This window comes from Hirundo rustica, chromosome 5, assembly GCF_015227805.2.
Source record: "Hirundo rustica isolate bHirRus1 chromosome 5, bHirRus1.pri.v3, whole genome shotgun sequence".
In the NCBI taxonomy this organism is placed as follows: Eukaryota; Metazoa; Chordata; class Aves; order Passeriformes; family Hirundinidae; genus Hirundo; species Hirundo rustica.
The window spans coordinates 50,374,838-50,446,926 of record NC_053454.1 but is presented as its reverse complement, the minus strand read 5'-3'; the positions used below and the strand labels follow the sequence as shown (position 1 = coordinate 50,446,926).

The 72,089-nt window shown below is 39.2% G+C and overlaps 1 long non-coding RNA gene across 1 annotated transcript; it reads right to left on the bottom strand.

Annotated features, from left to right (window-relative positions):
• Positions 1 to 23,824: 23,824 nt before the first annotated feature.
• LOC120753350 (uncharacterized) lies at positions 23,825 to 48,568 on the bottom strand. Its single transcript, XR_005701075.1, has 3 exons — positions 48,489 to 48,568; positions 48,078 to 48,383; positions 23,825 to 23,953 (listed from the first exon to the last, which is right to left on the bottom strand). It is a non-coding gene; the product is annotated as an uncharacterized LOC120753350 (long non-coding RNA).
• Positions 48,569 to 72,089: the final 23,521 nt, after the last annotated feature.

Below are 72,089 nucleotides of genomic sequence, written 5' to 3'. Positions count from 1 at the left end.
CTGTCAAAGACATGAGGAAACAATGAATATTCATGTTTCTTTCAGCTAATGAACAATCCAAACATGGACTGCATCTCTGTGCCAAGCTGAAACACAGTGAATCACTATGTGGTTGAAGAGTAATGAGGAACTGGTATGGGAGAAAGATGTTCTATTTGTTTCGTGCTCTGGATTTAAGAGCATCTGTATCATAATATGGCCCATTAATAACAACATTACTGTTTTAGACTCAGATTTTGCAGATTCCCTATCACAAATATTACGTTCATATCATTCTCACTTCCAAGCACTAAATATCATTTTGCAGAGATGCAACAAGACAGCCCCAAAGTTGCATATAGAAAGCAGCCAAGAGTTTTTAAATGTTTCAAATTATTTAAAGAAAGAAACAGAAAAATTACATCTTAAATGGACAAGTTTAAAAAGTGGAAAATTAGCAAAAAAATAAAAAATGCAGCTAAAAACAATTGAGCAACTTCCTGTTAAGAGACTTTCAAGTGAGACAGGCTGAAAAATTCCTTAAAAAATCACCACAAAATGATGCCAGATCATGCCAATGATCCAGAGTATGCCTTCATGTTGGAAAATGTCTTGGCAGCACATATCAACTAAAGCACAAAGGCAGCTGTCACTTACAATGAACATTAAATTTGAAGGTACTAAAAAGCCATGGACAAGGTGTTCTCAGGTATATGGAACAGGGATGCTGAACAATCTCCGTTCTTCAGAAGCAAAGGAAAGCTGATTATAGGAGACTATTCCTTCCATAGAAGTCTCTCATGAGTTCTCCACACCTTTGTTTTTCCCCATTGCCTCACTTGCAAAATTTTTTTCCTCTGCCCTACGTCTCTTTGCCGGGTTAATTTTGTAACATCTTGCCTACGAAAAAATTGCAGATAATTGCCGAGCCTTCTTCATCACTTTCATAGGTTTCCTTTTGTCTCCTCACCATACACATCTCCTTCTCCCAGCACAAGGATCTGAAATGGGGCTGATTCAGTATTCCTAATATCTGAAAAATATTTTGTCTTTTTTTTTTTTTTTCCTCTTCACTGCAGAACTATTATCTGAACTGATTTTATCCTATAAGGGATTTTACCCAGTGTCACGCAGACAGGGGAAACAGACAGAAGCATTCAACTCATGCTTCTGTACTCTCTATTATCTCTTCACAGGTGGAATTTTGTCATCAGAAGTGCTTAAGCTCCTCTGCTGGATGACTATGTCATGTGTAGTCAAAGCCAGCAAAGTGCAACAAGGTTGAATTATCCTAAATAGAAAAAAACAAAAAAACAAAAAAACCAAACCCCACAATTCTATCTTGCACCCTGCAATCTGAAATAAAACTATCAATGAAAATTTGGAGCTAGGAAATGATAATTTACATTTTGAGCATGTGTATAGCACTTTAGACTGTAAATCCCCAAAACACTATGACAGCAGACTCAATCCATCACACAGAAGAAACAGAAAAAGAAATATTCTAAAGCTTAATGACCAAGGATATCACTTTATTCTACTATAGCTTTATTCTAGTCTATACCTACCATATTAGAGCACACTTTAAATGAACAGGCAGCCATAAAACAGCACTGTTTTTCTATGGAAGCATTTTAGTATTAGCAATAAATACAGTACACACTCTAAATGCAGAAATACTGCCAATGTGCAAAGAATTTGTCTCTATTATAAACACAGCCACCTGTTTACTGTCTCTAATTCTAAACTGTGAGTCAGTTGGAAAAGAAGAATTAATTGGCGGAAGCTTCCTGAGATGTCAAATATTTGGCTTGTATGAAGCCAGTGCTGCCCAAGCTGGAGAGAATCCCCCTCTCTCCTCCTGTTGCACTGGAAATCAAGTGTCATAGAAGTCATATACCTTTACACTCCTGGCACAGTGAGTCATGATATCATTTATGATTGAAGAAAATAGGCCATAAAATACACTAGCTTACTGGGAACAAGACACTTTTTAGAATCATGGAATGGTTTGTACTGGAAGAGATCTTAAAGATATCTGGTTCCAACTCTGCAGCCATGGACAGGAGCACCTTCCACAAGATCATGTTGCTCAGGGGCCCATCCAGCCTTGCCTTGAACACTTCTAGGCAAGGGGCATTGACAATTTGACAATTTTCCTGAACAACTTGTTCCAGTGTCTCGTCATCATGGATCTAATTCTACCTGCTTGGAGTAGATTTGCTGATTTCTCTAGGACAAGTCACAGCATTAGAAATTAAATACTCATAAGCATGTTTCATAGCTATCAGTAACACTGGAGAATTCATAATAATTACCTTGCAGTGTTCCATTAAACAGATATTTGTAATATACAAATGCAAATAAGCGTATCTGCCTGAAGAGTGACAGATCAGTTATGTTGACACTAAGTCCCGTATTTCCCCTTATATTATGTAATCTTCAAGCCATTAGAGAGCCAGCTCTTGGCTGTAAAAATATTTTCCAACACTGTGATTCAAAAGTTATACAGATTTGAAACACAGAAATACTAATTCTTAAAATTTTCTCTTTCTCAAAACCCAACTGAAATAAACTGGCTTTTTGTTTTTTGTTTTTTGTGGTTTTGGTGGTTTTTTTTTTTTTGGTTTTTTTTTTTTTTTTTGGTCATTGCCTTACTTTAATGTTCTTTTCTAGTCCTGCCCGTGTCGTACAACTGCACTGTGCTGGTGCCAAATTAAAGCACTTTTAAAATTTCTCATCTTTGAGAAATGCAACGCCAATCACTTGCTTAACAAGTTACTCATGGAAATTAACAGAGATTTCCTTAGGATGAGGTTATCATTGGTTTATAGTACTTTACTTACTTGGTTTATAGCAGCCTGATGGCTGCTAATTGCCATCAGGATGGTCCTGCAAGAGAAGGGACATTTAAGCAATATCGTCCTTTGCAGGTTGCAATTACTGAAAGCATATGCAAAGTATGGTATATCTGACAGGCAATATGCAATAACCATGGACAATAATTAGTACTCCATTGACTTTGTTTTCCAAATAAAGCAAGAGAAAAAAAATAAAGCAAAGGAAAAAAGAATAGCATGCTATCTCCTTAAAACTGCTGAATAACATCCCTATTTCTCCTGTCTCTTTTCTTAATGTATTCAACAGTCACATTTTCCACCTACTCTTAGAAAGCATTCTTTATGTAGATAATAAAGATATTTTCAAATAATAGAAGTTTCTTATTGTGGTAATTCTGAGAAATACAATGAAATGTGCCATTAAGGGAAAACTACCAAAGACTAGATATGCAATTAAATTTCCTCTCTCTGCTGAAACTTGTAGAACATTAAAAAGAAAGACTTTTCATGTTTACTCTTCCCTTTAAAATTAAAATATTTTACTCACTTCAAATATTCTCCCTTAAAACTCCAGCATGGGAGTTGCCATCAGAACCATTGTTTCTATTTCTAGCATTGCATGATCAATTCAGAGATGCAGGAACAAAATATCTCAGCTGATATACCAGGGCCAAAACTCCCAGCGAGGGCATTCACTTCAAATAATCTCCATCTCTCTATAAATAACGTGCCTGCAAGTGGAGATGGCAGGGGGACTCATTTCCTTTCGTTCACCATGTGTCTGCCTTGTCTCCTAAACTAAGCTGTCTGGGTCAAAGACTTTCTCATACTATTCAGTAACACAGAGCACAGCACACAGGACTTTAATCCTGTTTGGGACATGTACCTGCCACATCTAGACCAAAAAAGAAAAATTAAAAATAAAAAAACGTATCAGCCTATCAGCCACAGAGGAAAACATAGGCAGATGAAACAGAAGCTTTCTCACCACATAGGTGGTTTTGCAATGGTAAACAAAGAAATTTCTGTGAAACCATGGACCATTTTCTGCTTGTTTGACTGGACTGCTTAAAAAGAGGATTTTCTGCACTTTGTCATTTTTAGATGCTCTGCTCAGAATCTCACAGGAGAAATGACCAAATTTGATGGGGCCTCACAAGTACTGTAAATAAACTTCATTTCAGTGAAACTTTATGAACCACATAGGAAACAGGTAGTACAATGGCAAAGAGTATGATGGCTTTAGATGCTACATCCTAAGGCTGCTTATTACAACACGTGGGAGAAGGAGTGGGAAAAAGGAGAAATACCTGAGATCAGGATACAGGTATTTGGTGAATCATTTTAAACCAACACTAGAACGTGCTAAGGAGAGGGATGATGTCTCATCCAGGTTTCAGGTTGGCTTCCGTGAGAAATTCCCAGCCATGTACCTGCTTGCAGAGTTTAGCCCTTTAGACCAAAAGCGATTTCCTGAAGAAAAAAAATGTTAGTCACTATTCCTACACATCCTTGTAGGGAATACTTCCACACTGGTTGGAAAAGAGAGATCCTGCTTTCCTCCAGATGAGTGCTCTAAAGAGCAGCACTGTGGGGTGATTCCCTCTCTTTCCCTCTGGCTTGATTATCATACAGGCAGCTGACCTTTACCAAGGCCTCTCCCTCCAGGTTATTAAGCAGGTGACAAAGGCAGAGAGGCCAGGCACAGCTCCACTAGAGCCAGCCCAGATGTGCAGATTTGTCAGCTCCTACAGGCACAGTGTGAGCATGGCTGAGCTGCTGGCAGGCGTTGACCCGAGTCAGTCAGAGCTCTGCACCTCACTCGAGGCATGACTGAGGCAGCTCAAGTACGTTTGCATTGCCTTCCAGGAAACAGATCATCCTCATACACAGGATGAAGCAGAGAAGTTCTACATAGAGCAACGCTAGATCTGGGCTGTTTGCCTTTCAGATGAAGCTAAAAATTCTTGCTGGACCTGTGCCATGCACTGCAGAGTCAGATTGGCATAATAGAGTGCCAGTACACTCAGGAGTGCCTGAATTACCTATGATTCTCTAGGTTATTTTTGCCCTCCATTTTTCCAGGTATTAACAATATTTGTGAGATCTCATGCACAGTGAAAAAGTTTCTCCAGAAGAAATAAAGAAAACCCTTCCTAAAAATTCCTTTTCCTTTAGGAGCTAGGATTTTTTTATGGTTGGGAAAGCTTGGTTCAAACCACCTCTTTAAGACTGAGTGACCAGCACTTTTATAGCCAGCCTTTCACATCCTAAATGAGCGTCCTAGCTGTGCTCCTGAGGAGACAGCAGTTATCCCAGTGGTTAGATAGCCCATACTCCTCAACACACAAGTATGCCTCTTGACAGGCACAGCTAGATAGTATCTCCCAGAATACACTCTGGATGATGCAGTAAAGAGGAAAACTAGGTTTTGAGACCCTTCAGATATAAGCACAGAGCTGCTTGTCACCATGAGAACAGGAACAAATGGCTAGAGAACTGCATGCCTACAGGATTTACTGGCAATGTGGTAAAGGCAAAAAATTCCAAGTATCAGAATTATAGATACAAGACACTTCTGCCCCTCCTGATTCTTTAGACATGGAATTCTACTGTATAGTTAGGCTTCAGCAATTAAGACTGCTGTAAATATGTAAACTAACTTTAAAGAGAAAGAAGTCTATACTTATGATTACAACAGTGGGGTTACTAAATGGCCAAGCTCTTACTCCAGCTCTGATTCACACTGACTCTGCAGATATTTCTTATTTATCATTTATCTGCATCCAGTTTCTTCATCTGTAAAGGGAAGTTAGCACCTGTTTTATAAAGGTGTAGGAAAATCAGTACTCAGTTAGTACTTACAAAGTTTCTGGTGCAAACGGACCACTTGATTTTTCCCCAAAGTATACACCAATGCGGGTCTGAAGTTGTGCCAGCACAATGCATGCGCAAAAATTAAGGAGCTGTGAAGAACGGGCGTGGCTTTATTTAAATGACGACCACCTGAGGTGAGGTCAGATCTGTGCAGCTAACCCACCCAATGACACACAGGAGAGCACTCCCTGTTGTGGACACTTCACCAGGTTTACAGAAGACCAAGAACTTACAACTGGAACAGGTTCAGCAGAATACCAGTGAGATGGTTCCAGGTGTGAGGAGAGGCTGAGGAAAGCAGACTTGTCCAGGATGGAGAAGTAAGGGCTTTGGTGGAATGTAGCAGCAGCCTTACAGTACCTGAATTGCACTATGACATCTTTCTAACCCTGTCAGCCGAGACTCACTGCTCATCTAATGCCCAGAGACAGCACTTCGCAGAGGAGTAGTGGGGTACTGCTCCACATGAGCCTTATCTACTGTGTCATAAGAAAAGATTCCACATTTTCAGGTGTGATGGGGGAGCTGGAGGTGCCTGTCTCGATCAGCAGTTCACAACGCCAAAGAGAAGTTAAAGCAGAGAACAAAACAGGGCCTCCCGCCAAACCTCAGTCTCATACCCATAACATCGAGCACCAAAGACAGACTGTCTTCGTAAGGAGCTCTCTGTGTGTGTGTGTGCGCCTTGTCATATTCCTGCTTGTATCATACAGACATGAAAAGAAACAAATTCTTATGATTTCGTACAGAGATTTTACTTCATAGGCTCCTGGCAAATGTCTCCTCAGTTGGAGGGGAAAAAAGGAAGAAGAAAAATTCTTCAAGTCATCAGCTTTACACACATCTTATTATAGCAGCTTCTGCAGTGAAATTCATGAATGCTGATGACAACGCTGGTATACACACGTGTCATCTGAGCTGTTTATAGCCATTCTTTCATTTAATACATCTCATCTGCCAGGTTTTCTTGCAGGTTTTGTCTGTTTTACCATGTTACCATTTAAGCCTTTATCTATAAATCAAACTGAACTATAAACCACTTTGTCATCTTTTGTTTTGCAACAGATGTACAGCAAGCAGATACTGCTCCTGAACAGGAAAAAATGTGAACACAAACACAGGCTGGGATATGCACAGAAACTCTAAGAAAACAGTGTGGGTTTTTTTACTGATAGTCAATGATACAGAAGGATGACTACTAAAATAATGAGAGGTAGAATAAACCAAGATGATGACACTCTTTAGATCCTCTCTATAAAGAGGGCAGGGATATCAATCTGAGGGAGTGAAACAGATCATTTAGAGTGGTGCTGTTTTGACAAGGCTCCTAGAACATGGACACAGAAGTAACAATTCAATTGCTTTTATAAAAGAATAACCTGATACGGATTTCTACTATGTTAATAAGCTTTCATTGGCAAGCTCTGATATTCAACAACACACTGACCATTCCAGCATCCTGTGTCACCATGACTACTGAGAAGGTCCAAAGTTGTAGCTGCACAGCTTTTGTTCTCCAACCAGTAATAGAAAAAACACAATGAATGTCCAGTTCAACGTCTGACTTTGTGCTGATGGAAAAGTTTTTCTCTGTAGTACAGGACACCAGGATTTTTAGGTTTTCTTGTGTTGTTTTGGAACTATTAATTTCATGTATTATTAGCACTCCTTCTCTGGAGGAGTTGAGTTGATCCAAAACACAAACCACATATTTCTCCCAGCAAATGGGCAGATGCTAAGGTGCAGTGCTATAGACAAAGAGCAGCCTGGCTAGCTTTGGCACAGACAAAATTCAAACCAGAGTCATGGCACACGAGGTCAAATACCTCAGTAGATGTCTTGCCTGACCCAACGTATCCTTTCCATCCTTAACTAAAGAAAGAAAGGAAGGGAAGGGAGGAATAAAAGATCTCTCTATAGCAAAATATATATTACAAAAGCAAACAGAGCTTATTAAGAATCTTCAGCAATATTCCTGATGACAGGAATAGTCATTAGGGTCATACAGTCAGCAAAAATCTGAAGTGCTAATTATTTTATCATCTTTCTTTACTCTAGCAAATTACTTAAAATATAAAGTAGTGTGTACATTTTTATTTGTACTTTCATGCCCCATCTAAGTTACAGTCTTCTCTAAGTCTATGTGCCAACCACTGGAGATTGAAAAGCCTGACAGAAGACTTGGGCCAGACAAGTAATTAATGACAAATACACAAGACATCCTTACAATCAGAGTTCCATTATTCACAAAGCCACAGACTGCTATGCCCATACGCATAAATTTTTATTAAGACCATTCAATTTATAGAGAAAAAAAAAAGCCTAATTTCTCATCTCCCATCTCCAGCTGATATTTACCTTAAAGAACTTAGATACTTAATTCATCTGCTGACATCTTTTCCTCCTCTACACAGGAAACATTTCAGCTAGAGATTTCTGAAAGAATGTAGGACACTTTGAAGTTTTTCAGAAAGCAAATCAAAACAAAAGCCCACACCTCCTTCTGTAAGCAAGGTTCTGTAACCTCCTCCAGCTTCAGATGTAAGACACTTGACTTGCCTATGGGATACATATTCACATTCATTATTCCTTTCTGCCCAGGAACTGCATATATGTTATATATTTTACTCAAAAATATAATCCAGTTATCAACTGGAAAAATTGAGAGAGGTGTGGGGAGGAGGCAGGTATTTGACTGAAGAAAATTTATCTTGGACCTAAAAATGGGATTCCAATGTAAAATTTAATCAGTTGAAACTGCTCCACCAAAAGTCTGATCTCCAGCTCTATTCCCCAGCCAAAAGTTGTATTCTCTCAGAAATCCTCTCCAAGGCTGCACCACTGCCTTCTCCCAAAACTGTCCTGGAAATCTAATGGTACACTTGGATTTTACTGAATTCTGATAGCAAACTGGTGCCAGAAAAACTTGTTTCAGAGATGCACTAATTCTAATATTTTTTACTAAATTTAAGAATCCTAAATCTAATCTAGAGTTACAAGGTTGAACTTTCAATCTGCTTTAAGATAACTAACCAGGTACAGGAATGTAGGTCCTTGCCTATGTATTTCTTTCTTTCACTTGAACAGGATTTCTTTCAGAGTTTAATGCAGTGTTCTGGTTATCTTCAAAACCCACAGTCTGGGCAGCCAGCTCATTCTTGCCTATGTGGGCAAGTGAAGAATTCAATCAGTTGTCCTAATTTCCTTGTTTTTAAAAATACAGTCTTATGAGTCTTACTCAATTCAGTATACTTTTTCTCCAAAATTAGTTTAAATACCTTCATATTTCCTTTAAATTAAATAATTGTGGTTTTGATACATAGAGCATTCTGAGATTTTTCAGGTCTCACACCGTATCAGTTTAACTAGGAGCAGAAGCATTTATTTGGGGCATTTTTCCCGTTCCCTAAGTAATTTTAAAATCATTAGTGGGAGGGGGGAAGAGATAGTAATACTTTATTTTTAATAATTGTGAAATCATGTTTAGTTTTGCTCACTTAACTTGCTGTACCTAAAGCAAAAGATATTCCAGTCCTGAGAATTTTATTTTCTTATGTATTTAAATTTACTTGCAGCCAATTATGACCATAGAAGACATCTTTGCCATAGGGTACTGCATACTGGGGATTGAAATATGATTCTGAAATAAATAATATTTCATATTGGTGGGTTTAAACGTCAAAAATGCTGTAGACAAAGGAGTATTTACTGTAAATTAATTTCTCTGGCCAAAGTATTATTTATGCTAAAACAACCACCAACACCACGCAAAATTCGGTAGTCCAACTGATGCTTGTAATTTTTTACCAGAACAAAAGGTAATGATTCTAGTCTCACAGTCAGACCGATTTCTGAGCAGTTAACAGTTCGGGGTGTTTGCACGTATGGATACGACAGTTCTAACAACATTTGGTGCTTGCTTCCTATAATCAAGCTCTTGAGCAATATTTACAGACATTCTAACGATGATCCAGGTTTTGAATAAAAGCATCTCTGAGTGTCCAAGTGAACAGACTAACAATGCCCATGATTTTACCCCAGGTATTAATTTTTGCGTTCCTGAGTGCTGTAAGCATGAAACACGGTTTCCTAAAATGGAGGCCAAGTCGAATATTGAGGGCTTGGGACGTGATTTAGGTCTTGCTAGAGAGCTAGCCGTGAGCACAAGGCAAGGAGGCACAGATGGGAGAAATAGCCAGCCCGGCAGGAATTCGGAACTCCAGTGCCTGCAGCTATCCAAGCCGGGCATGCAGCAGCAGTCACTGTGTACTAACCACGAGCACTGATCTGAACGAGAAAACAGAGTACGCAGGAGCAGGGGGGAAATGAGACAATCAGAGACATAACAACTAGCCTAATAATTACTTGATTACTGAATGGAAAAATATCACTTAAGAAACAAGGTGTTGTCACTGAACTGAGAAACAGAAGCTGCTGGTCTCTGTAGGATTCAAATTAAAGTGTTCAAGTTTTGCTTTCAGGCACTGTGAGATGCCTGCTGGTAACAGGACCTTGTTGGACTTCACTACATCAGGAAATTCTGCAACCGAGCCATGACAAGACATGATACTTTTTTCTGAAGAGAATGTTTTCTTTCATTTTATTTTCTCAGAGCTCCAGAGCACAAGTCAATTAAGACACAACAGAAGTTTCTCAAAATGAGAGGTTATACTGAAGGGCAGCTTACACCACAGTAGAACAGATAATCATCTTAAGTACTTTGCAAAGCCTCAAAACAGCTTATCTGGCTAGCCAAAGATCAATACCAATGTGCCAGCCCTCCAGCCAAGCCAAGCACAATTCACTGGAATGTTATTACTCAGCAAAAAAGGAAAAGAAAACTTTATTGAAGAGTTTCATTTAGGAATGCCGCTTTCACAACGGCACAGAGTGCAGAAATACCACCCTGCTTCCTGGTTTCAGCTGGGATGAATTTGATATTCTTCCTGACGGTGGTATAGAGTTGTGGTTTGGATTCGGGGTGAGAAACAAGGAGGTTTGTAACACACTGATGCTGTGGCTGTTGCTAAGCAGTGATTAAGCACTCTTCAGCTCCTCATGCTGTCCTGCCAGAGAAGAGTCAGGGAGGGCACAAGGTGCTGGGAGGAGACACAGCCTGGATAAACAACCCAAACAGATCAAAAGGATATTCGATACCATATCATGCCTTGCTATAAAAAGTATATAAAGTAGGGAGAAAGAAGCCTGAGGGACACTGCTCAGGAACTAGCTGGACATCGGTTGGTGGGTTATGAAAATTGCATTGTGTATCACTTGTTTTCTATATTCTAATCCTTTTACAGATGTTGTTGTTTTTCTTGTTATTATTATGTTTTTCCCTTTCTCTTCTGTCCTATTACATTGTCTATCCTTCAACTCAGAATTAATTTTTTTTGTCTTCTCCATTCCTGTACGGTGGTGAGAGGAGCTGTGGTGTGCAGTTGTCTGATGCCTACATCTGTATACATCTCATTCTATGCAGCTAACATTGTTGGAAGCTGTATAATATTGCTGTTTTCAATAAAAGACTCACAGAAGGGCATCAGACTAAGGTTTCTAATTCCCACACACCCATGGTCTCTCTTACTTCTATAGGCTTTTTAGCCAATTTTGCCCTTGATTACCTGTGCATAACTATCACTGAAATCAATCAACAGATTTTGCATCTATATATATGGCCAAAGGCAAGAAAGAAGGCATTAGTACTGAATTTTTACAAGTAAAGGATACAGACTCTTTTTGTCCCATTGAAGCCAAAGAGAATTTCAGCATTGACTTTGGGCAAGGAGCACAGATAAATCAATTGTAAATGCTTAGAAAAATCTCATCCCTGAATTGCATGTATTGCTGGTAGTATAATATCAATATCACAACAGGGCAAACAGGTAAAACCCTTGGGCCTCTTGCCTGTCCAGGGTACCTCTCCTGCAGAAAGCTACAGCACCGGTAAAGAAAGCTGGCAGGTTGAACATAGGCACCCAGCACAAAACCCTGTTTCACACAGATTTTCCAATACATCATAGCTGACAACAGATGTAATCTTTTAGAGGAATACTACTCTGCACCATATTTTTCAATATCCTCTATTTTTCTCAGACAAGGGGTACAGCACTAACCCATGCAGACAGAAACACCTCATACCTTCCCAAGAGTGCAAACCAGTGTCCAACAAAAAGCATAAATGCTGTGCCTCACACACCCTAAAGGAATCTCAAAATAAAGCAATGACCCAGTTTCACACTTCACGTTTTTCAGTTATGCAGTATTTCCTGGAGCTCAGGAATCCATGCGCTGGGAAAACTTTCAAATCTGCTCTTAATATTTTGAAGTACATAATCATTAACACCTATTGTGCATTGAGCCTGAAAAACTCTAATATTCCAACAACTCTGTTATCTTCCTTTAACACAGTGTTCAGATGCAGCAGGACTTGTAGCTTGAAGTAATTTAAATAAAATAATTTTTCTTTTTCTCTCATTTTTTTACATAAAATTTCCATTAATATGTTAGTAAAGGAAACTACCTTTTAATTAAGCCCTAGTCAGCTCCCTTTAGCACACTGATGAGAATTGTCTAGGCCAAGGTTGTTGTTTACTACAAGTGTTAATGCTTCATTGTCTGCTCTGTTTACAGTTGTCCTTTGTGCTGAAAGCTGACCCAGTCTGGAGACCCGTTCTGCAGTGGTTCATTCATCACCTCTTGTTAACCAGTGAGCAGCAGTTTGCTGCTCATCGTGATCCAAGCTCCAAGCCCTTTTCTATCCAATGACTAATTCCGCCATCAATCCCACAATGGCTAATGAAATGTACTTGCCTTTTCGGTGGTACTGCGTCACAAAGCCTTCCTGAAGCCATAATACTTTATATCTTTCTCTTTACCCCTGTCAAGTCCCATTGACCATCTCTCCTTCTCTGAGAAGTTAATTGGATATGTGAAGCATGACCTTCCTTTCATTAACCTGCACTGACTCCCTGTATCTGTCCAGCTTTTCCCCAACTTTATTTTAATTAGTAGCTTGAATCTTTCCTAATTCAAAGGTTACATGTGCATGTATGCCATTTTATCATTTATCCTGTAGGTTTTTTCCAGCTAAAAGCTTTGCATCGCGGTGAATTCACAACTGATAACTGATCAAGACTTGAGGAATCTCCCTTTTCCTATTCCCATGCATAAACATACACACACTCTCCAAAGAAAATAAATAGAGAAAAAAAGCGCCACTTTTTCTTTAAACTCTGGTATCACCATTTAAGCTAAAACAGATCTTATTTATCTTGAATCAGCAGATGATCAGCCTATTATTCTCAGCAGGTCCACACTATGTTACAATGCTGGCAGTTAAATTACCTGCTTGGCCGAAGTCTATCTAAGGTTTTCGAGAGTTCGGATTCCATAGCAAATCAGAAGCACGTCACACAGGAGGGTCAAAGCTTCAGGCATTAAGGAGAAAACTGTTAGGACCAAGTGAGCACATTTTGATTAAACCACACTCTACAGAAGTCCGTTATTACATTTGTCTGGAAGATGACCTCTGTATCTATATTAAGGTACTTTAATAATGCAGCTTCATTTATTTTAATGTTGTACAACCAGCAAGTCTATTTAGCTTCTGGATACTGTACTTGTGGAACGTTAATCTGAAATTTAGTGAACTTCAGTGCCGAATTTACCATTTTAGATATTTAAGTTTCTACCTTCAGCTTCCTATATCCTGATCCAAGGTTTGTAGATTTGGATCACATTTACCTCAATTCTACAATTTTACCTGTTTTCTACTGTCCTCTCATATCTTGGCATTTCCAGAAGGTTTTATCTATCCTATAGGATTAATAGGAAGACATCTGCAGTCCTGGGCTGTAGAAGAAACATTACAAGTACTGAAAGCTTTGATCTAAGAACTGGATCAAATCTCTATTTTCAAAGCCAGTACTCCACAGATCCATTACTCCTCAAGCCAGGCTACAAAACTGTTTTTAAAATTAACAAAAAAAATTAAAATTAAAAAAAAAAAAAACCACCAACCCCGACATGCCCTAAATTTTCTTTGTGGGGGAGTTATTACTTACTTCCTCAGAGGGAGGAAATGAGGAAATGCCATTGCCATTTTATATTTCACAATTCTTCCACATGTTAAACTGGTGTGAAGAAGCTCCTTGACATTTCAGTACTGGAATATGGTACCATTACAATCCAGGCGGTGCATTACGCTGTATTACATTCAACTCTCTCCTATATAAAAAGAGTATCAAAATCTCCTATGAATTTAAGTTGTCTTCAATCTAAGCCAACAACACAGATTATTAACTGGAGCTTCTCACCTACCACTCCCCCAGCTACAGTGTTTGCATCCCTACAGCAGGGAGTTCTGCAAACCCATATAACTCATCTTGACAGCTGAGAAGAAAACTTTGAAAATGCATGAAAAATTCATATAAGGTAGTGTGGGATATTTAAAATGCCTCTGTTCTACATATGGGGTTTTTTTAGTATTTTTTCTTATGTGTGATGAGTTAAAATAGAGCACTGAATGGTGTGTAAACAGGAGAGGTGGATACATGGGAACCATGTGTATGTAGATGGATGAATGTTGAGTCAGGAGGTGGAGAGAAGCAGCTGAGTTTGTAATGAATGGAGACAAACTGATGCTGAAATTTTCTTCAATGCTTTTAGCACTAAAAGCGTGAAACTAGCATTTTGACATTTCCCAGAGAGATAAAAAAGCATCTGTATTGCACTCCCTTGTATTATTTAGGTTCTCTTATTATTCCACTACTTTGAAAGCCTGCCATTTGTTCTTTCTTTGACTGCTGGCCAATACAGGGGATTTCTTTACAGAGGGCAGGCAGACAGCAGTCTGCAGCCTTGTGCCTATCACATAAGGACAAGCTCTCATTGTAGACAACAGCAAACATTCACACATTTGCTGCCTGATGCTGTAAAATGATGAATACACCGGAGAAGGCACTGCAGGTTCTGATGGAAATTGCAAAGATTCAATATCACTTAAGATTGGATTTTTTGGTCCTAGGATGCATTGTGGCCCCCCCTGGTTTTCTCACAAATGACACAATCCTACCAACAGGAAGGGAAGTAAGTCACAGCTTCGGGTTCCACAGTCTCAAGAACAAATCAAGGATGGTTGACCCTGGGATTCAGGTTTGCACTTTTGAATAATTTCAGCAAATACTGGTGAAGCAGCCATAATAGGCAACCAGTATAACCATAATCAGTTAAAATACGAAGTGTGCTTATGCCCATTCCCAGATTAGAACCACTGAAGAGGAATGTTGGAGTTTGGGGATGTTTTGTTTGGATTTTCCCCCTCTTTTTTTTTTTTTTTTTTTTTTCCCCGTATTTGCAGTCACATTACCCAAGAGGGAGGTTTCTTTGCTCCTCATAGAAGTAAGCAAAACAGCCAGTGGCTTCCACAGAAGTGATAACACCACATTGTGAAACTCAGGGTATTCATAATGTAATACGTCCTTAAGTGAAACACACTGTCAATTCCACATCAGAGATGCTCTGCATCATCACTGTCAAATGACATAGTGTTTAACATCTCTTGAACTTGATAATTTTGAAGAATACAATATGAATAATATAACACTATTAAAGATTTTTCCTGTTCAAAGAATATCATAATGGCAACTAAATCAGAGCTCTCGTTTTGACTCAGTGCTGTACTGTATCATCACCACTTCCAGTGAAATATTTTCCTGTGCAAATGACTTATTCAAAGCCTACTCTCTAATCCTCAAACAGGACTTCAGCACACTATAACTGCATTTAGTCTTTCTGCCCAAAGAAGAATTTGTTTTCATATTCTTCCTTCCAGGACTGCTCATTTTTACAGATTGATAGAAAACAACACCTCATTTGAAATGCAGTAAGTCACAGGAGACAGCAAAAAGATATCTAGAGAGAGAGCAAGAATGATTCAGGAATACAAAGTGATTCCAACATACATTCATTTTTATCCTAACCTGGAATTCCTTCTTTTTAATCATTGTGGCCAAAGATATTTTTCATTTTGCAGCTTTACTGGGGTCAATGGGCTAACCTGATTCCTCTAAGTTGTTTGTTTGTTTGTTTTAATGAATAATAAATGTCTTTTGTTTTCATGTTAGGAAATATTTTAAAAAATATTTAAAAAAGCTATATCCAAGAAAGTTGAATTTTCTGATTTTTCCTCTTGAAGACTAACTCATCAAACTTTATCTTATGTAATTTTGCAGCAAGAGTTTACTCTAAAAAAGTATCACTGCTCTAACTGTACACTGTACATATATGGGAAATGCAAGTTCATTTAATTAAAAATCATTTTAAGTGAACATAATAAATTCTGCTGAACACTGGCCAAATATTGAAGAATTGTCCCTTCATGGACATTTATTTTATGTGGGTTTCCAGGTACTGTTAGTTTTTTTAATGCATCCATAATGTTTTCCTTTGTAGGTATCAACTTTATAGGATGACAATCAAAGCTAGGAGTATTCAAAAATGAGGTAAAGACAAAAAAATATGCACATTTGATAGGTACAATGAACTGTTCTACCAACAGTGTGGACAAGTTACTGACACAGATTAGACATCTGAAATACAATCTAAATCTCAGTTGCCTACTCTAATAATAAATTACAGTATGTTCATTTTACCTTTCAAACACTAACCACAGATATCCTTGTAAATCAACAGTTACCAAAAAGGAAAAAAAAAAAAAACCAAACCGCATCTCTCTTTATTCTGGAAATGGCCTGTTCTTTATGCTAAATTTAGAAAGCAGTGAGGTTTTGTTTTATTTTTACACTTAGGGGAGTTTTGATTTTTTTTCTTGTTTGGGTTGGTTTGGTTTTTTGTTTTGGCTTGGGGCTTTTTTTGTCATTTTGAAAAAAAAAAAAGCCAAAACTTTCCAAGCAAGATTTTCCTGAGATAAACCAATGAATCTGCATGTAATAGTAATAGATGTCATGGGACTCATACCATTCAACCCAATAACTTGAGGTATAGCCAAAAATTCACATTTAAACCCAATATTCAACATTTTGAGAAACTAAGAAACTACTTCTTATCAACAATTCTGTGAATGTTTTCTATCAGGTCGTTTCCTCTCCTTTCACTCCTTATGACAAACTTTTAAAGAATTACTTCTGGTCTGAATTTCAGTTTGTTGACAAACTAATTACTAAAATAACAGTCTCGTTCACCCCACCTAAGACATCATAATCACCCCTAACTTGACACAGTGTTAACCATTCGCTTTCTACCCCCCCGTGAAAAAATAATCACAGGAGAGAGCTCAGTGTTACCAACTGTGTGTATCAGCAGGAGGCATTTTGGTTCACATGGCCGCTTTCTGAGGTGAGTTTTGAATAAGTGGGATCTAATAGGCAGGGGCAAAAAACCCCAGCAAATCTAAACAACCAAATCAAAGAGAAGAAATGAGAAACAATTAGCAGAAAAGTCAGATGGCTCATTCCCCGTGTGCTCACACATGCACCATCCTCAACACATGGTCTTCTGCAGAAGAACCAATTTCAGACGAGTCCTCGGGCTGTTGCCCCCATTCCTAAAGCCGTACAACAGCGCTGGGTGTCTGCCACACGCTGTGACCAGTGGCGTGGAAAATGACATCTGTGCGCCCACCGCGGCAATCAGAGCTCACCGCTACCCCAACCACACCCGGGCCGAGCCCCCACACTGCGGCCACCTGCCAGCCCCACCACAGCCACCCCTCACTGCCACACGCTGCCCTGGCACAGAGATCACCCCACCGAGCCACCCTGGGACGGGCAAGGCGCTTGGGCCACCTGGCAGCAGAGCCAGCCCCCGAGGCTGCTCTCTGCTGAGTGATGAGAGCAGACAGGGCACTGCGGGCCCCCTGAGTGCCTCAGCTGTGTCCTTTTAATTGAACCTGGCACCAACGAGGGACCTACACTTGTGCCACAGTATTTGGTCTGAGAGAAACGATCATTTTAAAATAATTGCTGTGGCAGAGGGCTCATGGCCACCGAGGGTAACCTGCCACGTGCCGTTTGAGGGGGAGGCGGGGAGCACGTCACCCTCCGTACCTCTCCCACCTGCCCCACCATGAGCAGACACTGCTGTGCAGCTCTGGTTTGGTTTTTCCATTCCACTGAATGATTCTAAGGATGACTTTTGCAGTATCCTGTATTAAGTGAAAGAGACACCTTTTTTGTTCTGAAAGAGCTTTTGAAATTGAGCCAAGGTGATTCATAATTAGATGCATTGAGTACAAGTGTAAAACGCTGGGCTGCATCTGCAGTGTTTGTCCACAGCACGGTATTCACAACCAACCCACAACCCACAGACAAATGTGAAGTAGCTAAAGGTGAGCATAGGCACACCATAAACTTTTCCAGAGTCTCCAGATTTCCACTGAACTGACTGCCATATTTGTTCTTTCCTCCTGAATTTTTGGAAAGATCAGACCACAAAGTATGACTTTGCCAGTGTTACAGAAGAGTCAACAGTGCCCATGTTCAAGGAGTTTCTCCTTCACAACAAACTGCTGTCAAAAGTAATAAACAAATGTGGCTAGCAGCACAGAATGCACAAGATTGTCAGAAACTCAAAGACCGGCATGGAAAAGTGAGCGTAAGGGCGGACAGAGTCCCTTATGCAATTTTGAAAAAATAAAATAGGTACACAAGAATATACACATATACATATCTATATAATACAGAGTTTGAGTGTGAGACACAAGTGATCTGAGAGGTGATGGCACCCTCACAGAAGGAAACTTATAAAGAGCCAAGAAAAGATACTCCCAAGTGATGGGAGCTCCATCAGAAAATCTAGATACTCTCTTACAGAAAAGGATCCATTTTGCCAGAGTACAAGACAGTAGACCCCATCCTTCCTGTCTCTGCTCCCAGGGTGTGGTGGTGCATCCCCGCATCACAGGCCACACCATGATACGCAGGAGTCCAAAACTATGCTTTTAATTTCTTTTCCCTTGTCTTTAGCACTGATTTTTTTTCTAAATAATGCACATAATGCATGCACTCAAATTTACTTAATGTTGTTTTAAAAAAAGTTATAGTGCTAATCAACATAGAAGTGTATCTGTATATTTTTTTTTGTGAGTCTTCATCAATAAAATAAACTTCATTATTATTATTGCTGCTGCTGTTTGACTTTCCTTGTTTCAATTACTCCTCATTGTAGTATGATGCTTTAAATGGCTCAAAATATTTTTGCCTAATGTGGAGGCTCAAAACAAAATAAAGGCTTCAATGAAAACTATCATAACTACCAAAATGACACATTTTATTTTGGAAAAGAGCTCACATGGTAGAAACTTTCTTTATACCATATTACATCCATTTCTTGATGGTCCAGTGTATCTGTTTTTGTCAGGTTTTTTAAATTATTTTCGTTCAAAAGGCTCCCAATACAGTAAGGTACATGTTCACTCCCCTAGCCTGGAACAGAACCGAGTACCCTCACCAGAAATGACAGATAACACTCACCAACAACTGATAAAGCAGAGCTCCTTTTTAAATAAATTATGCTCGTCTTACAGACAAAAAAACTTGATCCTGAGCCAACATAACGAACAATGAAGCACAAGCTTTGGAATCAACAGGTGTACACATTTTGGTGAACAGGATATGAGCTGCAGCACTTTGTGGTGCAGAGCGTTTGATAAAGTGATTATATTCACACAGAGTACACCATAGACACAGTTCTTTGCTGAAGATATTAGTTTACACTCTGTGAAAGCAGAAGATGACAAAATTGCTTTTCTTTGTCCTTATGCAGTTTCTGACCAAGTGATGTGCATCAGGAGAGATGCAAGCTCATGCAAAGCAGAACAGAAGAAAAATCTGTTCTGAACTCAGGTTTGATGCACCAGCTGGATTTTGGTTCTCACCTGTAAGTCAGCCGAACAGCCTACAAAGGAGAAACAAGGTGGAAGTTGTTTGTAGTTCTGTCATGGGAATAGAAAAAATGGATAAAGCTCTGAAAAATTTTTTCACAACCGTCCTACAAGATTAGGTTGGGCTTAGCTCCCTAGTCCTTGAGGTGCGGGGCTCAGCCCCAGAGGCCTCCTGATGCAGATTTGAAATAACAGCTGAGACTAGTGCTTACATCCCAGGTCCTCTACCTAGGCACTAAAAACCTTCACAGAGCCCAGAAGCAATTACACGGGGGATTGTTTTGTTGGTTTAAGACTGTGATTTCACAAGGGGATTTTAACTCAAGCCTTTGCACCAATACTTTTTGTATCCCTTTGTACTGTTGCCCATGACACTGAAGTTTTAGCAGGAGAATTTGCAGGGAAATCCTACAACAGCCCTGTCCTACCTCCTCTTAAATGGGAGCGTTGCAGTCATTGTCCACTTTTACCCTCGTCATTTACCCTCACCATACCCATTTTGCTACTCATCAGGGGACCTGATGAGTACCTCATGAGGGTACTGATCATAGAAGACAGTAAAAAAAAAAAAAAAAGAACAATGAAAAAACCATCACAAACAAAACCCCCCCACATCTAGAACAGAAAACATTTCAAAGTGATTTAAAACTATCAGCTGGTTTAAAGGAAATAGGAAGATGTATAAATAAAGTAATTACCTTGCCTTCCTTTAATATTATAATTTTCCTAGGCCTTTTTCTTTGGTATCTGGTCAGCCTGTCATGACACAGTCCAGTTGAAATAATACATTATCACAGGTATCTTTTCCCTAGTGCCAAGGTTCCCACTGGACATAAGATTCTTTTGATAGCATTTTGATACCCACTATTCAGTGTTTTAATCTCCTGACAAATTTATCATGCGTAATTTATCATCATGAGTGTTCAATCTCACTATAATAAAAGGCAGAGCTTGGTGTTTTCCACATTTTTTTAATGTATAGGCCCTTCTGTTTTTATTTAAACTTGTATTAAATCTGCATGCAGATTCCTGCAATATATATATTCCTTTTTTTAAAATGCCACGTTTTGGCATTTGGTGGTCTTCAAGAGATGCCATCCGTCTGCTTAACTAAACAAATATAAGCAAATATCCAACTTGTATCTAGCCCACAAGGATCACATCAACAAATTGAAGGAAAATGCCCATTTTAAAAGTTCGTAGCTCAAAAGAAGTGTGCAAGTGTCATAGAAGTAACATTTCCCCCATTTCACAGTGTGATAACAGATTAATAAAGCAGGAAAAGAATAGATTAAAGCCATTTATAAAGTTCTCCTGGAAGTTTGTAGAAGAACCAAAAACTTGGTAACAGTTCTGTACTTTCATGACAAAGCTCACTTGTCTTTTAATAAATGTCAAACAGTGTAAGAAAAAGCAGGCAACTTTCATAGTACTTTTATTTCTTCCTAACAATCACCTACAGCCAAAATCCTAAATTCTATCTCAGTGAATATTTTAGACAATTTAAAGAATTTCCATTCTCCACAACCTCTTCAGAACTATTACCTGAAGTGTAAAATACTTTTTCTTGTGTTCTGTCCATCAGTAGCAATTCTTCTCTTTTAACCCAGAAGGATGCTTAGTATGTGGGATAATGCACATCTTGGAACCAGACAGAGGCAAAAGACAATAATGAATCCAAAAGAATCACTGTGCACTGCTGGGATGGTGATTCACAAAGGAAGATGAGAGTCAGTGACCACAGTTCTGGGTATTGTTCATTTCCCAGCAAGCTTAATTTAAAGGCTCCTGAGCAGGAATTTTCCAAACTTACACAAACTACCTGTGGTATAAGAGAATCTTCCCTTAAAGCTTCTGAGCAGCAAGCCCCATGTAAAACCAAAAGGCGACATGCCCAAGATCAGCTGAAGTCTGATTTTACTTGTCTACACAAAAGTACACTGAGATACGCCTGTACATACCCTTATATTAACAGCAAGAAACATTTGCATAATAAGTGTTCTAAGAAATTAAACTAAACATGTCAGCACATTATATTGATGCATTTCATTCACCATTAAAGATTTTACAGCCTGATTTGAGAAACACATCTGTTCCACAGTACTTGATCTTCTACTGTTTAAGAAACTATTTTAAACTTCAGTGTCCCCAAATGCATGAAACTACTACTAAACTTTCTTTGAAATCAGAGTGTAAATAATACATAAAAACCCTTTACCAAACTTCTCAGTCAGTATGCACTTCTCTTGCCCTCAGTTATCTGATTGGAGCCTACAGAATACACAAGGGATCTACATGCCTACCAAAGCCCCACAGCATCATATTTTCTCTTTTACAGAAAAAAAAAAATTGCAAACAAGGTGAAAAACAGTTCTAAGCAGTATTTTTCCTGATTTTTCCATTATAATTTTATGATGCTTATGAATTTATAATTCCATAAACAAGCTTATTAAGTTTGAAGGCCCATAGGAGATTCTTTTTATGAACAACAATTTTTTTTCCAAGCTTTGACTGGAACGACTATGAAAGATCCCAAGACATTGAATTCCTGCATGGTAGCAGCTGAGGCTATCAGCATATCCTTGCTTTGGACAGCATTCTAATGACAAAAACAGTACTTCTGGGGACATGTATCACTGGGTGTTGACACAAAAATTGCCATGGATGAATGGATGGATTTCCTTTTCTCAGCTCTCTGAGTTAAAGATCTGATTCTTCTTTTCGATGCATCAGCTGTGCACTTTATTTATACCAGGATATAGGGTCCAGAGTTACGCCACCTGCATGTGGTTTTGGCTACTTTTAACAAGTTACGGATCAGCCTGGACATAAGAAACTACATGCTGTCAAATCAACCGGGCCAGCTCAAAAACACAGCCTCATCCCCTGTGTGTGTGTGTTACCTGGAGTTTACCTCTGCCTGTACCTGCAGAGAGCCTGGTGCTGCTCATAGGTACAAGTAGAGGAAATTCTGAGGCTCTGGCCCCTGGTACAGCAATGTTTCTTGATTCATTGCGCCCACCCCCTGCCCACATCAACTGCACACAGCCTGAAGCCCACCTGCCCTCACACTCCTGTTATCCTGTCAGCCACAAGACAAGCAACCTGCCCCTAGAGCTTCCCAAGTCACCAAGGGCACACTCTAGGACAGAAAACAAAACAAAACAAAAACAGGGCGGTACCTGTGGGCCCCTGCAGGTGTGCAGCTAACTCATGGAAACAGCGCTCTAAAGAGTCAGGGGTGCAGGCATGCATGGCCTGACCTCAACTCGCTGGCTCCCAGAAAACAGCTTAAGTCTAAAAGCATCTGATGAGACATGTGGGAGCGACACGGTTAGAGACAAGGCAGTTAAAAAAGGGAATAGGTGTATGTAAACAACAGAAAAATTCTGTTATGTGAGTGTCCACAAAAAGAGCAATTTACAGACCTCCTAGAAGCTGCTAGATATGTCCTCAAAGTGCAGGTGGCTGTAATCCAAGTTGGAAAGTGTTTTGAAGAAAAAAATCCATGGTGGTCAAGAGATCTCCAAAACCTGTGGGGCAGAACAAAAACTGCTGCTGAGGAAGGGGGGATGTTGGAGAAAAATAGTGCCATAAGTGTTTAAAATAAAACAAACAAACAAAGACTATTTACAAGTTGGGAATTACTGTTTCTTTTCCTTCCCACTGTTAACTCTTCCCCAAGCTCCTACTGAGACACTTTGATCCTTTTTATTTTTGTTTACAAGTACTTTTACAGTACGTAGGTTTTCTTATCCACTTTTTATTTCTACCATTCCAATCGTCTCTTCTACTGTAATTTGTTCTTTCCAGTCAGTCATGAGAGAAATAAATGCAAATGAAATCAGAGTAACAACATTCCTTTCGTAATTCATTACCTTCATTCAATTTGTTCTATTCCTTTCCTTTTGTCTTCCCTTTGGTCCCCATATAGATTAACATATCCTTCCCCTCCTTATATATATTTTTTTTTAATTATTAGCTGCTAGTTTAATTTAATTATTTCTTTGCCTTTTTTACTAGCCAGAGCTGGTCTCCTAATTTTTAGTCGCTCTGCCCTGGTTTCCCATAGCTGTGTGCAATGCAAACAGAAATACAAGCCCTGCCTTCTCTTTCCCTTATACTGCTGTCTCTCCATCAGCCTACAGGCACCTTCTCCACTCTCACTGTCTCATCTCCATCCAGTTCTCCATCTCCCATGAATCCAAGCATACCTGCTCCGATGAGCCATGTCCCCTTCCTCTGGCCTCTCCCCTAATTATCTTGAAGTTACTCGGCACAAGCAAGACGAGCTGAGAGAGGAAGGAGCAGTTGGAAACTCACTGTCCTCCTGGCTGTGTCTTGGTCCCAACTCCTGCCCTTTCAAAGATGGAATAAATGGAAGGAAAAACCAATAACTGCAGAGCAGGGGTTGTACTTTCAGAAGGCAATGGTAGCTAAACCATAAATATTACTTTGGCTTAGAGAAAAAAGTTGTTTTCATTTTGTTACAAACAAGTGGAGAAGAAACATAACCAAGACTCATGAACACCATTATCAATCTAGTAAGTTGTAGTGTGTTCAGTTACTCCAAATGGAGCACAATTCCACTAGATATCCAAAAAATTTCCTTTTTGTTCACATACACTGCACTGTAGGGACTTAGGTGTACTGACCCAACTACAAACGCATTGAGGTACAAGCTTTTGACTAGGCAGACTGGCAACAGCAACTTAATATTCACAGGCTCACTTTTGAAACATGGGAGAAGAAAAGAGGTGACAAAAGAAACAATACGGTTTTCTCTTGGCAACATGCTGACAGAATTCTTCAGTTATGGTCAGAGTCATTTACAGAAAGAAAATACGTAAAAATTAGCATTTAACTTTTCTTCAGCGTTGTGAGAAATTAAATATACCAAATAGCAACATGATGATGAGAAACTGCCAATTCCTGCATTACAGGTAATTTTCCAGGGGCTCACAGAAGTAATTTATTGCCTTCTGGACAAAATATATGATGGTGGTGAAAGCTGCTTGCTTTCCCACCTTCTTCTTCATCTGCACACAATTTTCCTTCTACTTGTGGTTTGGTGTTGAGTATAATTCATGTGGCATTCGCATCAATCATGTAAGAAAAAACAGTGTAATAAGCCCAGCCAGCAAGACCTCCTGTGAGATTTCCCCAGTACTGTTCCCTCAAAACAGACAGACACTCTGTCTCCCTTCTCAGTGTGCCAGACCTTGCATCAGTGCCTGATCTGTGGCAGGAGTTACAGGCCGGGTAAAGATTTCATATTAATGAAGCTAGCTTGAACAGATTTTGTCTTCATTTTCAATATAAGACTTCATGTCCTCTGAACTTTTGGCTGCTAAAATGTCACGTTATTAATTTATTCTTTTACAATTTTGGAGTACAAAATATTTAGTACAACAGAAAAGAAAGATGATACCAGAGCCATGATGTCCTTACTCTACTGTTACACCTAGCTATATTTTCTTCTGCCCTCAACCTTCTTAAAACTGCTCGCATTAGGCAAAATCTACTTGTGGGAGTAGGAAAGAAAATGCCCCTCCTGCTTTGCAGAAAGCTTTACTAAAATCCATCCTGAGTACCAGGCAGAAAGCATGAGGAGGGAATATAGTGGTATTACTTAGGAATGAATTTATTTTTCTAAGAGAGCATTTATATTTTTAATGCCAACATTAAAAATCTTACTTTCCCCTCTCATCTTTTTAATATTTCTTTCAGTTACAATATATTGGTTGTGTTTAATTAAACAACATATTGCACTGAATATCTGATTCTCACACCGTCCTTTTTCAGGACCGTGCTATTTTTAGATCATCTATGAACACACTGTATTAATCATGTTGCACAGCACCACAGAGTAATAACAAATAATGAGATTCCCAAACCAGTGGGATTTACTTGGGCCAGTGTATGCCCAAGTCTTCTGCAACATTCTGAAAATCTCTGCAAACCATTCTAAAGCCCAGCTTTAACTTAAATATGCAAACTAGTATGTATATTTTACATATATATATATATAGATGGTGCTGTATGCATAGATGGGATGTGATTCAAGTCTGGTTAGAAATATTAAGCAAAGTAATGGTGCAGAATGGCTTATAGCTCCATTGGGAGCTGCCCAGGAACAAGAAACACTTAGGAATGGTATTAGACCGAGAGTTTTTGGTTTTTTTTTTTTTCTATTTAGCACCAGTATCCCACACCTGGATAAGGCAGCAAAAACGGGCAAATAACAAAAGACATCAGAATAACAAATAACGGCACACAGTCACTCTGGACCTATTCTGAAACAACAGAATACACTTTAAAAAGCAGTAAAACCAATAAAAATCCAGTCATCTTGAAAAAGGAGAGTCTTCGCTGCAATAAAGGCAGTCAATAAAGAAGCTCTCTCATTTAAACATCAAATGCACATTGTTTTGCAACACCTGTTATTCAGCCATAATAGCTTTCTTAACCTGTCAAAGTGTTTAAGCTAAGGAAAAGAAATGGGCCTCCAGCTGTGCACTTCGGCGGAGAAAGTCTGCGCAAAGCGATATTAGTTTAATGAAATGTGTACAGATTGTAATTGTGGTAATAAGAGGGCAATTCCCAGAGGGGCGGTAGGAAGGCAGTGAGTGCAGCCAGGCAGAAAACAGAAGCTGCAGATTGGAGAGAGAGACTGATATCCTGTGTATGGACCCTCACTCTCCAGCCTGCTCACCTACTGTACAGCCTAGCCAGGTCTCCTGCCCAACAAGCCTCAGCACTGCCTCACGCCACACCCTTGTCCATCCTCCTGCTATACTTCCCAGAGAAGAGAGCAAAGACAATCCAGCTCTCAACCGTGGAGCCTGCCAATATCTGTAACACAGGCTCGTGAATATGTGAGGATATGAGAAAGCAGGGCAAAATAAAAAATAGCGCTGGAGACCACTGGCATGTCTTCCACCGTTCTGCTCTGCAAACCCTGAGACTCTGCAGCACCCAGGAAGATACAAAGCATGTTTTCCCAGGAAAAAAAATTCAAAGTCCTGGCAAAATGAAAAACAACACTTAGGGAGGCGATGGGGAAAGAGTAACATCAAAAACATATGCACCTTTCCTTTCATTTTCTTAAAAGAAAGACAAAGACTCCCGTTTCAGTTTGCTTGCCCATGAAAGTACAGCAAATCCATCATTTATACCAGGCAGATTCCTAGAGGAAAGCTGCCAATGCCAAAGTCTATCCTAGGGTTAGTCTGAGAGAAAACATCAAGACCAGCAACACTCATCACAGCAAGTACTGTTTAGAAGAGCTTCTGAACAATGAAGTCCTTGTCAGCTGAGCCTGCTGTAGTAATTTGACAGTGTAATTCAATAAATCCATCCTCACAGTAGCTTAACCAGCTTAGTGGGTGTCACACACATCCACCAGCTTCTCCGAGTGTTTCCATTAGGAAACACCTCTCCATGTCTCCAGACTGTGGGTAGTCAGTAAGACCTAAGGCGGAGAGGCAGAAATGAAGACTAACTTTGTTAACATAAATGGGAAGGTATTTGGGAAATACGGGCAAAAAAGAGACAGCTTGACTCCTTCCACAATACAGAGACAAACAACAACTGGTTAGGGTGGAAGAAAAGTGGAGGGGAAGAGTTGAAGAAGCAGAATTGGAGACAGAAAAAGTGCAATTAATTTAAGGAAGTAGTTGGAAGAACCTATTCCAAGATGGTCAAACAAAAAGATATGTGAAAACAGGAAAAAAAAATTAAGACATTTTATACTAAAAAACCATAAGCCACAAACCCAAAATCATGGTCCAGAAAAGCATCAAAACAAAGAAAGGAGTAGAAAATGGGAGGTATTTTATTTTCTTGGCATAAACAAATGAGCAGAAAAGAGAAGGAAAAGTAGCTGTGTTTGGAGTTGAGAGCGGTGAGAATTTTCAGCCAGGGTCATGATTCAGGAATAGATAAATAATGATTCATCTAGTTTCTCCTAGCAGTAACAAGCAGTATGCTGCCTTCATTTTCTCAAAATTGCCTTATTTACCAGGCACATGTTAGGAAAAAACCCACAGCTTTATTAGGTGATTTGCAGAATAATGTTTTTTACAACACGGACAGCTCACCAATGAACACCGTATTGCTGTCAATCTGAAAAGCAGCAGAAAAACATAGTTTGAAAAGCAATTTCTCATCTAAAAAATGGAACTCATCTAAGCAGAGAAACTTATCCTGCCCAGTCTTGCTCAGAGCCATACTGACACCCTCTTACAGAAAATGTATGTGTGATACAGAGCGAGGAGAGCACTTCCTACAGCTGCTGCAGGTGAGCACAAAGACGTACTGCAGACAGGAAGGGAATCTCTGCTATTTGTTCAAGATATAATTGGAAGGTTAACAAGGGCTATCATTGTTTCAGACATTCCCTTTTCCAGCCTTGCAACATGTACCGCTGCTCCTTTTACCCAGGAACAAGCAGGAACTGCCTGTTGTTATTTAGCAGCATTAGTGAGCTGGGGACCTCTGACAGTGCCTGAGGGAAGCTTGTGAGCTTTTTAATTCATTTCCCTGATCTCAAGGAATAGCTCACAGCATGATGGCTGTGATTAGTTAGGACAGTACTGAGGACATGCCGACAAGGTTCATCAGACACGGAGCAACCACAGCCGCCCATGGATAAATTTATGCCACCAGTACAGATGACATAGGACTCCTTTTTACATGCCTTCAAAACTTCTTCAGCAAAAACAACCCTTGATCCAAGCTAACTTGGGCAGCGCAGCAAAACATGCTTGTGAAAGGCACTGGAGAGCAAGGAAGGGATGTAAGACAGAGCTCTGCTGCTCCATCCCATGTCTCTTTTAATGGTGGATGAGAAAATTGCTCAGACTTCTCCAGCTGAGGCCTCGGTTGTGTTGTGACACACTATCACCTCTCATCAGTCACATCTCCTTCTGAGCCAGAATGTCACAGGAGACAACAGGACTGATGCAACCTGACACAACATGTCACCGTGCCAGGTCTGCCAGCTGGGAAACTGAGAGGAGGGAGAAAAGAGGGAGAGGGGAAGAGAACATGCTTCGGAAAAAGCATTCCTCATCAGAGTTCCCATATTGGAGGGAGTTGTTTTGTTTTTAATAAAGGTCCAATTGCCACAAAAGCCAAAACACCAAAGACACATAGAGGAAAAGTCCCCCAACAGACTGGGAACAAATCATGCAATTGAACAATTCAGTGTCTGCTGACATCTACTACAGGTTTAGGCAGACTTTCTGTAGTAAAGGAAGGGACACAGCAAGGCCGATAGGTCTCTGTGCTGTTTTAGAAATCCACCTCTCTTTTACCTCTACTGAAAAACAGTGCAAGGAAACCAAGCCTTTCCTCAAAGGGAAGATTTAGGTGCTTGAGGACTGATCCAAGACATTTGCATCAGAGGTCTTCCAGTTTTCCAAAGTGGGAAAGCAGGGAACAAGACATTTATTTTATCTTTCCCTTAAAAACAATAGAATAATTTTAGTTCAAGACTATGCATAATTATGAAAATTATGGCTGGGAGAGCAGAGAGAACTTGGGAGGCAGCTCTCCCACTGTTGGAGACAACCCTATTGTTTCTTCTCTTCAAAATGGTGAAGAAGCTGTACAAAACAAGACGATTTTTCTCAAAAAAATGTGTAAAAACTTTCCTCCCACAATCAGACTCTGTAACTACAGAATTTGGGAGTCACAGGAGCTTCAGTTAATGGTGACTCAGCCAATGCCACTTTTGCATGATTTTCCTCACTACTTAAAACTGTGTTGTCTATATAGACAATTTAGTAAAGAAAAGGCACAAACACTTTGCGCTAACTGTGCCAAGTCAATTTAGAGCAAATTACTGCTTTTATTTTCTTCTTCATATTTCCAACTATCCCATAACTCCAATAGCAACAACTGGCCACATATAAAAATTTTGTGACACCACGCAACCACAAAAATGAAAAGTCAAGTAGTGGAACGTTCAAATCAGTTTCCACTCCAACTGGAGCTAAGCTAAATTCTACATATTGACACAGATTTTACTAAATTTAGACCATGTTTTTGTACAAGAAGCTTTTTGACACAGAAAATGCTGCCACTGAGGTGCCAGAGTAATTGTCTGCAGACACAATGTGGTGCATATATTTGCAATTTTAAGAGCATCATACCTGCCAATAATCACAAAGTTTTAGTTACATAAGATCAGCCTGAAGTTCTGGCACATTACCTGCTGTAGTATTTGCTGCTATTTTCATAGCTGAATGCAAATTTGAATTTGCAAATCTGAACTTGCATTTGTGTGACATTATCTATTCTTCAAATTCACAATATTTCAAGTACCAATCTTTACCATGGGAGTTTCCTGATCTTCTAATGTCTCAATTACCAACATTAATGTTCTCGTAAAAAAATAGGTGAAAGTTAAACATTAGTGCCAGCACAGCCCTCTCCCTTTTTCCTGCCTACACAGTGCTGAAACACGCAGTCAGCAGGAATTGCCCTGACCAGGCAGCTCCGTACTGGCAGATGGACATTGCTATCTAGTCCTTCACACTTGTCAACTGGCTTTGAGCAGTTTAGCTGCTGATGCCAATCATTGAGTGAGAGGTTTTATAGTGACATCTGCCTGTCACTGACTCTGACTGCTTGTGTCTACCTTCCAGGGCAATTTTTCTCCTCCTTGAATGTCAGTTTGTTTAACCACAGTCCGGTCACAACTGCCAACTGTGCACCATGGCAGCATTTCTAGTAAAAAACAAGGAAAATCTATTAAACATGAAAACATTTAATTCTGGCTTAGCCTCAGGCTGCACCATCCTCAGGGACTGACCCAAGCTCAGTGCTGATATCAACAAATTCCTTTTATTGCCTTGTTTCTCCTTTGCTTTAATTGATTTTTTTGTTAAAATCACAGTGACCGTAATTTGCGGATAACTCACAGCCAGACAGGGTGGGCTACTTCAGTTATGGTGCAGTTCCCTTCTCTTCACTAACAGATTCTTGTCCAGGAAACATTCACTAGCCCACTTCAAAAGCAAGGCCTTGATTCCATTTCATGGAAATTACCTAGCTCTCTCTTTGTAGATAGACTAAACACCTATTTTATTTGCTTTACTCCCTGCCACTGTTGAAATACCTCAAAGTCCCTTCCCGGGGCACCAGGAGTCAGCCCTGGCCACCCAGCTGTCCTCCTCACTCTGAGGAGACATGATATGCCTTAGTGACAGCACCATGTGTTGGGATGCAGAGCAAAAGTCACTTACGTGCGCTGTTATGTTCATATTTCTTATGCAGGTGACTGAGGGATCACGTGTGGCCACAGCTTTCACTCAGAAGCTGAACACGGTGAAGATACAAATACTCCGCGAGACTTTTAAAGAAACTACAAATGCAAGTTTGCGTGTTCAGTTTCAGCTCTACATAGATTTTAGTATTTTTTGAGTAATGATTTTTTGCAAATTATTAGCAAGATCAATCACCAAAACCCAGTCTGTAGCTGTGATATTTAAATGATCCAAAAAAATCATATTTACAAGCTAATGGTAAAAAACATTTACCATTTGGGCAGAAAACATAACCAATCAGAACTGAACACATTAAAAATATGGAAAGTTCACAGTAATAGCAGAAAGAGGGAAAACAGTCAAAATGCAGAGACAAAAGGCAAAATATAGGTCATATATGTTAAAGCCAAATAACACCACTTCCCCTGGTCACATACATGGGATAATGAGACATACCAAAAATACATGACAGAGATTAAATCTCTAAGCCATTTGCTTAAAAGAATAAATTCAGATCAGGTCCAAACCTCCAGACAGTAGGTCCATCAACACTATCATCTGACTCCTTTATCTTTACCACTGCCTTTGAAGGAGACTGAAGTCAGCAGCCTGGATATGAAATGCCGCCTCTACACAGCCTCACTGATTTGTGCTTCAGATTAATTTTCCCTTCTTTCTTCTCTGTTTATGCTTCTCTTATTTTTAATTTCCTTCCTTTTAAAACCCTACACTATATGTAAAACTTCTAGCCAGTCAGCTAATTTTTCTCTTTTTCTGTATATTTGGCACTGGATTGAAATGAAAATTGATAATCCCTTCAGAAAATGTACATGCATCTTTATATAATGCCGGCACCAAGAGATCCTAAAGACAGAGCAGTTTATTAATATTATGCAATTACAAAATTATTCCCCTTAAGAAGCACTAATTTGTTTTAGCCCAATTCTTTAGAAGACCCACCCCGTGAAAGCCACTAGTACCTAGGACAAAATGAGAAGTGAAGCCATAAAGGAAGAGCTGACTGCCAATAGACCTGACTCTTTACCTTCTCTCTCATTAATCTACTTTCTCTTCTTTCAATCCACTATTTTTGTCACTTCCCAGATTTACTTCACTTTTTCCTTCTGGGAGTTGGCTGTCTTAGTCTTCCTTCCCTCATGCTCCACTTTTATTTTATTCCCTCTCTTATTCCAACAAATGCTCCATAGCAGACAGATTCATTCATCTCTAGCACCTTATCTGGTGGAGCATATGTTTCTTTTCTTTGAGGTCAGATTAACTATTCCTTATAAATGTTACAAAGAAAAAAAATGTGTTGGCAGCAAGTTCTGCTACTCTTAGCCATCATTTTTGTCCACTGCATTAAACCCATTTAACATGCTTAAACGTGCCTTTTGTCAACAGCAACAAAAGCAAAAAGCAGCTGAACTCTAGTTAATAAATCATTTTCTGGAAGTAGAAACTGCTTGAGAAATATGATGCCAAGCAGTTAATGCATGTTATTCTTACAGAGCGGAAAATGGAGGAGAAAAGTTTAACCAGCTTTTCTGATTATAAAACGTGCTTTCTGTATATATTTGTGTGCATACTCACTGTACCATTTTAAAACAAAGAGATCACACTGAAGTGCAGTACATTACTTTAGATATTTAGATATTCACCCCTCCCCAGTTAGTCTTATTTCCTAATTAGAGATATAATTCACTAGTATCTAAATTTAAAACATAATTCTCTACCCCATTAGGCCAGCTCCTATAACTTTTATGTATATACCCGTGTGTTTATAACTTAAAATAATAAGGAAAACAATATGCAGCACGAAACCCTGGAATCACGTAACAGGGAACCACTGAATTTTCCATTAGCTCATAGCTTTCTCTGTCCACAGGAAAGATCCAAGAACTATAATAACCAAGAAGCATTTAAAAAGAGATAAAAATGTTTAAAAAGTTAGTGTTTTAAAACCAGACAAATCATTATTAAAAGGTTGGGATGGACCAAATTTAAGCGAAAACAAATGTAAACAATAAAAGCTGATAATGTACTATATTATGATATGTCATTAGTCTGCACATTCATCCAAAAATATTGGGAAGAACAGACAGGGAGGATGAAAGACATATTTTCTTTCTTCATCTCTTGTAGTTACTCTGTTCTTGTTTCAGATGGCCAGTTTAAGCAGTACTATACAAAATGTAGATTTCATACCAGGACTACTCTCACGCCCTGTACAGGCAAAAATCATAGGAATAAACCATCACCTTAGCAAGCCTGGCCAGACAGGTATTACAAACTCCCGCAAGCTAGGGCCCATAGAAAGGCCCTTAAACTGTTAAAAAAATTTCTGTTTTCTTGCTATGTTTTTCTGCCTTATCTAGCTCCTGCTAAAAATACTTCCCAGGTCTCCTGTCTTCAGAGATGGCTCCTGCCTTTCTTTCTATCCTTAGAGTGCATCTCACAAACTAAGGAAAAGTAAGCAGGTTGTTTCTGAACAGAAAAGTCTCTGTTCCATTCCTCAAAAGCAGCACCTCATCCCCTTGCTGAAGAGACAGAAATAACTTGCATATTTGTTAATATATGTCATATATGGTTCCGAGCTAAAGGCACAAGGAAATTAGTGTAAAACTGAAAGATACTGTTAATTTAATGACAATTCTAAGTCTGCTAGAGACTGGTATCAAGGGGCAGATAATTTGAGAAAAATAAATACCCACAGTTGTTCTGGCTGTGCTGAATTTCTAACACAGGAAGTTTTTCTGGTTCTCAGGAAACGGACAGACTGGAATGTTCATACCCAAGTCTGTGACAGCATCATCTAAACTGCATGCAACTACAACATTGAAATAATTTTATGTTACTATAGCCCCTCCTGAGGATTTTTTTTCAGTTCTTTTGTTCCAGTGCTAACCCTTCTTTTCTTGTGATATTAAAATGGATTTAACCTTCCAAAAGCAGTTAGAAGGGAAATTGGAAATTTGTGTACATCCGTAGTTGGAGTGCTATAAAAACAGGAACCTAGCGACTATCATGAAGTTTTTATAAGTACTGAATTGAATAGATATATTAAAAAGTTACTAGTTTATGAAGCCACATGAGAAAGTCTATATAAGAACTTGTACTAGAAAATTGGAGAAAAAAAAGTCATCAATGAAAAACAAGTATCTGGCTTTTCCCCTGTGAAAAGCAATTTGGTTTTAACTGGATTTCCTTACATACATTCAGGGTCTCTTCAGGGTTTGAAATAAAGTTAATGAAAAAAAACCAAAAAAACCCCATTGATTAAAAAAAAATTTAGGCAGCTAATAAATTTCAAGCACAAAGCATTTCCATTAACTATGTCTCCTCTAATATCTCCGATGCTCTTTGCTATTTTTGCCAAAGGATAAGAACAGGGAGCATTTTTTACTACCATTTAACTAGTCCTTTCTAAAATGCAACACATCTGCAATCAGGAGTGTGTTACAGCTTCCACGCAAAGCCATTATTTTTTGCCTTTCTTCTGCACCTTAAGGAATATCAATTCACTCTCAGGAAATAAAAACACATAAACAAACCCCTAGTATTTTCACAGATAGGCTTGAAAGCTCTGCCACCAAAGAATTTTGATTTATGGTAGGGATTTCCCCTGGCAACTGAAAGAAGTTACATTTGCATAAATGAGTTACTGGATCTGGAAAAGACAACCGATGCACATCACAAGAAGTACTCAGTGTATTTGGTATAACTCTGAAATGAAAAGTGATATAAAAGGAGTCTCAAAAAATTTGGCCACTTCTCTCACCTCTGAGATCACTCAGCACCAGGCAGGTCAAATTATGAATTAGAGAAGAGCTATGTTGGCAGCAGGAGACCTAATACAGAACTGTAGACGTGACCACATAAAACTCTTTTTCCTCTGCCACAGCCAGAAGTGGAAGATGGGCCAATATGTGCAGGTTCTGTCCTCCAAAATAAAGTTTGAAAGAATTTTGGGTCTCTGAAACACTAACTGAATTGGATAGAATCCCAGACACCATGAGTTTGCACACACAGCCTCACACCTCCACAAATTCATTATTAGGCTTACAAAGACAGTAAAGTTCAGTCTCTCACTTCTGCCCCCACAAGACCTGAACACCTCTTAATGCTGTTATGGAATTTGGGCTTAATATTCTCTACTAACCTAGGTCTAAGGCAAAGGACAACTGGCTATTCTACCCAGCACAATCTCCTTTGCACAATAAAAGAGAGTAAACACTTTAATGTTCTCATGTCCAAATGCTGCTTTTTGTGCCCGCTGTTAATGTGATCACTCAAACTAGCAAACCACCCTAGAATAAAGGTAGTTGGTTGAGATTGCAGGCTTCTGGTTTTCTCACCCTTTCCCTACGGAGGTGACAGTTTTAGACCAGACAGCACTACATTTATTGATACTTTTCTTGCAGGTAGCTGTCTCAGTAGTGCAAAGCACTGATACAGCAGTTTTTCTTCTCTTTTCCCTGTACCTCTGGGAGGATGAATCCAAGACTTTATATCTGCCAGCTGCAGCAGTTCTAACTGCAGAAAACAGAAGGCAAGCCCGACTCCAAGTCACAACATGGACAGGAGAAGCACCGAATGCAGTCATGCAAGACTGGTTTGTTTGAAAGTGGGGCTTCATCCAAAGAACAGTTGTATGTTTGGAGAGATCCATGGCATTAAAATCAAGCCTGATCCCTCCCTGCCTGTGCTGTCAGCAGGAGGGAAAGAGTAAGGAATGTCAAATGCCCCTCCCTCCATGCTACCATACTCCAGAAAGTCTGGGGAAAAAATTGGGAAATAAGCAGTCACTCATAAAATCTTCACATGAAATAATACTATCTTTACAAGACTTGGTGAAAGAATTGTACTTTCAGTAAATTGAGGAAAATTTAAAAAGCTCCAGACAGAGACACTGCTTGTTGCTGAGCTGAAAATGAGGCATTGCACTGCTTGCAGCCAAGCATGCCTAAAATTTTCAAGTGGAACTTTGTGGTGCACATGAGACACAGCGAGAGAATCTCACAGGAAGAATTGCAGGATGCCATGCTCTCTGAAACAAGGTCTTATAACTCAGACCTTTCATGTTCAGTGGAGGAGTTAAGAGATGGTGAACAAGGCTGTTCTAATAAACAGCAAAATGTAACATTTGTGTTGACATCTGATGATGAGGAGGTAGCATGCTAACACTTAATTAAAACTGAAATCACAAACTATTGCCAGAGTCAGCAAACTGCTACTAAAACTACGAAGATATCCAAGACTGGCCATAAATCAGATGAGATTCAAATCTGTTCAATATTAATGCAGTGGAATGCCAAGAAGCTGGGTGTACTTCCCAGACAACAGAGTTAAAATCACTGGAGTAAACAGAGCAAGTGTTATTTGCCAAAATTAAACACTTCATAGAACCTTGGTAAGAAGCAGAAGAATGGTAATCTTAAGCCTAAAGGAAATCCAGTTTAAGCACTCCCTAATACACAAGCAGAGATGCTTGTCAACTTCTCACAAACAACCTCACCTCCTCCAGGCATGAAATTCAATGGAGGAGATGCCCCACGTAAAACAAGGGCAGATACAAGAGCAATGCAGCAAGCACTTCATGAGACAGAAGTTAAAACTCCACCTGAGTGATACCAAATTGAAGCAGTTAAACAACTTTAATCACAAAGTGGTAACTTGCAGGGAAGTGTGTGTTGATTTCTTTTTCTAGGTATGGCAGCACCCCTCCACTGAAGATTAAAGGAAGCTGTTTCAAGTGGTTAATTTTTCATGGTTTATGAACTACCCAGCAGGGCAGGAGCATTACCTACAAAATTCTTCCCACTGTAAGAGGATGTGGTCAAAAGAGAACACTTTTTTAAAGCCTTTGAAATGTGTGAACACACCTCAACAAACCCATTCACATTTGTTTCAGTGTGGAAAGGAAGTCAGTTGTACTATGGGACCTGAAGATCCCCCTGAGACTTTAATATGTGATGTGTTGGGGATCCCCTTCCACGGGATTTAAGTTCAAGACTTGCTGTGTATTTCTGTGGCTAATTTCAAGACATATTTGGCCCACATCCAACAGTCGTAGTATTGAGGAATCCCTCACACCCACCAGCCGTTAAAGAACATTCTAATCCTTGGGACTCTCGAGATGGGGGCAGTGGCTAATGAGAATTGGGTTTATAATTGCAATTGGATTGGCATTTTAAAGACTGGGATAGTCTCCTACTCTCCACTGTCTTCATCACCCCAGTGGACAACTTGCGAATTGAGGAAACATCCCCGGAAAGCAGCATTTGAGCCAAGTGGTGGTGTAAGAAGAAACTAGAGTGCAATTTACTTTTAATTTTTTCAGGGAGGTATTTTTGTGGTTAGTTCACGATGTCAATATTAATCTTACTCTCCCTGCAAAAATCAGAGTCAACATGAAGCATCTTCCCAGGATGGCATTCTGGTCTGAGTATAAATTAACAAAGGCACCAAACACCAGAAAAACATTTTTTCATCATTTCCAATCACTAAAATAGTACATTTATAGTAATATTCATGCCAAGTAGCTCATTTTTGCAAATAACAAATATGCAGTCACTGTATTTGAGCTGATTCTCAAAATATAGCTAAAGAAATAAGGCACATCTTGCCATATTTTTTCACATGATGATCTGTGATATGCTACAATCAAATTATTATTTTCCTTGACATGTGTACTGCTATGAAGGGACAATGCCAAATGCTATACAAACCAAACTAGTGCACAAACTTCCACACCAGGTTTACCAAACAGTTTGAAAAGAAGAAATGCAGTTATAGGCCCAAAACCAGAGTTCGCAACAGGCACATTTGCTCCCCCATTTTAAATAAAACTACTAACAGTGACTCTCAAAAGGAAATCAGAGAAACTTCAAGCAGCGGGATGTGTGAGTATATTGACTGTGTGAGTAGCCTTTTTATCTCAATTTTTATCCTTTTTTTACAGCAGCTCCAACATAATTTCCAATGCCATATTTGAAATTCTCTTTGCCAATCACACCAAAGTATCTGTAAACTTAATCCCACTCTCTGCACAAGTATCAAAACAGATGGTCACACCTCGTTTAATTTAACACTATTTGCTTTATCTTTCCTTCTGATGACCCTCTGTGAATCATAGCTGTTGAGCTAAATCACAGTATTTAAACTGCTTTTGCACCATAAACAACACTCCCTTGAGCTTTCTATGACTCTGACCTTTAGCAGACACCATCAGTTTAATTTATATACCTGACCACAAACTCTCATCTCATCTCTATGAAACTTAATTGGTAAAGGATTACTGCCTTTGGACAGACTCAGGACTACCAGCAAATCAGAACAGCTGACACGCAGCCAGCACGCATTCAGAATGATGGGGAATCAGAGTTCTATCCTCTACTGCTCCCTGTTACTGCTATGGAAATATCCAGCAGCCATTAAACAGAAATACGAAGAATTCAGTCGAATTTTAAGTGTAAAATATTCAAGGGGGAAAACAAGCAAAGAAACTACCCCAACCACTCAGTTTATTGATTGGGAGATCATGCTTAGATGCTGAAAATGGCTTTGAAATAACAGGCACTCAAATCCCTATAGTAGAATTCCACAGAAATTTTCTACAGGGATATGGAGAAAGAGGAGTTGATTCTTGCAGTGGAGTCTGGAAAAGCTTTCTGCCCCAGAGGGAAGTGTTGCCAGCTCCCCAAAATGATCAGAGAAATCACTCCATTATTAAATGCTAATGCAGCATGTAGGATTGGAAGACATTGGAAGGCATGACCACAGGCATGTTTGGGGATGAACCATCACACTTAATCTCTGGATGGACCAGTTAATCAGAGCAGTGCAAAGTCAAACTCCTGAGAGTTTCAGCAAGGTCCCATAAATACTGCTTACCTTCAAAACACCAGAACTTTTTCTAAGGCACTTCTAAGATATTTGCTTCCCTTTTTAAAGGATTAAAGGAAAATATATCAAAAGCCGTATAGAAATAAGATTGCTATCCCATATTGGACCACAACTTCTGTGGCTTTTCACATATCTAAAACATTTCCCCCAGAACTTTTCGTGTAGAGTCCTGTACAACATTTGATCAAATGCAGACATCAGACATGCACAGCCAGGGGGTAAAAATAGGATATAAAAACTTCTGTGTGTGAAATTTATATTTTAATCAATACATATGGGGTTTTTTTAAAATATTTCTTACATAATTCCTAGGCAATTAAAAAAAAAAAAATTAGTTATTGTAGGCTCAACATATTTCCATTGGAACATGTACAGTGTTTCAAAGCCTACAACAAATAATTTCCCTGTCAAGAATTCGAGTATTTCTCAACTATTAGCAAGGGAAAAGAGAGTAGGACAAATACAGAGGTGTCATTAAAGAAACCCAACTTCCATGCAGATGGAAAGAAATGACCTAAATTTTTCAGCCTCTCGTGTTATAAACCTGCAGTTCTGACATAGCTCAGATTTATTTAAATTACTTTGCTTTACCAGTGAAATATGTGAGATATCTTACATATATTCAGAAAGTTTGTATCAAAGATGGATTTGGCACTCCACTTTTGAAATTGTGTTGAAGAAGGTTAACTCTATGATTCCCACGGCTGTAGCAGAGTTTTCATTTCCATTTTTAATGCATTTTGGTGCAATTCAATTTGATCTCCAGGCAAGGTCTTCCATGTTCTGAAAAATCCAGAACTGACTCTGAAAAGATCACACAAATTTAAATGGCACAACCTTTTCTTTCTGTCCAATGTCCTTTATTTTCAGACAAATAGGGTCATGCATAACACCCTCCTGTGCATCGAGTATTGGTAAAATGTTCTTTTCATGTCAGAAAACAGATTTGTGTGTACTGGATGTGCTCCAAAGGTATTGGACATGCACAAGTGGAGAGAGTTGACTGAAAAAACTGTTCTATTCTCAACAAAGCCATAGCAAACTCTGCTAGGCTCCCAAAAAGTTCCTCTGTATGTGAAGGGACATAGGTTATCCAATCAAAATAATCAGAGGGGCAACTCAGGGTTCCTAAGTTTTTCACCTAGGAAACAGAAGATTGACATTTCAAGTCTACTGTCAAGGTGTCTACTTACATCCCATTAGAGAGAATTAGTTATGGTCAAGACTCTGAGAAGGGCCTAAAAGAGCACAACAATAATAGCTGCACGCTCCAATTTGCCCAAGTCCCATCCACTTAAACCATAAAAGCTCCATTCCTTTCAGAATGCATTCCTTTCAGCCATGCACAGCCTCTTCTCATCATCTAGATCCGGGATTCCCAAATTCTATTATTTCCCCACAAATTCTATGACTCGCTCATCAAAAAAAGGTGAGAAATGAGGCTCTATACAAAAACAATATTTATCTCTGAAAAGAAAACACCCAGTGTGGTTGTTCAGGGGTTACAGCTAATGTAAATAATTACCCAGACTGACAAAATGTTCAAAGCGCAGTAATATAGAGAGGTATTTATACATATATGAACATGACAAACAATTGTCAAACAGTTGTCAAGGTCTCCATCCAATTGTATCCAGCTAATTAGCCCTGGTAAAAAGTCATATGTCAGGACCAAAATGACTCAAACATGAGTTTGGAAATCCTACTTATACAGGTGGGAAATCATGGGATGATTTTCCCCGTTGTGGCAACAAAATCGAAAGGATTACCCACAGACATATTGAAAAGTCAATTTTAAGATAATAAATCTAATGAGCATACTTGAAGTTATACTATTTTAGCATTTGTGATGCATTTGGGCTTGCTTTTTAAAATCTTGCTAGTTATATTTCTTTGCCATCGCATTGAAATAAAACACATGTGATGGCATTTACATGCTTAAATATCTGAACAGCAGCAGAATTTCATAGCCAGAAATACAGTGCTAGCACTTGCATCTTCAGAAAATCCTGAGTACCTTAATTTAAAATTTCTACTATTTATAACTATACATGTTGTAAATGAAGTTCTCCCAAGTAGCCAGAAATTAAAGCCATTAGAGAAAGAGTGCATTTTATAAGGTAACTCCACTCAGAGCAATTCCAGTCTGAAATTGACATGGTAGAGCACAACACATGCCTACCATTCTTTAGAAACCCTACACAAATTTGAAACACTACAAAAGAAATAGCACTAGCTGCAGGATTTCTCGTGCAACACTTGCAGTCTCCTTGGAAGGTGTGCAATATACACACACAGTCCTGCAGCACACATCCTAGCCAAGCAAGACCACTGCTCACCCTACGGGCACCCACCAAGCCAGCCTCTCCAGGTGTGGAATCCTGCCTTTTGGGGTGCTCAGCTCAGATGGCCTCAATTCATACATCTTCCCAGGAATCTTTTGGAAAGTACCTGCCCAGGTGATGCAGATCACCACTCCTCCAATCAAGATCAGCAATACTGCCTGCCATCAAGGCTTGTTTCTACAACAGCACATTTCTAAATTTTGCTTTGTAACTTAAGGTACCATTTAAAATTGGAAAATTTCAGCTGTTCCTGATCCAAACCAAGAAGCCAAAGGTGCACTGTCCTGCACCATACTCCTGAGACATTCAGCCTCTTTGATTTTTAAAACTCATCCACAGACCAACCTAAATAATTTTTTCCTGACACCTGACATTCCCAGAAGCCTTATGATACTAATGAGAAGCTACTAATGTTTTATTTTGATTGTAGAGTACAGGTGAACAGGTGTACTTTAAAGCGTAAAATGACATATTAATGGTAAAGTATTTAATTATTATCATAAGGTTTACCAGACTTAAACAATGTGAAAGATTCCAGCTCTACATGAATGGGAACTTAGTCACTCTCCCTAAAGACCAGGTAACATTTAGCCAGGCTCTAGGAGTAACCTTTAAGATGCTTCTTGCAAAGATGCCATGAGAGATACTTATGGTACAGAGTCCAAATTTTCCTTGCTAATAGGGGGAGGAAGGAGAGGGGAAAGGAGAAAACAGAGCATCCAAGAAGTATTGTTCTTAATTTGTAGTGTATTACATGCAAAATACTTGTTAATCTAAACGAAAGCATACTGTAGATAAATTTTTTAATTATGTCTCAGGTATGTTCAAGCTTTCAGAACACAATATTAAAAAAAAAAAAAAAATCACCTTTAGAAACAGAAACAATCATAAACTGAAGCTAGACAGAGAAGATAAAGATTTTCCTTGAACAATTTACAGCCTAGCAAGAAACATGGGAGGTTATAGAGAAGAACCATCTGTATCTCCAAATCAGTGTGCAGGAGGGAAAGATCCATCAGTCAACTTACAGGGTGGAAATATATTTGCTGCTGTATTTTAGTGGTGGAACCACTGGATAATCCAGCCATTTTACTCAGCTCCAAACTTCACATGAAAAAAATCTGCCTCCGCAAATGTAATTTTAAAGGGTAACATTTACCTAGAGAATGCATGCTTTCCCCATGAAAAAATGTTGTTTGCTGATGAGGAGCTGTTAATAAAAGCTATGAACTTACCCCTCAAGGCTGGTAGCAGATGTGAAAAAGTCATGTCACAATTCACCTGGTCAGCACACTTTACTTTTGAGTAGGACATTTTAAAGAGAATGGAAGTTAAGTCTTTAACTCTTAAGATGGGGGGCGGGGGGGGGGGGGGGAAGAAAAAAAAAGTTTACATGTAATTAATTGCCTGATAATCATTAGTAATCATTAGGCAATTTTCTGATCTTGAGGTATCAACAGCAAGGCACTTTCTCTCACCAGAGGTAACCTTATCAAGGAAAATTAAAAGACAACAACAACAGCAGCCAACTCCAATAACATCCTGAAAGTCCTGTTAAGAAAAAAAAAGACGAGGTCTTAAGATATAATCATGCAGAAAGCTTCTGAATACAGGGATCACAGGACAATGTGAATCATAAGTTACAGATGATGGACCAAACTCTGTTGCATGCCAAATTATTTTTTTGAGTCTACCTTAGGATGTCTGTACTTGGTATTAATGTGTCGCATCTAAAATGTCAAAATAAAATCTGGCTAATTTTGGATAAGCCAATTCACTTGCTATCTTTGCTGCCAATGCCTGCAGATCTTTCATGAAGATAAATTTGTCCTCTAAAAGTCTATAACAGTTTTATTGACACTGAAAACTGTAGAAAGAGCATTAAATTATTCAAACCATTCCACAAGTTCCAAAAATCACAGATGCTTTTTAAACTTTGAAACTGCACCAGAGTTCAGATATCTGGGTGAGAGGCAGGAAACAAATTAACAAGTTGGAAATATTGGGAATGAGGCAGATACAGCACATCAAAGAGTAGCAGAACTGCTACAGGGATGCAAGTTGTCTGTCGCTTTGGTGGCATTTCTGAAACCTCAAAAATCCAACAACTTTGAAAGTTAGGGCTAGAGAGCTACAAAATGTCAGAGTGATCATCATATCTTGGACATGAGCACCCATTGTAGTTACCATAAATGCAGTTACAGGCTTTTCTGGAGGCTTCTGAAAATCACAATCTGTCTTTCCAGGATTAAGGAAATAAATTAGTGATCCTCTTCAGACCAACCCATAGATTTCCTTCAGCCCCAAATTCTTCTGTGCAGTTCAGTTTTTCTGCAATTGAGGTTACCTGCTTCAGGCTGAGAAAAATTACATCATACTTGTGTCATTTATTTGTGCTCTGTGATTGTCCTTCTGCATAGATCATCAAATGCTTTTTTTATTGACTTCTGGCAGAAAAGTGTAGAAGGTTTTAGTCAAAGGAAATATTTCCTAAAAATCTTCACAAATAGATGTGGAGGAGATCAAAGATGTAATCAGAAGAACTTATGCCTTACCATAGTCCCTAGACAAACATTTGTGCATATGACACTGCTGTCAAATCTAATCTGGCCTACAGATACTACAATAGTTCAAGTGTAAAAGAGTTATTGTCATAATCTCGGTTCCTTTTTAAACAATGCTTTGTGATCCTAATATTTCACTTTTTTCTCCTGAACAGAGTCATCCACATGATTTTATAACGTCCTCAAATGTTTTCTATTAAGCTCCTGTATTTTTCTTTCCAAGACGCAGCCAGGTCTTACAAAAGCTGATGCTGTTGGAAGGCCTTCATCAAGCAGGCACTCAAGAAATACAGAAGAACATGCAGTGGTGCATGTGTTAGTTCCTGCTTCGAGCTGCAAAGGTAAACTTACCCTTTTCCTTGGCACTTAGTAAAAAGGCAGGTCAGTCTGAGCCTTCCTATTTGGTATCAGTGGGTGGCAATTGTCCAAAAAGGCAGACGAACACGTCAAAAGGAGCACACAATTATAACTACAGACAAGCAAAGCAGAATCTGGGCACAAACAATGGCGGCAGCCCTGTGCAGGTCAGTCATTATTCAATGTCACACTATTTTTTACAGGCAAAGGAAACATCCCAGATAATTTGTGTATGCAGAACAGAGCAAAATATGAAGAGGATGACTATACATTATTCATGAAAAAATCAAACCTTTGAAAACAAATAAGGACAATGTATACACCCTTTCACTGTACTGTTGTCTAAAAATCTCCCTGTCATACAGATTACATCACAGAATCGGTTTGAAGCATCTGGGTTGTTTATGTGCAGCTTAGTGTTGTCCTTTTGTAAGACATGCTCACATGCTGATGTGGTTGGTGTGACCCAGAGTGACGGACTTGCCCACACCAGCTACTGCTGTAGCTGGAATGGAACGGAGCTGTCACACACTCTGCCTGTGTTTTCCCAACTGCGTAGGTCAGACTGTCTGATATTCCCTGGTGGTGTAGGCAAGATATGCAGCATATATCTCCTGCCAGTGAGACTCTGGCATGTCCTCCACTACACAGAGACAGCCTTTGTACTTTGTGCAAGTCCAAACACACCCCCCAGTGTGGGGAATTTGTTTCATACCAAGGTCAATCATGCCTGTTCTTTGTAAATGTTAATTTCTTCGGCGGCTTTCTCGTGAAGGGTGTAGTGTTAGTCCCCTAGATTTTTCTTTAAAAAAAAAATATATTCTTAACCTTTCCTGGTAAGGATTGCAGATATCTTGGATCTGTGAATCTCTTTTTTTTCATAGCCTATTTTCTGGATGTTGTCTCAACGGGTATAAAACACACACTTGAAATATCTGTAGGGTGCCTTGAGTTACAGCAAAGGGCAGGCCAGTGACATGGGGAACAGCAGTTTTGGCAGGCCAGCCAGAGAGCTGCAAGCAGAGGGTCACTGTGCTCTCCTGCCAGCTCTAACACCTTTTGTCTCTCCTCATGGTTAACACACTATTTCCATGTTGGGTCTTCTGGATCACATTCACTGAGAAAGCCCAGAAAAACAACATGGACCCCAACACCACGTCCCAGCAGCAGAAATCCTACCCTGAAGCAGATTATGACATGGAAGTTGGCTGAGGACTCCAAATAGAGACGGGAAGGTGTTCAGTTTACTACCATAGACCCTGGAAAGTGTCCCTGAGCAGTGTCAATCACTTTGTGGACCCCTTACATAAGGAACTGTCAAGGCTTCTCCTTATACTCATGCATGGTTTGTTCTGCAATATCTAATCAATTTACAAGACACATTAAAAAAAAAAAAAAAAAAAAAAAAAAGAAAGGAAAAGACAGGCAGTCACATGCTTTCAGCCTCCACAGGGAACAGAAGTTGTCTGAGTGCAGAAAACAAAGCTGACAACACCATTTAGGAAATTAGGAGTCCTGAATAGTTCTGAATATGTTTCTCAATCTGCTTTTAAGCATTTTTAATGTTCAAGAAAGTCAATATAGACTAGACAGACAGAAAACAAAAAAAGCAAGCATAACCCTGGAGAATATAATAGAAAATAAGTGGCCAAAAAGCAGCAGGGAAGAACACAAAGGATGTTTTTGTGAAAGAACCCTGCCCACTCAGGGGAACAATGGGGAAGAAGCCATGGACAACATACAGGGACGGGACACAGAACAGGGTAAGAGAGCACATTTATGTGGAAAGCTCTATGAAAAGAGAAGTTGTGTGCAATAAAAAGATTGCATGCCAATACAACAAAGCTTAAACGGGGTTGGTCTGAAAAGTACTTGACACACACAGAACATGATGGACTGGACGTACAACACCCAGTAGAGGTGGACACTGAAATAGGTCTTGAACCAAACTGGGAAGAGCCACCGTATCAGAGGTGTGCTCCACACAGGGACAAGAGATAAATAACAAGTAGATGTGTTATTATAAGGTAAGTTACTTTGCAGCAATGCACAGAAACATGCAGCTTTTTTAAGGCAGACAATTGGCATGTTGCGTTCCATTCTATAAAGTTTCGCACACCACCAGCATGAAATTTAGCATACAGGGAGTGCACCACAGAAGGTAATGGAAAACCAAACAAACTAAGTCCTATGCCCCAGTCTGTTTGACCCAACGTACTAAATAGGAAGGCATTCTTATCACTCTATGTTTAATGCTTTCACAAAATGAGATATCACAATGTACCTGTGTATTTTAGGTTAGACCCTAGGTTGGCATAAATAGCTGCAGCCTCACTGAAACTTGTACTTTTCAAGTATTCCCCCTCCACCTTACATCCTTTAGAAGGAAGCAGCTGAATTTCAGTTTGCTTGTTTGGCACCTCCATCAAAACTTCATGGTCAGCATGGCCTAGAGAAATGCTTTCTTTTTCTCTTGGCATCTTGTATATCTTATATATCCTGTTTAACTGACAATTTATTTAATCTGTAGCTGACTCTGAACCTGGTCAGACAATTACATTAAAAATCTTCTAACTCCCCCCACACATGCACTCTAATGACTGAATGTTATGAAACAGTAACTGCTTTAAAAGTGACAAAGCAAACAAACTGACTCATCCACCCTGACTTTCCTATTAACACAATTAACTGTTTGAGTCAAATTTCTTTATCTTTTTCAAAGGCTTGAAAAGACAAGGATTATCACCAAAACACTCCAGAAACTCTTAAGAGTTTATTATTATTATTCCCTAAAATCAAGTCAAATCTTCCACCACATCTCCAACTCACACATATACGTGTCTGCTATCATTCTTGCTGGGCTGAGTCTACAGTGTGCCTTTGCATCATAGCAACCACATTATCACTTACAGTTATCAGGCAAGAGCGACACACAAAGGCACAGTGGCTTTAAAGCATCAACAGAGTATCAGCAAAGAAAAACTCCAAAATTATTATTTGCATAAGCAGCAGACAGCAGCCTCTGTGAAACTAATGACTGCTTTGCGTCTCTTCAACCAGTTAATTTTGGACAGAGCTGGCCTAGCTCTTTTTTTTTTCCTTAGTTCAGTGGTTCATCACCCCAGTTAGAAACAAAAACAAGCTACAGAAATGGGATAGATGAATCTTTACAGAAAGCTTCCAAGTGGGTTTGTATATGCATTGTGAATACCGAGGGCCCTAAGAAAAATGAAGGGGAAAAAAATAAATAGAGTATTTCACCATGAAAACCAGCAGTTCATTATCAAGCAATTAGCTTAGTAATAAGTTCCCGTTTCTCACTTTGGGAAATTTCCACGAATATTGGTAATATAATTATGATAAAGGTTGAAGACATACTACAGTACTCAACTGTTAACAGTCCACAAAAAATCTGTCTTCTCATGACAGACAGGAGAGGTCTAATTACACTGAACATTTCAAGGAAAGATTGAATGCTTGCCAGACAGCTCTCCATTGATTGCTTTTAAAGCATACTACTGGACTGCTGAAGGGAAAATACAGAATCTTGGCTCCAGGTAATTATCTTTCACACTGTTCTCTTCTTAAACCCTAATGAAGCTCCCCTGAAGTCTTCATTACCAAAGGATGTTTGTTAATAAAAAGCAGAGAGCCAGACAAAGATCCCATTTCCCTCTCCTTTAAAAATTTCTGACTATTATACATTTCTCAGGACCCAATAATGTCTTCAAAGTGAGTAATGATGGCCTGAAAGGTGCAAAGGGTGAGGGATACGTAATGATAAAGGGCAATATTTCCAGAAATATGGAAAAATCTGGGACCTGAAGAGAGTCTTAAAAGAGAGAATGGGGTGTTTGACGCAGAAAAGAGCAGAAGGATAAGGAAGGTGGAGCTATATCAATATTTGGTGAAATGGCATTACCCTGAAGTTAAACTGATGAAGGTAAAAAAGCAAAACTTTAGGAAATTCAGCAACTCAGTAGCTTAATCTAGATTTCACATGGTAAGGAATAAGATTGCTTACTGACCCTGGTGGTGGTGCTTCCTTCCAGGGAGCATCTGTTCAGATATTTAAAGTGCTCAGTGTATCTGGCAGGGCTCTCCACAACAAAGATTTCCATCCAAGGACAGTGAATCCCCTTGCTCCAACCACAAACAAATAATGTTGAGCCAGCTGAGGTATATCGGCTTCCTCAGGGAATGCAATATCTTCCTTTGGCTTTGCTGAAGATAAAGTCTTTGGTTTGCCCAGGCTGGGTGGTGATATTTCAATGTGTCCTAGTGCTACTCAAAAAAGCACCAAAGTGCTTTAATACAAGCTCCCTGTGAAGTCACTGAAAAGCATATTTTGGATTACTCTTAATTCCCAAAACAAACATACAAACATTTGCATAAATATTGCCCACAATATTACAGTTGGAGATTTGTTGACTCAGTACCTGAGTGCTGGAGGAAAGTCAAGATGTGCAGTCTGTTTCCTCTTTCATTGTCCAGTTGCCTGAATCTTAGCCAGGACACACTAGGAGAAAGGAATAAACTTTTTTGTGATTTTGTTTTCATCTATTCTCTGTGTCAATACAGTGTATTAATCCACATCCTTCCCTGAGTCTAAAACCTACATTGAAACAGGAGCTAATCTCTATCCCTTTGTTATGCATTGGCAAGAGAATTTGGCATATGAAGCACCTCAGAACCATTTGTTAGATGGTTTGTGCCTACATAAGAGATTTTCCCGGAGTTTACAAGTTTGCACAATGCATTTTGGAGGAGCAGCTATCACATAATAATCAGATCAGATGAATTGTAAATAGCACATACAAAAGCACATCCTAGCAATGTCTAAAAGGATTAAGACAATAATAGCCACTGGTCGCTGACCTTTCTGGAACACTAAGCATCTGAAGAGGTGAGAGTGGTTCCAAGGCCATGAAAAATTTCCATTTCCCAAAACAGAAAGTGTTGCTAATAAAGTATTTGAGGGTTTGTTTTGTTGTTAAAAATAAAATAATAAAAATAATAAATAAAATTAAATTTAAAAACAACAACAACAACAACAGAAAACAACATACAGAAACCGTTGCACTTTTGATGATCTAAAAACCATTCTTACTCAAGCCATTTATTCATCTTTTGGAAGCGCATCTGAATTTTACAGAGCGACATGTCTTACATTTCCTGAAGTTCCACATACTATTTAGATATAGAAAAGAATGCTATTAGTGATTTCCTTTGTAAAGCTTATGGCTATGGTTTCCATATCTTGCTGCACTCGTTAAGACTCTCTAAAGCTAGGATTTATCTTTCTAATTTAGGAATTACTTTTATTTAGTTGAGGCTGTAGCTGTCAGTAATCAGTATCTGCAAGAGGTGTTCATTTACAAGAAAGGGTATTTTGGAGCAGGTAAAGACTAGTATAATCTCTTGGTGTTAAAAGTACCTATTAGAAATACAGTCAGAATATTGCATTAAACAGCTTAGATGCTAAAACCGCACGAGAGACATCTTAGCTGAAATGTGATAACAGAAGCGCAAGTAAATCCAGACAATTAACAACAGCATACACATTGAAAACGTTTCCCCAAAAGTATCAAACTTGAGCAAATATCCTATCAATGCAGGCAAGGAGCTTGCACTCAGATTCTGCAGTTCAGGAGTATTTGTAACAGCTCGTATAAATTATGGATTATCACAGAACTAGCCTTTGCATCCAAACACGTTATTACTTTGCACCACTTCATTTGGCAGAGGAAATTGAGTTCTGTTTAGAACTGCCTAACCACCAGTGATAAGCCAAAATATCCATTCCAGATCTGTGACATTACAGATAAGGGAGAAGAAACTGATCTTCTGATTGTAGCCTAAGGAGCAAAATGTTCTGTAGTTCCCTGCTAAGGTGAACAGGAATCCGTCACCAATCCAGGAACAAACAAGTAATTTTGGATCAGCTGGAAACTACATTTTTCCAAGGTTTCACTTGGAGAAAAATCCTTTAAATTTTACATTTTTATTCACTTATGACCAGCTCCAAGATAATGCTACACAGTAATTTCATAATAATGCTGATCACCTGCACCACAGGGCATCACAACTGCTTCTATATTCAATTGGTCTCTTTGTCCTCAGCCCCTTACAACAAAGACACAAGACAGTGATACCGGCAACTAATGAAAAATCCTCTCTAGCAGCAGAGGCCTTTGCATTCCTGCACTTACAAGTCCCAAGTCTTCATACCCTTCCTCACACTGCAGTCTAAATGCAGGCTGTTATGACCTTAGGGGATTCAGGTGTGAAAATGAACTAGCTTCACATGCATTCTGGTGGGGCACATCAACAAAATTATACAAGCTGATAGGAGACATGTTACCCTCATAATCACACTTCCCAGTGGATGCATCTATGCCAAAACTCATTGCAGCAGGGACAGTGACAAGCAAATGTTCAATCCTAGGAAGAGAGTGGAAAAAGCTGTTTTGTCATGCTGTTGGTATATGATTTGTGCATTTGCTCAGGAGTGTGCTTTCATGGGTTGTGTATATTTTAGGCCCAGGAACAACTTGACTGACTTTGAGTTTTCTATTCCATTCTCTTCTATCAAGGTCTAATGTCGGTGTCATCACTGGAGCAACTGAGTGTTTTCCAGTAGTTTGTGAAGTGACATGACTGACATCTGTCCTGTGTTTATGCCCTCATCCCCTCCAAAGTTGTAGGAGTATGTGCAGTAGTGTTTTGGGGGTTTTTATAGGAAAATATGGGGGGGGAAACAGGCAAGAGAGAACTGGAATGAGGAAGGATTATTATCTTCCTACTAACATCAGCATTTGGCAACACTCAGCAAATACAAACTAGTCAAACTCTCCAGAATAGATCTTTATTTTTTTAAGACATTGGTGCAGTACTTGATCCTGGCACATTTCATTACAAAACGAAGACAAAATCCAGCCTTTTCCTAAGGGTTTATTATCAACACAAAAAACACGGTGAGATTTAAAAACAAAGGCAAGCAAAGCTGACCCATTTTTGGATGTTAAAATAAAGCACCAGCACCCTCTATCAGGATATTTCAAACACTGGCAACAGAACAGTGATTTATCCTGAATAGAAAATATGCCTTTAGTAGATATTTAGTATGTACCGCAACCTTCGTAAGTCTGCTTTAATTAAAAGTTCTATTTCTGTTTTAAAATTGACATGAACTACTACCATCCAGAGCTCTGCTTTGCACAGATACTTTTCAGAGCTGGAGAGCAAATTGTTATGCAGTATCACTTAGATAAAGGCCTGCATTAAGAGAAGTGATAATGAAGACAGCAGCTGTTACTAAATTACAAAAACAAGACAGATTTGTTGGCAAACACTAACAATCTGGGAAACTTTTTTGCAAGTTCGAGATTTCTGCGAACAGTCCTTTTTTTGGTTCTGACAATGGAGGGAATGACACCAGAAAAACTTCTTCACAGAGACTTACAACCTTTCTAACACGACCTGCTAGGACTATAGCACAGAGGAGAGGTTCAGAGAGGACACCTGGATGTTCAACGCCCAGCCTTTCCAAATAGGTTTCACAGAATCAACAGCAGAACGTATTTACCTATCATTCTCACCAAAATCCTCAGCCACTAGAAAACCAAATCTCCTTCAGTACAGTTTCACCATTCCTTGAGTCTAAACAATTGAATAACATCAGCTTCCAGTAACTACATAATTATGCCAGGTGCCAGGAAGAAATCTCAAGGACAAAGTTTTTATAGCCATTCTTCCAGCTTGTGGCAACTAGGCTAATGCCACTGGCTTTTTTAGAGCATTGGCAATCTAAACTGGACAGATTCATGAATTTACCAGCACCCTCTGGTTACATGTACCTTATCCTTCACAATGACTTCACATAGTCATGGAATTCCCACCTAAAAATTATCAACTCATGTTTTTTCAATGCACTAAATGAAAGGGCATAATGTAGCACAACTACTCATCCATGAGGATTATCAATCACTTCAGGCTTCTGTGTGCAGGTGTAGAACATAGATTTTGAAAACCACTTTATTTGCTTCTTTCTACCCCCTCAGGTCTCTCCAGCAGGCAGCCAAGTACATCCTTCTCACCTCAGAGGACCCTCAAGGGCAGCATATTTTTCTTTTTCTTTTACCACCAATAAATTTCTCAAAACTTTGATAGGTGACATTCAAGTTCAAGAAACCTTGCTGAAAAAAAATTGCAGTTGCATCTTCAGTGAAGCACTGGAGGCAAAGTGATCAGGGCTACTGAAAGGGAGAGTGCTGTAGTGTGCTTTGGGTAAAGAGGCCAGAAAAGACTCACCCCAAAAGATTTTACTACTGTTGTATCTAGTCTTAGTCAAGACTCTGTGAAAAAATAACATAAAGGCGTTATGGAGAACTTTGTCCTGTATGTTTTCAAATATGCAGATTAATTTAGGATGCAAATGCCATGAAAATGCATTCTACACTGAAGCATGCAAACTGAGGTTTTGTCCCACAGTTAAATAAAGCCATACTTCCTTGAAATTTTCAGCCCACAAGAGAAAAAATTTGTGTGTGTACATGGAAGACCAGGGTTTTAATCAGGAAAAGTAGTCAATCACTTTAGAGAAGAATTAAACAATGAATTTTGGAAGAAATGTCTTAATCTATTTTCAGATGTAAAGATGTTTCAGAGGGGAGGCTGCTGTAACAGCTGTCATAATTGCCTGTGAGTGTTCTTTGTCTTTTTGCAGTGTTTTTGAAAGTTTTGCTATGCAAAATAGTACTACATGGAAGGAATTTGCTTTGCCTCAGTTTCTTTGTGGTAACTTCCCAAATGGATGTCACCCTAGGACATACCACCCCGCTCCCTGCCAAAGGGAGTTCAGCCCACTGTCATCGAGAGAACTCTGATCTCCCATGGCACACTAAGCAATACATGCACAGCTTCTGCAAGCCATGCTAACCCTTTTCCCTCAAAATCTCCAGCCTCTGTGATTGGTTACCAAAGCAACCCAGGTCTTCTAATACTAATGCATACAATGAACCTCAAAAGCAAGTACACCGTGCTGTAGTATCAGCACCAGTTTCAGGAACAACTACCTATCTTGAAACAATAGGTTTATTGGTAAGACTTCATGTATTCTTCTGCATAGAATCACAGGAAAAAGAAAAGAGTAAGCCAGGACAGGTCACAGATTCAACAACAGCTAACTAACAACTTCAACTATCAACTTCTTAATCAATGGAGAAGATATGTTCACTATTGGTTTCTCCACAGACATTACAAAGAGTGGATATCAAATGTAGAAAAGAGATTTTGCATGCTACAGAGTACAGCCAAGTTACCCACCTCTAGCACAATCAAAAAATGGGTTGTTACTAAAGAAGTTGTTCTCTTCTATGTTAGATGTTATATTAAGTGGCACATCTTGGACAAGAAAGTAGTTAAAAAAAAAAAAACCCAACAAAAACAAAAAACAAGCTTTAGAAAAAATACCTTTGTAATGAAAAAGATAGAAGAGCTGAGCAGATAAGGACAGATGATATATTTACAACAAGTAAATATAGAGCAAGTATAAAAAAGCATAGAAGATAAAATAAAGAGACTTTCTCACCTCTTCTCAGGGTGATAATAGGACTAAATTGACCAGAGAGATATGGACCAGTCAACTCTGACATAATGCGTCATTTTTCAAATATTATCTTAAATGCATTTTTTAAAATGTACATAAACTTTAAACCAATCATACTCAATAAACAGATTATTACTGGGGGTCTGACAAAATGATCTCTGTCTCCGCTAAAACTTTTGATATAAGACACACACTCATTTTCTTTTATGTCAGCTTCATTTAACATCCGCTTCCCTTACGAAATGAAGTCAGACAAGTCAAAATCAGTATTGCATACACTGCAAGCTTCCCCATCAGATCTGTTTTAATCAAAACAGAGCCCACACAGTCTGGACCTGAACAGCTTTAGTGGAAGGATTGTTTTCTGCTGGGGATATGACACAAACTTGCCCAGCCATGTAATTGCCTGATGAACTTCTAATTTTTTGGGAAGGTAAGTTAAGTTTTTTACTATTAGCCACAAAGAACACTGTCTGCCATCACAGACATTCATTCAGTCCTAACAAAGCTGAGACCTATGCAGTCCCATCAGAAGAATAGTGGAGAAAGACAACAGGATCTGAACCTCCAAACATGGACAATGTACAGAGACCAGATTAAGTAAATGCATGATTTTCTAAATGCTTTACCCAAATAAATCACAATAGAATTAAGTAGCTGGAGCAACTGTCAGAGAGTAAAGATGAAAAATTCTGGTCCTGGTACCTCTAAAGACACTGTGTAAGTTGAGATTTGCTCCATGAACGTTTAGAATTCAGTTTCCCCAAAAGCAACATGAATTGTGATGAGATATTCAGTACTGTCTTCTCATGGGAGATATACACATTTAGGTATCAGGGCCTCCAAAACTGTAATCAGATCTGACTCTTGTGATCATGTGACACTCAGTTAATTTCAGTGGAACTTTTGACTAGGGTCTTCACAAATAAATTCCAGAGCTGCAATGAATGCATATAAAACGAGTGAAAGCTTGCTGAGTGCTTAGAGGTTTTGGGATCACAAGTATTACATAAATATAAATACAAATGATTACTGCTACATAATATCTATCCTGAGAGAACAGAGTGACATTCCTGGAGTTGTTCTGGGAGGTGAGGTGAATAACAGGCTTTTCATAATTTACCATAAGAGATTCATTTGTCTTTGAAGAACAGCAATAAGAAAATGCAATGCTGGGGGAAAAAAGGGAAATAAGAGTATGCCGTACCTTTCTGTGAACTGGAGAAAACTGTTAGAAACCAAACTAGTCCCAACCAAATCAGCCAGCAACTGGAGGTGACAACTGAACAGCAGGATTTGATGAAGCAACCAGTGCTGGTAGTAGGGTACTATACAGAAATAGCATTTTAAAAAAGAATTGAGGATAGTTTTACAGATGTTGTTCAGAAATGAAATAGCTGCATCTGTAGCAGGAATAAATAGCTTTCACTCAGTCCTTCGGAGAACTGCAAGGTGCTTTGTGGTTCCTCAGAGTGGTAACCCAACAAAACACTGCAGGGAATCTGACTGACAGCAACTTGCCTTTGGGGAAGGCATGATCTCCTGCCTCTGAGCTTCCCCTGAGTTGGAATATCCTGGCACATGTATAAGCAGGAGCTTTTGTTCAGTAAGACTGCTGGTCCCCTTCAGCTTCCAGTTCCAGCCCCAGAGTCCTTCACCTCCCCAGGCACAGTCCCCCAGCCAAGGCAGCAGGATAACTGTGCCTGAGGGGCAGAGAGAGCCCGTCTCTCACAAAGGTATCTAAGGTATCTAGTTTGTGAGAGGAAACTGGTTTTGTCTAGCACTGACTAGAATTAAACTTCACAAACCCCAGTCTTGGCAGACCTCTGACCAGCTAACGTGTTGCTTTGTCATTTTTGTGAGTAGTTTCCTGGCTGTAGCTCAAAGAAGTGCTATCCTCCTAAAACACTTTTCCTCTCCCTGCAAGCACTGAAATCAGCTGTGCCAACTACCCATCCACCTGGTCACAGAGCCCTTTTCTTTCTGCGTGAAATTTTGGTAGAGGCAGGGATTTATTTACTTACCTCAAAGATCCCCTAATGGTCTGTAAGAACCCTGCTCTGGAGACAGCAGGTGAAAGAGTCATTTCTCACCCTTGAATGGTCTTTGTGATTAACCAGCTAAGGTGTTCAGCCACAACACCTTAGTGATTTTTCAGGCATTTCTAGCTGAAACAGAGAAATGGAGATGCTGCCAGGGACCCACATGGGCAGCACTGCTGCCCCACTACCACTAATGTTTTCCATTGCCCTACTTCTCTGGAGTTTGATGTCTGCACCTGTCAAAGCCCTGCTTCAACTCCCCAAACACACACAAATGCAGCTCCCAGCATCAACCCATTTGGAAATAAGTCTTGATCCTATACACCACGACAATGACCAGTCCTGTCTCTATAAGCTGTGGGGACTGAATCTTGCCCCATAGCTGCCAGCGCAGCTGCCACCCTCTGGGACAAGGCAGATGACCATGCTGCAGTGGAAGCAGAGCAGGGAGCCAAAAGTTGCTAGCTGCAGGAATGCTACAGCCACAGCCCCAGAGGAGACTTGCTGCACATCAACTATGCCTTCAGAAAACCCTGCAAAACCTCCTTCTGTCAAACTGCTTTCCCATCATAACAAGGATGACGTTCATCTTATGCTATCCCAGTGGTATTAACCACAGGAAAAAACACTCTCTGAAGTAAATGAATGCCCAGAAAAGTAAACTAATCTCCCAAAGTACTGTACAAGAGACCCAAACACTCCTCTAGACCAAGGCCAGGATTTTAAACCTTTAGAAAGTCCAGAGGGTTTATGAAGATCTGTTGGTGTTTTATACTGGATACTGAACTCGATATAAAATTTATTCATCTACAGCAAGCAGCTGTGCTAGCCGGTAGCAGAGTTTATTCTCACCGTGTGAAAAGCGTGCACACAACTCTGAAAACCAGAGGGGTTTCCCTCCTCTAGCACCCAAAAGTGTGTCAGAGTAAGGCTAAACCCCGAGGCTTTTCACTGAGTGTTCATTCTGTAAGAGTGCCTGACACTGTAAGAGAATGCTGGCTCCTGTGGTTATGGGCGTAAGAGAGTGATGGGATTCTTGTTTTAGGAAAAAGGGCAGGAAGTTGCCATTCCTCTCCAAGCTCCTTTTAAGACATCATTTTCCATCTGGGATCATTTTCATCAGCACATCTTTTCCCTCCATTTTCTCATTAGAAAGAACCGGGAACAAACAAGAAATTTGTTTAATCGTCTTCTGTGAGATCAGCTGAATTCTAATGTTGTTTGATTACAGCTAGTCACAAAAATGTCAAGTGCATTTCCATTTAGAGTGCTTGCTTAAACAGCCGTGCAAATAGGGACCACCCGAAAATCAGCATACATCACGAGAAATTTGAGCTTCCTTATGGTGTAAACTTGTTTCAATTCACACTCTTGCTCCTTAAAATTATGCTTTTTTCACAGCACATCATTTCCTTAAATGAGGATGATACATCACTGCTGCAGATTGACTCATGAGGCCCATTAATAAAGGCCAGGGGTTTTCAGCAGCTTTTCTCATTGGGAAGGTGTTATCTTACCATCTAAATTTGTAATGAATATGATGCTCTTAGCCTATGCCAAGCCCATAGCTCCAGCTCCCCTTGTCAATTTGGCTGGCGGTTTTCATTGCACAGGCAGTGGTATCATGTTAGAGAATAAATAATGTATTGTTCCCTTCCCTAAGTAAGTAGCTATTCATTTAAAATGCACCAAAAATGCTTAAAGTGAAATGGTTACCCTTGTCATATGGGATTCACCTCTTATAGAACATCTCTGCCTGGAATTGCCCGAAGCATTACCCTATTATACAATTTCTAGTATTATGCTGCTGCATGATACACTATCAGTACAAGACAAGAAATACTAATATCCAGAAAGCCTTTAATTTTATGTTTGCATTTTTCTCACATCCTTTTCCTTTCTAAAATAAGTAGGGCTGATCACAAAATTGGAATAATATATGGGGGAAAAAAAACCTCTAAAATCTCTGTTTGATCAAATGTTGACTGGATAATAAAAAATGTTTTAGGGTATAATTTTTTCCATGAGAAAAAAAAATTCAAAGTTTTATGATGTTGTGTTTAAAAAATCTAGGGATTGTAGCATTTTTAGATAAACAAAATATTTTGGATGCAGTCTGGAAGAGTAGTGTATCAGATATTAATTATCTGATTGGGACTGAGAATTTCAGAAGTCCTTATATGGATCAAAAAATCATACAGATATTCTCTGAGTACTGGACACCTGATTCCCCCAGTGTTTAAATTATTAAATTTAATACTATAAGTATTAAGTATTTAATTGAAGTATTAAATGTTAAGCATACTCACTTGAACTGATCAGGCTCCCACAACAAAAGATTTTGCAAAAGACACAAACTTATTAGCTTTCATTATCTCCTTCAACTATTATTTTTTAATCTTCTTTTCTTTTTCATGTTGTGTCTATGGATCTATTCATATAATAAATTATCCCTCTTTAGGAGTCTAGAAAAGCTTTCTACACAAAGCTTCACTAAATTTTGGGGGTTTAGAGTTGCACGACAATCTGCATTATATTCTCAGTCAGCTGAAAACTCTTGTAGGAATGGTATTTCACATGATGGGACTTCCTCTTCTGGTCAAAATTAGGAAGTGCACAGATAATTTTCCCATCCTTTCAAGTTTAACGTAGGACTTTTGAATCCTGAAACAATTCAATGGGCTCGAGCTGTGTTCGCTCCCCACAGGCTTTCCAGCATGCAAACTAATTTTTGTTAGTGCATGAAGTACTAACGATTTATATGTGTATATATGTACAAGGTATTTGACATACACACCCCACCTCTTCCCATACGGAATAGGGCCTCCAAGGAATTCACTGTCTAAATATAAAACTGGAGAGATATTTGGAAACATCACCTCCCTATTCATCTGATTCAGTAAAAAGAGTTGCATCTCAAACCTATTCTGAACAGGCTTAGGCTCCTGTTAGGGCCTGATGCATTTTTAGCAGTTTTGCCTGGTTTAAATGCAGCTTCTCTATTTATTACTGGGATGCAGTAAATAAGAACAGTGTAGAGCTGTTGTTTTAGGACCACATTTTGTTGATTGTTTGTTTGTTTCTTAAAGAAAACTCTAAAAGAACAAGAGAATAATAGCCAATTATACTACAAGAATCCTTACAGGAGTAACAAAGCAGTACGTTCTCTTTCATACACTGGATCCACAGAACTAATTAAAACAGATAATTCAGAGTCAGATTGCCAAGGTATTTTGAGAAAGCCCAGAAGCTTAAGATTTACCTGCTTAATTGGACACATCCTAGGTCTAGACAAGATTCTCCAGCCTTGCTCTCACAATTCCCTGTACTCCGCTAAAGTTTCTGATCTAGCCTTGTCTGATGAAGTCCAAATTAATAACAGCGCCTTGAAGACACGAGAGGTTTGGCCAACTTTGCAAAAGGCCAGTGCAATAACTGGAAGGTGCTAGGTCAGTCAGACCTGCTATCAACATTACTGTGCACACCTGCAGGCTATATTGGACTCAGGAGAGGAGTAACCACATAATTAGCTAGACTGACATTTTACTGCGGGTTGAAGTAATTAGGGGACTGGCAAAACAGGAGAAGGACTTCCTAAAGCTTATGCTGTTGCATATACTGCCTAGGGTTTAAAATTAATAGAGTGAGGGAGAGAACTTGATACCCTCTGATGCAGTCATTATTACCTGATACAGACAGGCCCAGTAAGTAACATCTCAATTCATCTCTGAGATATTTTAAAGTTGTAAGGGCCAGAGCTGGTGTCCTGGTTTGAACTTGCATATGAATGAGTGTCAAAAATGTTCACAACAACCAACAAAAAAATACTGAATATATAATATAGTGTATATATGCCTTATGGCAACTCCCAGTGTATCACCTGAGCTGTAAGACATACCTCACAACAGCCACATGTTGCTTCAAAAACCATTCCATGTGTTTTGTTCATGCAGAAAAGGGAAAACAGGACCAAAACCCAATTTGGTCTGTTATCATTATGCCTCCTAGCCTTCCTCCATAACGTTTTATAACCATGCATCAACCACAAGTGGTGAGCATATTTCCCATCTGCTGGAGCTAAATGTGCTGTGCTCAGTACCGGCAAGAAGAGACAGCGAGACACTGAAACTGCATCCAACTAGATTAAAATCCAGAAAGCTATGTTATCCAAGGGATGCATTGATTCTGAGGATTTCAGCAACATTTCATATTACAGTTCCGCAGTCATGAGCTGAACCATGACACATTGGCTCCAAACCTGAATCTTGTCTCTTTAACTTTAATCAAAAATCCAGTAGTAAAAAAAAGCAGATGCAATAAAATGGAGTAAAACAAACTATATAAAAGATGATTAATTGTTTGCTAAGTATGCCATCCATAGGAACGTTGTTCGCTAAACAACATTCCACACATCTTCGCATAAAATGCCTCTTGGGGAATTGGGATAAAATGCAATTGCCTAAAAATATATTGTGATAAAGCCTCTCTCTTTGTTAAAAAGTGCAGATAACTTCTCCTGGTTAAACTACTGTCAAGAATTGATCAAACTCAGCATGGATGGACAGCTGTGTAGTTTTTGTTTTCATAGAGGTTTCCTTTGCTTAATTTTCTTTTAAACTCATTCAAGATAAGTTACTATCCTGTGCTCATAATGAATATACTGAGTCAGATGGTGTCGCAGACACTTCAAATGGGCAGCTCATTTCCTGTAACTTTTCTGTGCTTTTGGCTGTAGAAAGAGCCTGAAATCCCACCTTCATATGAAGGACACCTGCGTGGAAGGAGAAAGAAAGAGCAAGACCCCCTGTCATGTGATTGGTTACCCTCGATTTGTATTGCAAAAATCTGTAATAAGAGCCATCTGTCTTGCACAATGCCTCCCTACACAGAACACTTTTACCAGGGCCCCCAAACCACAACCGACTGAGACTCATCCCGAGGCAGTTTGTAGATGAAAAGAAAAGACTTGGATAAAAAAGGCATTTCCCAGGGATGCCTGCTGAATGGCTTTAGGAAGCCAGCCAAGGCGCTGAAGCCATTACTCACCAAAAAGTCAACCCAGCTGACAAATTTTTAAAAGAACCAAAGCTTACTGGCCAAGATACGTCCATTCCTCTTCTGCATCTGTCATTCTCTCATTACACTCACACCACCATAATCTGCTCTAGCAGGAGGAATGCCTCCACAGCAGTGTGCATTAAGCAATCATGCTTTCATGTATATATCTGTCATAGCAAAATTTCACCATTCCTGAGATTCTACATTTAAAAAACAATACTTACAGAGAGTAAGAACAGTGCTTTGCTCTCTTATAATATGCTTTTAAAGTATCAGTACATGAAGAGGTCATTCATAAGTCTGGTCAGTGCTACGCTTTGCTCTAAAGAAAATATCTTAAAATGGTTTAGATCAGAGGCAGACAAGCAAAGTAGATTTTTCACTTCAGTTGAATGATCAAAATCTACAGTAGCTCAGGATTCCACCCATTAATTCTATAAAGTTCATTAAGTTCCTGTTAGATCATCTAAAGTATTACACAGATTTGATACCAAACAAAAGAAAAGGAAGGTGTATTGTAGCGAGATGGGGGTCAGCCTCTTTTCCCAGGTAATTAACAGCACAACAAGTGGACATAGTCTAAAGCTGCACCAAGAGCAGGTTCGGGTTGGCCATCAGGAAGAATTTTTTCGCTGAAAGTGTAGTTAAGTACTGGAGAAGGCTGCCCAGGGAGGTGGTGGAGTTACCATCCCTGGAAGTGTTTAAGAAAGAATTGGACATGGCACTTAGTGCCATGCTTTTGTCATAGTGGTGTTCACTCAAAGATTGGACTTGATGACCTTGGAGGTCTTGTCTGACCTTGATGATTATACGTTTCTGTTATTCTGTGAGTCATACAGGATGTGAGCAATGCTAGGCTACCGTTTGGTTGCAAATGAAGCAAGTTTGCATAGTCATGTGGGACATGATGTTTAAGTCACATGCGCCAGTGCAGTGCATTTTGCCATCCACTCAGGCAGCACAACATAGGATGTTGGACTGAGGTGGTATTTCTAGGTAGCTCCTTGTCAGCATTGTTCATGGATCAGCCTTCTGTGGTCAGCGACAGCTTGGATGAAACTTCAGAACCCTCCCTACACTACCACTGGAATGCTATTTGTGTACCCATACTGCAGGGATTTTCTGCCTCTCATCTCTGTGTGCTTGCCTGCGTATGTCAACCTCCTGAACGACTCGTGAGCAAAGTGCTCTTAGATGCAGCACAGGCTGGAGCCTGGCAGTGGTCCCACAAGTAAGAATGCAGCTGCATATTTTTCCTGAAGGGGAAAACTTGTTTCCTGATGTTTGGGTATGCTTCCAAAAGCAGCGAAGGAGCTATAGCTTTCTGCATCTGGTGCTGCTGCTACTTACCATCTTTAACACCAAAGATGTCAAGGTTTAGGCTCACAACAGCACGAATAACTGGCAGCAACGAGTTAGGAACAAAGAGAGGGGAAATGCTGAGAGAGGGCAAATTTCAGGGAGGTGGTAAAGTGGCAGTGGTCACTTTGAAAAAGATAAGGCAGATAACGATAAAGAAAATGATGACTGTATGTGTGCCACTGTCTCAAGATGCCAGAAGACTGCCATGCTCATGTGCCGCCAAACACCTGGCAAGAAGGCAAACCTATGACTGGGGTTGGCTGGGGGTGGCCGGCCCGTCCTCTGGTTCTAAGGGACAAGAAAGCATGGTAGAGTAAAAAGAAAGGATGCAGCGGGATGATTAGAGCAGAGGGTCAGTGAAATGGTGACCATCCATGCCAGTCCTTATGTAGGACGGTGTGTTTCTGATTCACGTCACACACTGTCAGTAAGAGTATTTCTTCAGAGCAACCAAGTGAAGTCGTGCCAAGGGCGTCCTGATGCCATTCCTGCAGGAGACACTCTCAAAGCACAGGCATGAAGAGCAATCTGTGCAAGTCTGACCAGGAGACCTCCCAGGCTGGTAGATGACAGAGGATTGTTATTTTGATCTGAGAGATACAGTTCAGTATTTCAGGCCCTAGTGCAAAAGCTGAGAATCAGCAGTTGAGGATATCTTGAGGCTGAAGTTGGAGGAAGAAAGTAGCAAGGGAATGACAACTACCTGGATGTACTTCATGATGTGAATTCAGTTCAAGATAAAAACTGATCAGCTGAAAATTGTTCAGCATTTCAAAAGATGAGATGATAATGACCAACATGTGGTTTCCTCTTTGGCAGTTTGTCCAGAAAAGACCACTCAACCAAATTACAAATAATCTGAGCCCCCACAGAAGACTTCCTTATATGACTGCCCAGTTATTTTCCAATTATGGGCATCTACTTCAGCACTGGTTGTAATGTGGGATTCACTCAATCTTGTGCTGTTTAGCTACTCAGTACCCAGGGCCCAGTTCTGTTAAGATCCACTGCCTAACCCACATTTACCGTAAGAAGTTGTAGACCTGTTGTTATTGCCTTAACAGGTTATTGTTACTGCCTATGTCTAGGCAAGTGTTGGTGGTCTAAGAGTAACTAAAGAGAAAACTACCGTCAAGAAAAAATATAAAACCCTGAGGAAAAAGAAGTCAGAAGGCAGAAACCCAACACATGGGAGAATCAGCCAGTACATTTCCCCTGCTGTCATCTTATTAATCTGAACTGTGGATCAGAATCCATTATGCTTACTTGCTGTGGGAATTCATGTGGAACAAAAATGTCACCTTCACTCCATGTTTTACAACTCAGTTACCTGTTATGTAGGGGAAAAGAATTTCCAATCACTACTGTACTTTGGGAAGTTTGTAAATACTAAAACAGATCTGTCCCTTTATGACACCTAGGTATCCCTAGGAATTGAAACAAAATTGACACAGAGGGACCTGGGGGAAAAAATTATAACTGACTGCAAATTCTTGCAATTCTCAGAGAGCAGCAGATCACTGACATTTCGCTTCAGGGTATGCTGTGATTTTCACAAAATATTATTGCACCACTTTTTATCAAGTTCACATGTTCGTCATAACATAAACTCAAGCAAATATAAATATAGCATGACCTTTTACTTCCAAGGCATGAGTGACAGTGATTAAATTTTGCCATAGTCTACCTTTAAGTCACAGATAATTATATAACATATTTGTATGAAAACTAGTCCATAAACTTTTAAATATAACAATTTAACCAAGTTTCAGGAATGAACAACTGGATAGAATTGTAATGATATAATGTGAGAGCATAAAAATTGAAGCCTTCCACTTACCTAGTAGAATTTTTCAGTTTTAAATTTATGCTTTCATATATAATTTTTATTATACATATGATTTACTTTGGTACAAAGTTTTTCCTTTAAAGTATACCTATATACAGAGGATATCAATATCCACAAGTATGGTAAGTCACAAATCACAGATAGAAAAGACACTGATTTTCTTACCCTCTTTACAAAAAAGGCAAAGTGACCAGTTTAGGGCACAGGATCTCAAGCTCTGGCACCTCACCAAGGTTAAGGTTATGTGGACCCAATGGTCCTCATTCAGTAGTAGCCTTAGAGGCTCAGTTAGGTTGGAGAATACATCCACCCGCCCAGCTCTGACTGTAGTCATTTGAGCATGACTGAATTACATTTCAGAGAAGGCATTTGGGCAAGATTCATCTCAGCTAAATTTTGACACTTAGAGAGGCACATCTGAGGCATGATTTGTCTCATTCAAGGATAATCTGTCTGGTGAATGGCTGGCGGCAAGTGCCCGTTTCTGCCCATTGACCACAGACAATTAACTAGAGGGAGGGTGTTTGTTATTTAGACACATAAAGGTATTTGAGACATATTGCACCTTGAGCCTTCACCTAAAAACTAAGGACAGGGAATGCCTTGTTTATGCAGTCAGTACCTTACCCTTTTACTAGACTGTGCCACTCTCACTGCGATAGGTGCTACATCTCCATCAGACTGGCTCACCTGCAATTTCCGGCTTACTATGAATTTTCTCTGGCAGATGGAACACCAATAATTTTCTCAATGAAAATGCTTTTATATCTGTCAATCATACCACCATTATATCTTCTGTTGAATCTTCCACTCGATTTAAATTTTGATTTCATATTTTCCTATGCAGATGAAGTTTCCTTAGAAAACACACTTTGGCTATGGGCCGATGTGTTCTGGAGTGTTGTTATCCCACTGAAAATTTGGCAGAGGTGTTTCTTTCTCCTGCTGAAAAATATTGCTAATGCTTACTAATTATGGGGGAGCCTTCGGCAGCGGAAGTGTATGAGTATGATGCAGTAGGGAGAAAATTACATTATAATCAATCAGCTTCGAAATGGAAACAAAAATTCATTTTAGATGTCAAACAGTATTTATTTATAAGTTTAATTGTAAAATGGTATAGTAAATTTTTTTTCCATTAATTGATCTAAGAGAAAAAAAAGAAAGACTAGATTCAATCAAGCTAGATTTTTCAGGGAGATGTCCTATTACCCTCTGTAATTACATTAGTGTGAAACAGTTACTCTTATTTTCTACTCTGAGCTTAATGATATTGTTTTGGGCATAATATATACTTTACTGAGGAAAGAAAAGTGAAGAGAGATATCTTCTTCCTATTCTAATAAAGAATATAAAATTCACTATGACAAGTGTCTTCTTTGCAGAAGTTTAACAACTAGGGATAAGACAGTAAGTATAGAGCACAGCATCAGAAAATAATAAAAAGCTCCTTCTAAAACACTAATGGTTCCAGCTGTAAAAAATTTTAATTCAAAATTTTAAATAGTCCTTAAAAAAAGAATTTATGATTTAATCATTCATGAGAATTTCAGAACAAAGCTCATTATTTTGAGGAGCAGGAACCCATAAATTTCAGTAGACTTTGGATTAGGCAATAAAATAGGAAGGACCAAAACAGTGGAGAAGGAAACCTGTTAATAATCTGTTCGACTATGAAATACAGTTGTCAAAAATATCCTGAAAAAGCCTATCATCTGAGAACATTTGACATTATTAAAAGATTGAGCTTATTTAGGAAAAGCTTATACAATGTGCTTGGGCTTTGATACCTGAACTTAGAGCAACTTCTTAACTTTTTCAGAGGTCACTCAACCGTACAAATTGTGCCATATAAAAATATATGTTGAAAGTACTACTGATTATGATGCTTTTGCCTTACCTCAAATGGATCTCAAAGCACTCTGTACAACACAAACGATTTGCTACCCAGGTTTAGGTGTTCACAACAAATATCTGTCTCGATATTGTACCCAACCATTTCCCCAACTGGTATGACCAACCTCTTCAAATCAGTTCAGACTTGGATCCAAACTTACCAGTTAATTTCTCTCTCTGCCTTATAACAAAGCAAGCATTGACTATGAGATCTTATGAGTATGAAAAAATTTGAAATTTATCTCTGATTTTGCAAAACAGACCAGCATAACATTGGTTAAGACAAATGTTACATTTTTTCCAAAGTCCTACTAGAAATTTACTTTGGAAAGGGAAATGTTTTTGATAGAAAATAAGGATGTGAATTTGGCTTTAAATTTGAGATATTATAACATTACTGAGTTCACTTTTCATTCTATTCCTGTATAAAAGAGTTAATTTCAATTACTGCAATTCTAGAAGAAGTGAAGTTTTTCAAAAAGAAACTTAAGAGGTAAATTACCTTCATGCAGTTGTGTGGTGGTTTCAGTTAATTTTATTCCTAGTAGCTGGTACAGTTTGTGGTTTAGGTTTGGTATGAGCATGATGATGCTAACAGAAATATTTTAGCGGTTGCTTCAGTAGTGTTTACTCTAAATCAAGGAATTTTCAGCTTCTCTTTCTCTGGCAGTGAGGAGACGCACAGGGAGCTGGGAGGCAGTACAGCCAGGACAGCATATCCAAACTGACCAAAGGGATATTCCATATCTTAGGAAATCATGCTCAGTATGTAAACTGTGGGGAGCTGGCTGGGAGCTGCTGATCACTGCTCAGGGACAGGCTGGGCGTCATTCAGAGTGTGGTGAGTAATTGCATTGTGCATCACTTATTTTTCTTGTGTTTTATTCATCTTTCTTTTACATTATTATTTTATTTTAATTTATTTCAATTATTAAACTGTCCTTATGTCAACCCATGAGTTTTACCTTTCTCTAATTCTCCTCCCAATCACATGAAAGGCAGGAGGGAGGTTGGGGGGTAGTGAGTGAGTGGATGGCTGGTACTTAGTTGCAAGCTGGGGTTAAACCACAAGTTGTTTAGATGCAGGCTATGCACATGTCCCTGTATTTTTTTCTCGAGAAATGACAATTTCATATTTCTTCTTAATCGGACAGTCACAGCTCCAGGCAGGTACCGTCTCATCATCAGTGTTTTTGCAATTCAGGGAAGCTTTTAAATAACACTGATCCCTAATTCAGCAAAATTTGTTTTAGACATTCACTGGCAAGGAAGACTCAACAAAATAAGACTGTTTTCCCTGGGGAGACAGGGATCTCAATCTTGAATTCTTTGAAATTGAGTTTCCTTTCTTTTCAGACCATCATGGAAATGAAAGTACAAAATGTTGAGCTGAGAGCATGATGTAACAATAGGAAAAATTAAGGTGTGTAAAACATTGCAAAAACATTCTTCCAATTTTTGCTCAGCTACCTGTATGTTGTTGAGTTGATGATATGCGTTATCAAAGAGAATTGTTCTTTTATACTTTTCAGAATACTTCTTTCTAAGCTCTGGTCTTCAAGAGGTCTCTGATGACAGCTCAGCTGAGGCTCTTTAAGCTCTCAGTCTCACAGTCACGTTAGGAGTCCCTTCACATATTCACTCCCCCAAAAGATTTAGCATAGGTTCAGAAACTTGAAAGAAAAAAATATTTTAAGTCCTCACAAGTTGTATAATGCTTTTTGAAATTTGTTGCTCCTTCTTTCCAATCTTCCCAGTCCTATCATTCAGCTCTTATTTCCAAGAAATGTGCCCACAGTCTTTTTCTAGCGACTGAGGTTTAACCCCAACTAAGGTAGTGAACTTTTTGTTACAATTATTCTTGAAGAAAGCCACAACTTTGGTAACATCCCATGTCCAGCTACATAAAAGCTAGAAAAAACATCTGAGAGACATCGCTGTCTGAAATTAGTAAACCTTTTGTTCTATAAATTTGAAGGCTAAGAATACTGCCTGTTTTAATAAATTCACTTTAGGTCAGAAAACATAATTCTTTAAATTTAAAATATTTTGGCATTTAGATCAGAGACGCTTTCTAGAAGCAGCTGTATACCTTTTTATGATTATTTTTTGTTTCCAATGGCTTTTGATGAACAATGACTGGGGAAAAGACAAAAGAAAGGGAATAAAAGGAAACAGATGGAAGAGTCTTTACTGGAATGACACCAGTATAGACTTGCAGCAGGTAATTTAGTTTAGGCACACTTGCATGGTTTGCTTAGCTGAGCAGAACAAACAATCAGATAAGCTGGCTGGAGCATATTCACAGGCTTTCATTGGAACAATAAAAAAATTCCGGTTCCACTGAGTGTGCTGAACACTGACCCCAAGACATGGAACAAACAGAAAGTATGATTTATTATAGCATTTATATTACAGAGAATAGTATATCAAGGAGCAGCACTGGAAAAATGCTTTTTGATCATCTTGTAGTTCATCTTTTTCTCTCTTCCATCATTGGAAAAGAAATAAAACAGTGTCATTGACCTACAGGTTTCAGGTTTCCAGTAGCACAACATAAGCTGTAAAACATGCTCGTATCTCCTGTCTCTGATTGTGTGCATGCTCAAGTTGAGCAGTTTTTCACATTCACTAGGCTAAAGCAGTGAAAAAAGAAAACCGAGAAAGCAGTACCTGGCAGGGAATTGGTCCAAATGGATCACATACTCTTTTATTGGATGTGCTGGATATGCTGATATAATTGCCCAGAAAGATAAATTATGTATGAATAAAATTCTGTGATGTCTGTAGCGATGTCTAGTTCTCAGAAAGTACGTAAACTTTTTTTTTTTTTTTTTTACTGGCATGTGTATATCAGGTATCCAAAGGCAATATAATTTCTTAAAGAAGAACTGGTATAACATGGGGCTACAACATGAGTTATTACACCAAGTTGTGTGTCCTTTCTGATAGACACTTGCATATAAGCATGGATTTTTTCAATCATGGGCCTTCCAAAGCTTTAGGATTTCTACTGTTGCTATAGAAGAGCTCAGCAGTGCTGAAGCAGTATTTTTGCTTTGACAGATCATGTAGCTATTCCTTCTCAGTACTGATGACCAGATATACCCATAGCCTTTATTGCCAACATGAAACACCAGCCAATGAGAGATCCTGCATATTGGACTAAAATATAACACCAAGACACTGTATCTACAACAGAATTATTTCCTTATTAAAATCATCCGGGTTTGGAATTTGTTCCATAGATAACCAGCCCTTCTGAACTATACATGATACCTTTGTCATGTTGAGTGTAACCACAGGTTAGCAGGTATCTCTAAAATCTCCACCTGTTCTTGTCTTTCCAAGTGTACTCAGCAGTTGTATTTTCATCTTCACCTTTCAAACAATGTCCCTTCCACAGTCAGAGTATTTTTGTACAGAAGAACTGATACTGTTTCTCATGATTAAAGAAATACAGACTCTAACTAATTCACATAATATGCATCATCTACTATGGATTTCCCTTTTATCTTCAAGTACTAGAGCAATCCAATATAAATCCTTAGGAACACAAGGGAGCAGAGCTATGTTTAGCTTAAACCTGTCCTTGAAAAATAAAATTTTATTCAGGTTCCAGCTGTGCTCTAAAATCATCTATGACTGACATTTATTTTAAGTGGTTTATCTAAGATGGAAGGCCAGACAATGATTGTTAAACCCATCCCGGAAAGTATTATTAACCTTACAAAAAATTATTCATGAATGAATAGTTTTACAAGTTGCTAACAGCAAACAAAGGCCTAAAAAAAATCCAAATACTCTCTCTCTCTCTTAAATATCAAGTTTTCTTTTGGTTTACATGACATGCTGTAAAAAGTAAGTATAAAAGCTTTTATTTTATCCATCCTAATCCTGCCTCCTGTTTCCTCACCTTGACTCAATCAGAGGGTTTCTTAGAAGAGTACTCACACATGGTGTTTGTGAACGAGTCGGACACATTACATGCTCTCACATGCACATACATATATATACAGACACACACACATATATATCTTACCAGTAGATGCTGCAGACATAAAATGTCTGCTGAGCTTAGCAGGTCCAATTCAATCAAGGCGTGCACTCTGCCAAACCATAGCTCAGGGAGATTTTCAAGGAGAATGCCAAGCCGGGTCAGCTGTGGCTCTGTTCAGCCTGTCCTGCCTGCATTACCTGCCAGACACAAGACTTTTGACAAACTCCACTGTCTTCTTTTTCAACCTATCTGACCTTAGCACTGAGCACTATGAACTGCTCCTTTTTGCCCAGTTTAGCAATTAATGTCTTTGCCATCATGGTCCCTGCCCCCAACTCCATTTCAACATGCGTTTCCCAATTCGTGCTTCAACATTCATCCCAATTCCCATTAAAGCACCAGCATTCACATGCCTAACATTATTTTGTCTTTTACCACTTACTAAATGTTTGATGAGCAACACAAAGACTTTCCAAAGCATTCATCCACCTGATTTACAGTGGAAGACAGAATAGAATCAACTTTACATGTGGAATTAATACTGAGCACAATGAACTACCTGCAGCTGTTATTCTGAACATTGCCTTTGGCACCTCTGATTTTTTTATGCATAAAAAAGTCATGTATGCCATTAGGGAAGATCCAAAAAGCAGTTTTGTTTTGCCTTATAGACTACCTGTTTGCTTCTCCTTCCCCTGTAACTTTAATTCTGGTCGATATTGGCCTGCTCTGGAAAATTCTCTGATTCTCTCCCACACAGGAATGGGAGTACCACCTTTTACTGTTCTATTTAGGGATGACAAGTACTGCTCATGTTATATCCAGCAATACCATCAAAGGACTTGTGTTAGGTACCACACGTGGATACCTGATACTCCTGTGGGAAGCAGTTGTACAGTTCTCACTACTTAAGCTGACTTGAAAATCTCTGCAAAGCACTGCTGGGCGGGCAGGAATTCTTATTTACCAAGGATAAGGACAGATCTGGACAGCTTTACTACAGGGAAGGCTTTTAGGTATGTACATGGCAGCTGGTGGCATTTCTAACACGTCTAGGGCTGAGATCTCCTTTCTAGGAAAAAATGCTTCACTACAGTTACTATCATTATGTCTTGACAAAAAGCTACAATAAATTTTCTTTTCAAGTTCTTATTTGGTGTGACATTGTTGACTACAGCTTAATTATATATGTAAATAAAGTAGTGGCCATCCCCTTTCTATGATGATGTTGCTCTGAGTTAATGATGAAAAGGGACATGGAGAGGCTGTGGGACATGTCAGTGTTAATGAAGATTTATTCAGTAGTGACATTTGATCAAATCTTCTTGGCAAAGTCTTAGGTTTCATTAGTTAAAGATGTAAAGCAGTCTGTCTGATTAAAGGGAGAAAAAGCAGTGGGGAGCTCACATAAATTACTGCAGCTCAATTAGGTGCAGACAGTTTAGTGAGTGTTTATTACCAGTAGAAAGGAAGATTTTCCAATTAGATTAAAAGGTTTTGAAAACAACTCTTATAGTGAACAGTGATTTAGACCCATTGCTGGAATAATACATTGTGAGAAGCTGCATTGATTAAAAGTAAGCTGGTAAGTTATCTGCATTGCTTCACTGTTTATCAATGGATCCCCTGCTGCCTAGGTACAATTTACCTCACAAGATCAATGTCTGGACTTGGCTAATTTTCTCCTGGCTGAAGACTTATATGGATGTAAAGGACATCTACATCATGTCAGAAAATACTGAGGAGATTTATTCAGGATGATCATCAAGGAAGTGAAGTTGTATCAATCACCAGAAGCGTACCCTGACCATGCTGCGCCCTTCAGGCTGGCACCCCTGCCGCAAAGCTGCATTTAAAGATAAGACATTTTAATCAGAAAGGAACTTCATTCCAGTGAGGCTCCCCAGGCTCATTGTGAAAACTGAAAAGGCGTTAAAACAAAAGTGGAAGTATATATAGTGCTCAGACAGTGATCAGCCAATGTTTCTGACAAATGATTGAAGGCACTCGGTGTACAGTGCAAGCCTGCGATTCATGAATCCCAGTGTCCAACAGTGCAGAATGTGACTTCCAGCAGTGCTGAGATAGCTGGAGTCCAAGCCTGAACCTTGCCAAAGGATTTTTGGATATGAGCTGTGAAAGGTAGGGGGTCATTGTCCACGGCTCTGAATGACTGATTGATTTCCACGTGGAATGGCAAGGGGAGGAAAGGGGCAAGGGAAA